Genomic DNA, 72089 nt, shown 5'->3' on the forward strand with positions numbered 1-72089 from the left:
TAGGTTTTATGGTTGAAAACCTTTCTAACATGGATCTTTTTGTCACTTGGGAGGCTAGGATTATAGCCAAAGTAGCAAAGTTGCGAAAGATTTATTATTATCTTTACAAAGCCGAGTGGCTTTGAGATGGGCTCTCTAATCGTGGCGCTCTAACTCACTTGTGTTCTGGTTTGCTTTCTTGGGAAGAAATGATCGAGAGGAAGGGAGTTCCTGCTGGGTGCTCGGGCTTGCCTGTGACCTTCAACATACGTGATCTATTATGAGCGTCTGCATCACATTTCCCTTTAATAACTATAATGAAAGTCATCTGTCCAGCAGCAGATTGCAAGAAGGATGGCACAGTGTAAACTCGAGGCGAGCAGGCTGGTTAGTTCTCAGTTTTCTAACACCTAGAATTATAACTGTGCCCATTAAACATATTGAAAGAAGAAAAGAGCATGGTAATTGCAACAGAATTTTGGATCATTTTGGAACCTACAGGTCTCAGGGCCGCTAATCTGAGCATTAATTCTCACCACATGGAACCATAAATACAGCATGTGTAGGTAGGACCAGCTACCTAGTTTGTGGGGGCCAGTGCACATTGAAAAGACAGGGCCCCTTGGTCAAACATTATTAAGAACTTCAAGATAAAGCAGAGCGTTATACCAAATGTGGGGTCTTTCTGGGTGTGAGGTCCTTTGCTCATGCACAAACCCCATGAAATCAGATCTATAGGTAGGAGGCAGGGCGAAATCTTACTTTTTTTTTTTTTTGCAGAAATCCTTGAAATGACCTATAAAATTTTATGTAGTTATTTTCTCCTTTTCTATGAAAGAAACAGACAATATCAAGATGGAGGGTGCCTATGAGAAGATTGCTCAGTCTCTCAGTTGTGTCTGACTCTGCAGCCCCACAAACTGTAGCCCACCAGTCTCCTCTGCCCATGGAATTTTCCAGTCAAGAATAACGGAGTGGGTTGCCATTTCCTACTCCAGGGGATCTTCCACATTCAGGGATTGAACCAGTCTCTCTTGCATCTCCTGTATTGGCAGATGTATTTCTTATCACTAGCGCCACCTGGGAAGCCCCTATGGTAAGATTCAGTTCAGTTCAGTTCAGTTGCTCAGTCGTGTCCAACTCTTTGCGGCCCCATGAATCACAGCACGCCAGGCCTCCCTGTCCATCACCAACTCCCAGAGTTTACTCAAACTCATGTCCATCAAGTCGGTGATGCCATCCAGCCATCTCATCCCTTCTCCTCCTGCCCCCAATCCATCCCAGCATCAGGGTCTTTTCCAATAAGTCGGCTCTTCGCATGAGGTTGCCAAAGTATTGGAGTTTGAGCTTCAGCATCAATCCTTCCAATGAACACCCAGGACTGATCTCCTTTAGGATTGATAAGATCACTGCTGCTGCTGCTGCTCAGTCGCTTCAGTCGTGTCCGACTCTGTGCAACCCCAAAGACGGCAGCCTACCAGGCTCCATTGTCCCTGCGATTCTCCAAGCAAAAACACTGGAGTGCGTTGCCATTTCCTTCTCCAATGCATGAAAGTGAAAAGTGAAAGTGAAGTCGCTCAGTCGTGTCTGACCCTCAGTGACCCCATGGACTGCAGCCTTCCAGGCTCCTCCGTCCATGGGATTTTCCAGGCAAGAGTACTGGAGTGGGGTGCCATTGACAAGACTGGATTATCCCAATTCTCTTCCACCTTGGAACACACCCAGTCTTTGTCATGTTGCTCGACAGTGCCTCGTGCTGGAGAAACCAGAGTACATTTCCTTACCTACTGATGTGGGGACTTGGCATGTGACTCTTTTGGGGCAATGGGATGTTAGTGGTCATGACTGAGCAGAGACCTTAAATATGCTCCTGTAGTTTGGCTTCGGAGAAGGCAATGGCACCCCACTCCAGTACTCTTGCCTGGAAAATCCCGTGGACAGAGGAGCCTGGTAGGCTGCAGTCCATGAGGTCGCTAAGAGTCGGACACGACTGAGCGACTTCACTTCCACTTTTCCCTTTCAGGCACGGGAGAAGGAAATGGCAACCCACTCCAGTGTTCTTGCCTGGAGAATCCCAGGGACAGGGGAGCCTCGTGGGCTGCTGTCTCTGGGGTCGCACAGAGTCGGACACGACTGAAGCGATTTAGCAGCAGCAGCAGCAGCAGTTTGGCTTGGTGTCCTTTATCATGAGAAGAATGGCCCCTGGTTGCTGCTGGTCCAAGGATAATGAGAGAAATGTGTTGTAGACCTGATCCCCTTCTGTAAAGCAAAGCAGAGCTGCCCCTGCTGCCCCACAGACCAATGAGGAAGAAGAAATGCTTTTGGTAAGCCACTGAGACTTTGGAGTCTTTCATTACACAGTATTCAGATAGCAAAAACCTGACTAACAATGTGTCTTTCAGGTGAACCCTATCAAACAGATATTTTACTGCATTAAAAAAAAAAATCTATGGGGATGTTGAGAATGACAAAGGAGAGGCTAGAGAAAGCAAATCAATGTTGAACAATGATGTACCATCCTGATGCTCAGCTCAAGCCAGTGAGTAATAAACAAGGGACCACACAGTGCTAGGCTGGGCGTCACTGAAGACCTCTTACTCAGTTGTCTTTGTATTTTAGAGAGTATTTGCAAACTTGCACTATAGCTCCCTGAATCAGCAGCAGGAGGAAGAGGCTTCATTTTTAGGAATGCTAGTCTGGTGTTTTGGAGAAGTAAATGGCAACACACTCCAGTACTCTTGCCTAGAGGATTCTGTGGACAGAGGAGCCTGGTGGACTGCTGTCCATGGGGTCACACAGAGTCGGACACGACTGAAGCGACTTAGCATGCATGCATTGGAGAAGGAAATGGCAACCCACTCCAGTGTTTTTGCCTGGAGAATCCCAGGGACAGAGGAGCCTGGTAGGCTGCCGTCTATGGGGTTGCACAGAGTCGGACATGACTGAAGCGACTTAGCAGCAGCAGCAGACTGGTGTTTTGCAAAGGTGGACACAGCTGCTACCCACTCATGGACTTCAGCAGCAGGGCAGAACCTCTGGATGTGTAACAGCCTGAACAGGAAGAGCCCCTGCCAGTCAGGGAGAGTCCCCACCCCTGGCCCATCTTCAGAGCAGGTGAGCACTGATCAGCTCATCAGAAGTGGGATGTGGGGGTGGGAGCTGTTTACCAAGAAATCCAGTAAAAGTCCCAAGCCTACGTTTTGAGCCAGGGTTGCTGGGTTGGATAAACCCAGAAATACATGAACCAAGGGTGAAAAGGAAAGTTTCACTGTGGCAGATAGGACAATGCTCTTAACACTACTCCAAAGAGGTCTGTATCCTAATCCGAGGAGACTGTGAATAGGTTACCTGGCAGAGAGAGATTAAGGCTGCCAAGCGGTTGATGGTAAACTAGGGAAAGTATCCAGGTAAACCCAATATAATCACCAGCATCCTTAAAGGTGGAAGACGAGGCAGAAGAGCTACAACCAGAGAGACAGTAGCATGAGAAAGACTTGGCCTGATGCTGCTGGCTTTCAAGATGGAGGAAGAAGGCTATGCACACAGAACAGGGATGGTCTCTGAAAAATGGAAAAGGCCGAGACACGGAGTCTCCCCGAGGACCTCAAGGAGGAATGCAGCCTACTGCTACCTTGACTTTAGCTCAGAGGGACCTATTTTTGATTTCCAACCTCCAGAAGTAAGTAAGATAATTCAGTTCAGTTCAGTTCAGTCGCTCAGTCGTATTTGACTCTTTGCAACCCCATGGACCGCAGCACGCCAGGCCTCCCTGTCCATCACCAACACCCGGAGTCCACCCAAACCCAGGTCCATTGAGTCGGTGATGCCATCCAACCATCTCATCCTCTGTCATCCCCTTCTCCTCCTGCCCTCAATCTTTCCCAGCATCACGGTCTTTTCAAATGACTCAGCTTTTTGCATCAGGAGGCCAAAGTATTGGAGTTTCAGCCTCAGCATCAGTCCTTCCAATGAACACCCAAGACTGGTCTCCTTTAGGAGGGACTGGTTGGATCTCCTTGCAGTCCAAGGGACTCTCAAGAGTCTTCTCCAATGCCACAGTTCAAAAGCATCAATTCTTCAGTGCTCGGCATTCTTCAGAGTCCAACTCTCACATCCATACATGACTACTGGAAAAACCATAGCCTTGACTAGATGGACCTTTGTTGACAAAGTGATGTCTCTGCTTTTGAATATGCTGTCTAGGTTGGTCATAACCTTCCTTCCAAAGAGTAAGCGTCTTTAAATTTCATGACTGCAATCACCATCTGCAGTGATTTTGGAGCCCCCAAAAATAAAGTCTGACACTGTTTCCATTGTTTCCCCATCTATTTCCCATGAAGTAATGGGACCAGATGCCATGATCTTAGTTTTCTGAATGTTGAGCTTTAAACCAACCTTTTCACTCTCCTCTTTCACTTTCATCAAGAGGCTCTTTAGTTCCTCTTCACTTTCTGCCATAAGGGTGGTGTCATCTGCTTATCTGAGGTTATTGATATTTCTCCCACGAATCTTGATTCCAGCTTGTGCTTCTTCCAGCCCAGCATTTCTCCTGATGTACTCTGCATAGAAGATAATTACATTTGTATTATTTCAAGCCACTACATTTATGGTAATTTGTTACAGCAATGATAGAAAACTGATACATTCCCCAACAGGAAACTTCTAGAGCTGCAGTCCCCAACCTTTTTGGCTCCAGGAATTGGTTTTGTGGAAGACAATTTTTCCAAGGACAGGGGGTGGGGGTTGGATCCAGGATGATTCAAGCTCGTTACATTTATTGTGCACTTAGTTGCTGCTACTATTACGATTACATCAGCTCCACCTTGGATCTCTGGGCATTAGATTGCAGAGGTTGGAAGCTCCTGTCCTAGAGCACTCTAACTAAAAGAAGGGGGAGATAATGGGCAAGCAAACAAATCAGCCAGAACAGATGTGAGCTCTAGACTAGGTCTCTGGGATCTCTTGTTCTATAACTCCCTGGATCTTTTCCCAGGGGAGACAGAATATATTTTACAAAGTTTTGTCGATAGTAGCATGCTTGTGTCCAAAAAGCCAAAGCTCATACCTCCTGCCGGCAAGAGCAGAAGAGCCTTTGTGTGTCTCTCTGAAGGCATTTAACACAGACAACAAACCTGGTTCCTTCACCCGTCTGCTGAGTAACCCCAGACAAGTTAACCTCTGTGTGCCTCAGCAAAAGAGGATGATAAATGTGCACCTGATGCAGTTTTTATGAGATTTAATAATGTTAATGCATAAAATTAATGATTGTGACTGGCATGTGGCGAAGGCTCAATAAATGTTAATGGTTGCTGTTATGACTAATACTACTAGGCAGTATGTATATGATGAGTATCCTTGGATCTGGAGCCAGACTCCCTAGGGTCAGAGCCAGCTCCATCACTGACAACATCTGTGCTTGCGCAGGTTATTTAACATCTGTGAGGTCTAGTTTTTTCACATGTAAAATGGGGATATTAAAGGTGTTCATAGTTGTGATGTGTGTTTACTTGCTCAGTTGTGTCCGACTCTTTGTGACCCCATGGACTGTAGCCCACCAGGCTCCTCTGCTCATGGAATTTTCCAGTCAAGGATACTGGAGTGGGTTGCCACTTCCTACTCCAGAGTACCTTCCTGACCCAAGGATTGAACCCACGTCTCTAACATTGGCAGGCAGATTCTTTTACCACTGTGTCACCTGGGAAGCCCCATAGCTGTGATGGAGGATAATCAATTAATACATGTAAAGTCCAGGAACAATGTCTGATAATCCAGCAAAGGTTGTGTGTCATCATTATCATCACTGCTATGGGACCACCATCATGGTAGACGATTAGGACCACCATCATGGTAGACGATTAGCAAGTAAACGACCCACACCATGAACTCAGTAGCATCTCATGTGATCATCCAGACCTTTTAGGTTAGGAAGAACTTTGGTTCCCAGACTGTAGGAGGCACAGGGAGCACCACCATCTTTCTTCGTATCAGGAAATCAAATCATAGTAATACTGGGTAGGATACATGTGAAAGGAAAGTGGAAAAAAAGCAGTCATCGGAAGCACTGTAAGGAAAGACTCCTAAAAGGGATAGGGAGAGCCTACTTGCTTCTCTTTTTTCTCTACTCTGCAATCACGCAGGGTTGTACCCACCTGTTGCTTTCAATTCAATGGTTTTACACTTTGTAACATAGTAAGAAGATTAGGTTAAGGAAACCTGCCATTTTCCTATTCAGATCAGTCCTCTCCACAATACTAAGAATTCCCACTTTGGTAGATAATGACAAGAAATACAACAGCCCGTTAGTAAACAGGCAAATCATTTCATGGTAATAGCTGATTTAATCAAAACATTCTGGTTTTTCCCTCATCTGAACCCACACAAGGAATGAACCAATCCAATTGGAAAAAAATATTTGTTTTATCTTTGCCACATTTATTTACTTTTAGGGACTGTTTAACTTCATCCGGCAGAGAAGCTGGAAAGAGCAAAAATACTCAAAGCACTAAACAGCCTTCTCTATGTCTGGCACCAGATTGGAATGACCTGGACATATTTCCACAGGGACCTGTTTTTGAGCCATTTCTTGAAATCCTTTGCCCTCCTCTTCACTGGGGAGAATTAAATTGTTCTTGTGCCAAGTTTGGGTGGGGAAGCTAGGGTGCAGCATGGGAACTGGAGGAAATAAGTCAGTCATTTAACAATCCTGCCCATCCATGCAAATGATTTCAAAATATGAAATATTTATTTTGAAAATTACCGACAATTTATTATGCAAAATATTGGGTAGGTGTTATAGGAAGGCAAAGATAAATAAGATATGGATCAAATCTCAAGGAACTCTCAGTCAAATAAGTTACATAAAAGACACACAGATAACTGTGGGGAATAGAAAGCTACGGCTGTGTTTTAGGTTGGATTTCTGGACGTCGATAGAGCAGGGTTTGTGTGCTTTAATGAGGGATGTGGGGTGAAAACTTTGAGGCTGTGAGCGGAGGAGACCAGGAGAGAAGCTAGGGAAAGAGACAGACATCTTGAGTCTGATCCATGAGGAGCTCTGAAGGACGACTAATGCCTACGGTATAATAGAAACATGTATACCTGGTCTTTGCCCCTGATTTTGGAGCACAGAGCTCCTAAAACCTTTAGGAGTTATCTTTTGTATGCTAATGAGATGATCCTGTGGAGACATCAGATAGCTTCAGGATGGGAGCTGGTCACCAGAAAAACCAACTATGTGATTAGAGGGTTAGAACTGTCTGTCCCACTTCCCAACCTCTGGGGAGGGCAGAGAGGCTGGAGATTGAGGTCAGCTTCCAGCAACCAATGATTTAATCACTCATAACTGCATCATGAAGTCTTCATAAAACTCGAGAGTTGCTTTTTGTTCTTTATTGAAGTATAGTTGATTTACAATGTTGTGTTAATTGTGAAGTGATTCAGTTATGTATTCTTTTCCTTTATGGTTTATCAGAGAATATTGATTACAGTTCCCTGTACTATATGGTAGGACTTTTTTGATTATTCATTCTATATAAAATGGTTGGGGTTGCTAACCCCAACCTCCTACTCCATCTCTCCCCCAACTCCCCGCCCCCCACCTCCTTGGTAACCCCAAGGTTATTCTCTATGTCTGGGAATCTGTTTCTATTTCATAGGTAAGTTCACTTGTGTCACATTTTAGATTCCAAATATAAGTGATACTAGATGATATTTGTCTTTCTCTTCCTGACTTACTTCACTTAGTATAATAATCTCTAGGTCCATCCATGTGGTTGCAAATGGCGTTTTATTCTTTTTTATGGTTGAGTAGTATTCTGTTGTCGGAGAAGGCAATGGCACCCCACTCCAGTACTCTTGCCTGGAGAATCCCATGGATGGAGGAGCCTGGTAGGCTACAGTCCATGGGGTCGCTGAGGGTTGGACACGACTGAGGGACTTCACTTTCACTTTTCACTTTCATGCATTGGAGAAGGAAATGGCAACCCACTCCAGTGTTCTTGCCTGGAGAATCCCAGGGACGGAGGAGCCTGGTGGGCTGCCGTCTATGGGGTCGCACAGAGTCGGACACGACTGAAGCGACTTAGCAGTAGCAGTAGTATTCTGTTGTACGTAGCACATCTTCTTTACCCATTCCTCTGTTGATGGACATTTAGGTTGCTCGCATGCCTTGGCTGTTTGTGCATTGTGCTGCAATGAACACTGGAGTGCATGTATCTTTTTGAATTACAGTTTTATCTGGATATATGCCCAGGAGTGGGATTGCTGGATCATACAGGATTTCTAGTTTCTGAGTTGGTGAACACATCCATGTGCTAGAGTGTGGCTCAACCCCACTCCGTAGTGCAGAATCTCCTGCACTTGGGACACTTCTGGCACTTGCCCTATGTACTTTCTTCATCTGCCTGTTTGTTTGTATCCTTTACAGTAAAGTGCAACATAAGTAGAGCACTTTCTAGAGTTTGCTGAGTCATTCCAGTGGAATTATCAAACTTAAGGGGGCATTGTAAGAATGCCTGAATTTGTAATCAGTTGGGCAGAAGTGTGGGTCACCTGGGGAAGCCACTTGTGACTGGCAGCTGAGTCGGGGGTTGTCTTGTGGGACTGAGCCCTTTAAATTGTGGGAGCCAATGCAAACTGACTCCAAGTAAATAGTGTTAGAATTTGAGTTGGTATATATCCAATGAGAGCCAACTCATTGGAAAAGATTCTGATGCTGGGAAAGACTGAGGGCAGGAGGAGAAGGGGGCAGCAAAGGATGAGGTGGTTGGATGGCATCACTCACTCAGTGGACATGAGTTTGAGCAAACTTGGGGAGACAGTGAAGGACAGAGAAGCCTGGTGTACTGCAGTTCAGGGGGCTGCAAAGAGCTGGACACAACTGAGCCACTGAACAACAACAATACCCACTTGGTATTGGAGAGTTGGTTGGTGTCAGGAAAAACCACAGCTTTTGTGTAAGAGGTGGTGTCAAAAAATATCACATAATGCTGCCAACGAGAGGGACTGCTGTACCCTGTGTCAGCTAGCCATTGCCTGTGGGCTGCCCCTGGGGATAGAATAAGCTCCCAAACATTTCTGGCCAAGCTGGCTCCCTTGAGTCAAGGGCAGACTCTTCCTACACCTGCCCGGTGGAGACAGTGTAGGAAGGACACAGCAGCATGGATTACAGGCAGCATTCAGAGGAGGACAGGAAAGTGCTGGGGGGAGTTCCAGTGGGATGTGACCTGAGCTGTTGAAATCAGTAGGTGGCCAACAGTTCATTCACATGGTAGATCTTCCATTTGATTCCTTAAAATCAGATAAAACAGATTCCTTAGAACAGTCATCAAGGAAGCTCCTGCCTGAAGATTCTGATAAGATGATTACATCAAGCAGGATTCTCAGAAAAACAAGGGCTAATACAGGGGAAGTCACTTGCTGAGGGTTACCCAGCAAAGGAGTGGGGTCTGCACCCAACCTGTGACTCCCACACAGCCCGTTGGCCACACCATGCTCACTGGCTCCTCCTTTAGCTTCTGTAGGACTCGGGGGTTCTTGAACTTCAGAGTGTGTCAGAATCACCTGGGGGTGCTTCTTTACACTAACTGCTGGGCCTGGCCTTGAGAGTTTTGATTCAGGTGATCTGGACTGGGCAGAGAGATGGTCAATGGCAAAATTCGCTGGGTCCAGTGCAAAGGGGAAATGCAGGGCTCTGTCCTGGGGGGAGGTCCCTCTCCCCTTCCCATGGGCCCAAGGCCTGATCCCCACTTAATAGACACCCTCACCCCTCCCCAGGGAAATGCAACCTCCACACCAGGACTCGCTCAGTACCCAGGTCAGGGCCAGCAAGGGGTGCCTGAAAGTCACCGTGGAGCTGCCTGCCTGGGGTAGGGACAGTCACTGCCTTGCCCTGGCCTAAGCACCCAGGGGTGCGAGGGGTGTGTGTCTGACCCCCTCTCTCCCTGTGTTTGTGCCTGGGGTCCCCTCCAGGGGCAGCAGACCACGGTGAACACAAGCGTCACTTTATCACTGCCATCAGGGGAGAGGGAGACGGGGAGCCTGGGGCAGATGGCCTAGAACCCGGGCAGAGAAGCAAAGGGAAACTCCAAGTTCCCCAGCCTGCTCCATTGTCCAAGCAGACTTCACTCAGGAAACACTCAAAGACAAAAGTCAACTTCAACTGCCCAGTTCCTCTGAACCCACGGCTGCTGTGTGCCTACGCTGGTTGCATGCCCAGGAGTCTTGCTCTGGCCAGGGGATATTTACATTTCTAGCAAGTTCCTAAGTGTTTCTGAGAACTGTGTAATCATTCTTTTTTTTTTTTTTAAAGCAAGGCAAAACATTGCTGCCCTCTGTGCCTCTCCGTCCCTCGTCTGTAAAATGGTGACTCTTCTGCCTTGCAGGACTAGGGGAGGGGGCAGGGGAATAATTCACGTAGAGCTGAGAACACAGGCTGTGCTCTAGAGTAGTGTTAGCAGCGACAGCACTAACAGTAACGGTTGCTAGCTCCACTTCTCTGCAGCTCTTGTGTCTAATGCTTCTACTGGTTGTTTCCTCTCTGCTGTCTGTCACCTGAGTTTTGAGAAGAAACTAGAAAAGCATATAGGGGAGGGGTTTGGGGGAGGGGGGAGGGTTACCTCCTCCAGAGCCAGGAGGACTTGGTATATAAGGATGCTGCCATTTGCCTTCACACATGTCAACCTTGGATCCTCTGAAATGGGCACGAGAGGGAGAAGCTGAGGGTGAGGTAGGGTGGGAGGGTGGGTGGACCACTGTACCCCATGTTCCCTTGGGGACTAAGCTTCTGCTCTGTAAAGGACACAGGAGTATCTTAGGGAGGAGACTGCTCCAGCTGGTATTCAGAGGAGGTCAAGCTACAGTCACTGCCATCCACTCCTGTCCCTTCAGATGTGAGTGGACAGGGGCCACTTGCCCTTCAACTTCAGACCAGGTGAACATGGCCAGAAACACAAGACTGTAGCAAGGCTGGCTCATTTCCATGAGGCTTTATTAAGTTTGGGGTTATGAAGCCTTGCTTTCTCTCCAAAGCTTGCCCATCCCATCCTACATGGAAAGAACACACCGTTCTCAATCTCTAGCTCAGGGAGACTAAGGCCCAGAAAAGAATGAGACTGAGTTCCTCTGCAGTGAGTCTCAACCTTGGAATCTCCTTTGTTGTTGTTCTTTAGTCACTAAGTTGTGTCTGTGTTTTTGAGGCTGCGTGGGTGCAAGAGGGCCTAGAGGAGCTGTTCAAGGTCAGGAGGGGCGGTGGTGAGGAGATACCCCACGTCCAAGGTAAGAGAAACCCAACTAAGACGGTAGGTGTTGCAAGAGGGCATCAGAGGGCAGACACACTGAAACCATACTCACAGAAAACTAGTCAATCTAATCACACTAGGACCACAGCCTTGTCTAACTCAATGAAACTAAGCCATGCCCATGGAGCCACCCAAGACGGGTGGGTCATGGTGGAGAGATCTGACAGAATGTGGTCCACTGGAGAAGGGAATGGCAAACCACTTTAGTATTCTTGCCTTGAGAACCCCATGAACAGTATGAAAAAGCAAAATGATAGGATACTGAAAGAGGAACTCCCCGGGTCAGTAGGTGCCCAATATGCTACTGGAGATCAGTGGAGAAATAACTCCAGAAAGAATGAAGGGATGGAGCCACAGCAAAAACAACACCCAGTTGTGGATGGGACTGGTGATAGAAGCAAGGTCCGATGCTGGAAAGAGCAATATTGCCTGGGAACCTGGAATGTCAGGTCCATTAATCAAGGCAAATTGGAAGTGGTCGAACAGGAGATGGCAAGAGTGAACGTCGACATTCTAGGAATCAGCGAACTAAAATGGACTGGAATGGGTGAATTTAACTCAGATGACCATTATATCTACTACTGTGGGCAGGAATCCCTTAGAAGAAATGGAGTAGCCATCACGGTCAACAAAAGAGTCCGAAATGCAGTACTTGGATGCAATCTCAAAAACGACAGAATGATCTCTCTGTTTACAAGGCAAATCATTCAATATCACAGTAATCCAAGTCTATGCCCCAACCAGTAATGCTGAAGAAGCTAAAGTTGAATGGTTCTATGAAGACCTACAAGACCTTTTAGAACTAACACCCAAAAAAGATGTCCTTTTCATTATAGGGGACTGGAATGCAAATGTAGGAAGTCAAGAAAAACCTGGGGTAACAGGTAAATTTGGCCTTGGAATACGGAATGAAGCAGGGCAAAGGCTAATAGAGTTTTGCCAAGAGAACACACTGGTCATAACAAACACCCTCTTCCAACAACACAAGAGAAGACTTTACACATGAACATTACCAGATGGTCAACACCAAAATCAGATTGATTATATTCTTTGCAGCCAAAGATGGAGAAGCTCTACACAGTCAGCAAAAACAAGACCAGGATCATGAAATGATCATGAAATCCTTATTGCCAAATTCAGACTTAAAGAAAGTAGGACCTCGAATAGCCAAAGCAATCTTGAGAAAGAAGAATGGAACTGGAGGAATCAACCTGCCTGACTTCAGGCTGTACTACAAAGCCACAGTCATCAAGACAGTATGGTACTGGCACAAAGACAGAAATATAGATCAATGGAACAAAATAGAAAGCCCAGAGATAAATCCATGCACATATGGACACCTTATCTTTGACAAAGGAGGCAAGAATATACAATGGATTAAAGACAATCTCTTTAACAAGTGGTGCTGGGAAAACTGGTCAACCACTTGTAAAAGAATGAAACTAGAGCACTTTCTAAAACAATACACAAAAATAAACTCAAAACGGATTAAAGATCTAAACATAAGACCAGAAACTATAAAACTCCTAGAGGAGAACATAGGCAAAACACTCTCCGACATACATCACAGCAGGATCCTCTATGACCCACCTCCCAGAATATTGGAAATAAAAGCAAAAATAAACAAATGGGACCTAATTAAACTTAAAAGCTTCTGCACAACAAAGGAAACTATAAGCAAGGTGAAAAGACAGCCTTCAGAATGGGAGAAAATAATAGCAAATGAAGCAACTGACAAACAACTAATCTCAAAAATATACAAGCAACTCCTATAGCTCAATTCCAGAAAAATATATGACCCAATCAAAAAATGGGCCAAAGAACTAAATAGACATTTCTCCAAAGAAGACATACAGATGGCTAACAAACACATGAAAAGATGCTCAACATCACTCATTATCAGAGAAATGCAAATCAAAACCACTATGAGGTACCATTTCATGCCAGTCAAAATGGCTGTGATCCAAAAGTCTATAAGTAATAAATGCTGGAGAGGATGTGGAGAAAAGGGAACCCTCTTACACTGTTGGTGGGAATGCAAACTAGTACAGCCACTATGGAGAACAGTGTGGAGATTCCTTAAAAAACTGGAAATAGAACTGCCTTATGATCCAGCAATCCCACTGCTGGGCATACACACTGAGGAAACCAGAATTGAAAGAGACACGTGTACCCCAATGTTCATTGCAGCACTGTTTATAATAGCGAGGACATGGAAGCAACCTAGATGTCCATCAGCAGATGAATGGATAAGAAAGCTGTGGTCCATATACACAATGGAGTATTACTCAGCCATTAAAAAGAACACATTTGAATCAGTTCTAATGAGGTGGATGAAACTGGAGCCTTTTATACAGAGTGAAGTAAGCCAGAAAGAAAAACACCAATACAGTATACTAACGCATATATATGGAATTTAGAAAGATGGTAACAATAACCCTGTGTACGAGACAGCAAAAGAGACACTGATGTATAGAACAGTCTTTTGGACTCTGTGGGAGAGGGAGAGGGTGAGATGATTTGCGAAAATGGCATTGAAATATGTATAATATCATATATGAAACGAGTCGCCAGTCCAGGTTCGATGCACGATACTGGATGCTTGGGGCTGGTGCACTGGGACGACCCAGAGGGATGGTATGGGGAGGGAGGAGGGAGGAGGGTTCAGGATGGGGAACACGTGTATGCCTGTGGCAGATTCATTTCAATATATGGCAGAACGAATACAATATTGTAAAGTTTAAAATAAAATTAAATTAAAAAAAAAAAGAAAGTAGGGAAAACCACTAGACCATTCATGTATGACCTAAATCAAATCCCTTATGATACAGTGGAAGTGAGAAATAGATTTAAGGGACTAGATCTATAGACAGAGTGCCTGATAAACTACGGACGGACATTTGTAACATTGTACAGGAGACAGGGATCAAGACCATCCCCATGGAAAATAAATGCAAAAAAGCAAAATGGCTGTCTGAGAAGGCCTTACAGATAGCTGTGAAAAGAAGAGAAGCGAAAAGCAAAGGAGAAAAGGAAAGATATTCCCATTTGAATGCAGAGTTCCAAAGAATAGCAAGGAGAGATAAGAAAGCCTTCCTCAGCGATCAATGCAAAGAAATAGAGGAAAACAACAGAATGGGAAAGACTAGAGATCTCTTCAAGAAAATGAGAGATACCAAGGGAACATTTCATGCAAAGATGGGCTTGATAAAGGACAGAGATGGTATGGACCTAACAGAAGCAGAAGATGTTAAGAAGAGGTAGCAAGAATACAGAGAAGAACTATACAAAAAAGATCTTCATTACCCAGATAATCACGATGGTGTGATCCCTCACCTAGAGCCAGACATCCTGGAATGCGAAGTCAAGTGGGCCTTAGAAGGCATCACTACGCACAAAGCTAGTGGAGGTGATGGAATTCCAGTTGAGCTATTTCAAATCCTGAAAGATGATGCTGTGAAAGTGCTGCACTCAGTTCAGGTCAGTTCAGTCGCTCAGTCGTGTCCGACTCTTTTCGACCCCATGAATCGCAGCACGCCAGGCCTCCCTGTCCATCACAAACTCCCGGAGTTCACTCAGACTCATGTCCATTGAGTCAGTGATGCCATCCAGCCATCTCATCCTCTGTCGTCCCCTTCTCCTCCTGCCCCCAATCCCTCCCAGCATCAGAGTCTTTTCCAATGAGTCAGCTCTTCCCATGAGGTGGCCAGAGTACTGGAGTTTCAGCTTTAGCATCATTCCCTCCAAAGAAATCCCAGGGCTGATCTCCTTCAGAATGGACTGGTTGGATCTCCTTGCAGTCCAAGGGACTCTCAAGAGTCTTCTCCAACACCACAGTTCAAAAGCATCAATTCTTCGGTGCTCAGCCTTCTTCACAGTCCAACTCTCACATCCATACATGACCACTGGAAAAACCATAGCCTTGACTAGATGGACCTTTGTTGGCCGCGCTCAATATGCCAGCAAATTTGGAAAACTCAGCAGTGGCCACAGGACTGGAAAAGGTCCATTTTCATTCCAATCCCAAAGAAAGGCAATGCCAAAGAATGCTCAGACTACCTCACAATTGCACTCATCTCAAACGCTAGTAAAGTAATGCTCAAAATTCTCCACGCCAGGCCTCAGCAATACGTGAACCGTGAACTTCCTGATGTTCAAGCTGGTTTTAGAAAAGGCAGAGGAACCAGAGATCAAATTGCCAACATCTGCTGAATCATCTAAAAAGCAAGCGAGTTCCAGAAAAACATCTATCTCTGCTTTATTGACTATGCCAAAGCCTTTGACTATGTGGATCACAATAAACTGTTGAAAATTCTGAAAGAGATGGGAATACCAGACCACCTGACCTGCCTCTTGAGAAATCTATATGCAGGTCAGGAAGCAACAGTTAGAACTGGATATGGAACAACAGACTGGTTCCAAACAAGAAAAGGAGTACGTCAAGGCTGTATATTGTCACCCTGCTTATTTAACTTCTATGCAGAGTACATCATGAGAAACGCTGGGCTGGAAGAAGCACAAGCTGGAATCAAGACTGCCGAGAGAAATATCAATAACCTCAGATATGCAGATGACACCACCCTTATGGCTGAAAGTGAAGAGGAACTAAAGAACCTCTTGATGAAAATGAAAGAGGAGAGTGAAAAGGTTGGCTTAAAGCTCAACATTCAGAAAACTAAGATCATGGCATCTGGTCCCATCACTTCATGGGAAATAGATGAGGAAACAGTGGAAATAGTGTCAGACTTTATTTTTTGGGGCTCCAAAATCACTGCAGATGGTGATTGCAGCCATGAAATTAAAAGACGCTTACTCCTTGGAAAGAATGTTATGACCAACCTAGATAGCAAATTCAAAAGCAGAGATATTACTTTGCCAACAAAGGTATGTTTAGTCAAGGCTATGTTTTTTCCAGTGGTCATGTATGGATGTGAGAGTTGGACTGTGAAGAAGGCTGAGCACCGAAGAATTGATGCTTTTGAACTGTGGTATTGGAGAAGACTCTTGAGAGTCCCTTGAACTGCAAGGAGATTCAACCAGTCCATCCTAATGGAGACCAGTCCTGGGTGTTCTTTGGAAGGAATGATGCTAAAGGTGAAACTCCAATACTTTGGCCACCTCATGTGAAGAACTGACTCATTGGAAAAGACTCTGATGCTGGGAGGGATTGAGGGCAGGAGGAAAAGGGGACGACAGAGGATGAGATGGCTGGATGGCATCACTGAGTCAATGGACATGAGTCTGAGCGAACTCCGGGAGTTTGTGATGGACAGGGAGGCCTGGCATGCTGCGATTCATGGGGTCGCAAAGAGTCAGGTGCAACCGAGTGACTGAACTGAACTGAACTGTACAGTTAATGCAGTTCTCGGTGACCCTTTCTCTGCATCAGGGGCCCCTCCATTATTCGCACTGTAGGTGAATGTGAATAATGACATTGTGAATAATGACCTCACCTGAGTGGTTTTCCAGGAAGTCCTCAAGACATACAACGTGGACACATGAGAGAGCCACAGGAGACCAGGTGAGGATAGTGTGTGGAGTCATTTTATAGGAAAGTGGGAGGGTCACTGGGTCACAAGTCAGTGCAGGGTGAGATAAAGAAATCAACAAGAGGGATTCTAGGGTTATGTCTAGAGTGTATTGCTTGGAAATAAAAATTAATGATACAGAAAATCTTGGGACTTCCCAGGCGGTCCAGTGTTTAACACTCCATGCTTCCAATGCAGGAGGCATAGATTTGATCCCTGGCTGAGGAACTAAGATCCCACATGCCACAGGGCACAGTTAAAATATAAAAAGCAAAAAGACCCAAAAATCTTCCCCCTGCTGTTCTGAGTGGCAGGACGCCCTTCCCCATGGCCTTAAAGCAGCTGCGAGGAGAGTGTTTTTACTGCTGTGTCCCAGCACCTCAGCCCCGGGCAGGTGCTGGGTGTTTATGACAGTTTTGCCTGGTCTGCCCTCTGCTCTGTGCCAGGTACGAGCTGCCAGCTCGAGTACGACCTCCTCACCTGAAATCAATTCTGCAAACATTGATGGAACATCTTTTCTCTGATGATAGCGTGAGAGGAACCAGGGAGCACGGGATAAATAGCTGTCGTCGCTGTTGATTAATACTCTTCTTAGAATGTTGACCTCAAGTTAACTTGCCTCGTGACATTTTAGTCTCCATATTATCACCTGAAAAGGTGATAATAACAGGGCTTACCTTGAAAGGCTGTCATGAGGTCTAAATGAGTTAATACGTCAAAATACTTAGAAGGATGACTGGCGTATATTAAATACCTAGTAAACAATAAATTACATTAAAATACCTAGTATTTTAAACAAATTAAATGCCTAGTAGCCAATATTATTATGATGATTAATATGACTAATACTGCTAACCAGGGCTGGCCTTCCCTGGTAGCTCAGCTGGTAAAGAATCCACCTGCAATGCACGAGACCTGTGTTCGATTCCTGGGTTGGGAAGTTCCCCTGGAGAAGGGCATGGCAACCCACTCCACTATTCTTGCCTGAAGAATCCCCACAGACAGAGGAGCCTGGCAGGCTACACTCCATGGGGTCACAAAGAGTCAGACATGACCAAGAGACTAAGCACAGCACAACCAGGGCTCCCATAGTCTTTGGTCTTATGAAACTTACAGGCTGATGAAGAACGAAAGCAATTATAATGGAGTGGTGGTGGTGGGTTAGTGGCTACATCATGTCTGACTCTTGTGAACCCATGGACTGTAGCCCACCAGTCTCCTCTGTCTGTGGGAACTCCCAGGCAGGAATACTGCAGTGGGTAGCCATTTCCTTCTCCGGGGGATCTGCCTGACCTAGGGATCAAACCTAGATCTCTAGTATTTCAGGTGTTCTCTCCCTTTACCGACAGAGCCACCAGAGTCGTGGGTGTTAATATAGCCAGAATTAGAGGTGCTGTGGGACATTCAGGAGGGGCCCTACACCAGACGTGGGGGAAATCCTGAGGTTTTCCTAAGGGAAATGACTTAGCTGAGACCCGAAGAATGATGAAGAGATTTTCAGATCCGGGAGGGGTTGTAATGAGGGGGAGGCAGAGGGACCTTCCAGGCAGGGGGACTAGCAATGTCAGCAGGTGAGAGAGAACTGGCTCGGCAGAGAAGTTGGGGACACAGGAGCAAGAACATTCAGGCCTGGGAAGCACAATAAGAATTCTGGACCTGATAAAAAATGCAGAATACACAGGTCCTACCCTTGAGTAGCTCCCAGTTAAGTGGGACAGATGGACATAAAATAGATACTTTATCATTTTTATTCATCACTTACTATAATGTGAGAATAGAGAGGAAGGGCGTACGGCAGGGAAGGAAGAGTTTATAGAAAAAGCCAAAATTAAACTCCTGGATCAACATAGACAAGTGCCATATGAGAACCCTTCCTCTATCCAAGCGTGCCCGCTGCCTCTCTTTCCAGGTTCTTTTGGTGTAACAACATCCTCTACCAAGTCAGAATGTTAGTGTGATCCCCAATGCCATTTTCTCACTCACCGTCACAGTCAACCAATGGCCAAGTCCCTCTGAGTTGCCACCTCTCATTGCCCTGAGAGACGGCTTTATCACTTACCAAGGGATGGTTTCAGCTTTCAACAACGATGTCCTTCTAAACAGCATTGCCTTGATCAAATTCAGTTTCATACCACGACTACCAGAGTGATCTCTGCAACATGTAGGTCCAACCATCTATCTCCCTGGGGCAAAACTATTCAGTTTCACAGCATCTCCCTCTATCTGCATTTTCTGCCTGCAGAGAGCTATGGTTAGCTAAGGATCCACATGGGTAAAATACCTTCTATCCCTCTGAGAATATGTAAGAGTGCTAGAGTGCTGTTTTTATCATCTATTTATATTTTTAATTTTAAAAATCAAGATATAACTGACATGTAACATTAAGATGTACAAACATGATTTGATACATTTATATATTACAATATTATCAGCCTACCGCATAATTGCCATTTCTTTTTTGTGGTAAGAACATTTAAGATCTAGTTATGGGTTCTGTTTTTAAACCTGTTTTTAGTACTAAAGTTAAAACTATCTTCTCCTATTTGTAACTTCACCAAACCTATTTTCTTTATTGAATAATCTGAATTAACGTGGAGAGATGTGTTGAGAATTTTTAGTTGTAGGGATAAAAAAAAATCACCTTACCTCCCTTATTTGTCTTCCCAGAGTGAGCACCATACGAATGCCAAAATACCAGTTAGAGGGAAGATTATTTAGTGATGGGGTCTTACATGTATACTGACTTAGCCTGAATAACATAAAGTTTCAGTCTTTCCTCTCTTTTGTCCTTCTGCAAGGTACTTCTTAAGTTTTACCTTTTAAAGAGTCAGGTTTATTGGGGAATAATTCACATAAAATATTGGGTCAGCCAAAAAGTTTCATTTGGTTTCCATGTTATGAAAAAACCTGAACAAACATTTTGGCCAACCCAATAAAATTTACCCCTTACAAGTACCATTCAATGAGTTTTGTCTACCATTGTGTGAGTGTGCTCAGTCGTGTCTGACTCTTTGTGACCCTGTGGACTGTAGCCCGCCAGGCTCCTCTGCCCATGGAATCTTCCAGGCAAGAAAACTGGAGTGGGTTGCCATTTCCTCCTCCAGGGATCTTCCTGACCCAGGGATTGAACTTGCATCTCCTTGTCCCCTGCACTGCAGGCAGATTCTTTGGCACTGAGCCATCAGGGAAGCCCTTTGTTGATCATACAGAGGCATAAAACTACTGCCTTAATCAAGATATAGGACATTTCTATCAACTTCAAATGTTCCTTCATGCTCTTTGTAGTCAATCTCCTCACCCACCCTCATTTCCTTGCAATATCTGACCTGTTTTTTAGAATGTTATATAAATGAAATCCTATAATATATAGCCTTTTGTGTCTGGCTTGTTATACTTAGCTAATAGCTTTTGAGATGAATTCATATTGTTGCATGTGTCTATAGTTCTATTTGTGTTGCTGACTATTACTCTATGGTCTGGATATAGACAATTTGTTTATTCACCAATTGGTGAACATTTTCTTCAGCTGTTATGAATAAAATTGTTATAAAAATGAGAATTTCTAAAAAAAAAAAATGAGAATTTCTGTTGTTTTGTATGCTTGGAAATGTTTGGTCATGTCAATTTAAAAAATTTCAGAGATTCTAGTGAGGGTGCAATGGTATCTTCTCATGTTTTAATTTACATTTCCCTAAACTCAAATTAGCATCTTTTAATGAACTAATTTGCCATTCATTTATTTCTTTAGTGAAAGTGTCTGTCTAAATATTTTGACCTCTTTTTAGTTGGGTTTTTAAATATTATTCTTATTGTGCTGTAATAGTTTTTTTATAAGTCCTTTATCAGATATAAAATTTTCTAATAATTTTCCATGTCTGTGGCTTTTTTCATTTTCTTAATATTTTTATAACAGATTTATTGAGATATATTCATATAACATCTTTAGACAAGTAGAAATTTTAAAATTTTGATGAAGTCCAATATATTAATTTGTTCTTTTATGGTTTGTGATATTTGTTTCTTATCTAGGAAACCCCTATTTAACCCAAGGTAAAAAGATCTTCTCCTATGTTTTCTCAGAAGTTTTATAGTTTTATCTCTTAACATTTAGGTCTATGATCCACTTCAAGCTAATTGTGGACTATAGTATGAAGTAAGAGTCAAGGTTCATTTTTTTTTTTCGGATGTCCAATTGTTCCAGCACTATTTGTTGAAAAACTCTTTTCCCCATTGAATCACCTGAGCCCTTTTGTTGGAAATCAGTTTACTATATTTTGGTGGATCTATTTCTGGATTCTATCGTCTGTCCCTTTGATCTATAGTTCTACCTTTAGCTATATGCACTGCCTTGATTACTGTAGCTTTAGAATAAATCTTGAAATCAGAGAGATTTCAACTCCAACTCAACTCCTCTAACTCTATTATCTTTTTTCAGAAGTCATTTCTGGTCCTTTATATTTTCAAAAAAATTTTAGATTCAGTTTGTAGATTTCTACTATAACAACAAAGGCTGTTGATCTGCAGATGAATTTGGAAAGAATTGACATCTTAACAACATTCACTCTTCCCATTCATGAGCATGTTTGTCTCTTGATTTGTTTAGTTCTTCCTTGATTTCTCTCAGCATTAGAAATTTTTTCAGTATACAGGTCTTGCACATAGTTGGTTATATTTATCTCTAAATATTTCACGTTTTTAAGCTATTGTGAGTGCTAATTTTTAAAATTTGTATTAGGGTATAGTTGATTTACAATGTTGCAATAGTTTCTACTGTATAGCAAAGTGTATCAATTATACATATACATATATCCACTCTTTTTAAGATTCTTTCCCCATATAAATTATTGCAGTGAGTGGTATTTTTAGCATTTTCAACATCCAATAGTTCATTGCTTATAAGTAGAAAAACAATTTATTTTTTATATTGATCTTGTATCCTGATGGGCTTCCCTCCTGGCTTAGCTGGTAAAGAATCTGCCTGCAATGCGGGAGACCTGGGTTCGATCCCTCTGTTGGGAAGATCCCCTGGGGAAGGGAAAGGCAACCCACTCCATTATTCTGGCCTGGAGAATTCCATAGACTGTATAGTTCATGGGGTCACAAAGAGTCAGACATGACTGAGAGACTTTCACTTCACTGTATCCTGATACATAGCTAAACTCACATATTTTTTGTAATAACTATTTGTATTTTTGATATCTTAAATTTTCTATGCATATGATTATGCTATTTGCAATTAAAGACATTTTTACTTTTTTTAAAAAATAATCTGTATGCTTTTATTTATTTTCTTATTTTATTGCATTAGCTAGGACCTCCAATTTAACAGTGAAAAGAAGTTATAAAAAGCGGGCACTCTTGCTTCAATCCCAGATTGAATTGCAAAGCGTTCAATCTTTTACGGTTAAGAATGATGTCACTTAAGTTCATTTGTATCATTTCTTTTTAGATTCCACACACAACAGATGTCAAACGACATTTCTCCATCTCTGTGTGACTTACTTCACTCAGTATGACACTCTCCAGGTCCATCTATGTTGCTGCAAATGGCCTTATTTCATTCTTTTTAATGGCTGAGTTATGTACAAAACGGAAGCAGACTCACAGACTTTGAGACTGAGTTTATGTCTGCTAGGAGTGGGGGAGTGGGGAGGTGGGGGAAAATATGGGGGGAGGGATAGTTAGGGAGTTTGGGATGGACTTGTACACACTGCTGCTGCTGCTGCTGCTGCTAAGTCGCTTCAGTCTGTCCGACTCTGTGCGACCCCATAGACGGCAGCCCACCAGGCTCCCCCATCCCTGGGATTCTCCAGGCAAGAACACTGGAGTGGGTTGCCATTTCCTTCTCCAATGCATGAAAGTGAAAAGTGAAAGTGAAGTCGCTCAGTTGTGTCCAATTCCCAGCAACCCCATGGACTGCAGCCCACCAGGCTCCTCTGTCCATGGGATTCTCCAGGCAAGACTGCTGTATTTAAAATGGATAAGCAACAAGGACCAACTGTATAGTGTGTGGAACCTTGCTCAGTGTTATGTGGCAGCCTGGATGGGAGGGGAGACTGGGGGAGAATTGATACAAGTATGTGCGGCTGAGTCCCTTCCCTGTTCACCTGAAACTATCAACATTGTTAATTGGCTATACCCCCAATACAAAATAAAAAGCTAAAGAAAAATAACAATGTTACCATTTTTTTTGGACATAAGGTTTGCCAGATTGAGAACTATTTCCTTCTATCTCAAGTTTGCCAAAACTGTTTGTAATGAATCTTGAATTTTATAAATGCTTTTAAAACATATATTGAGATATTACATAATTTTAGTATTTTAGTTTGTTGAAAATGTGACTTTTACTGGTTGATTTTGAATATTGAACCTACTTTGCTTTTCTGGAATATACCCAAGTGGGTCATGGTATATTATCCTTTTTATAGATTTCGGGATTCAATTTGCTAGTATTTTGTTACTATGTTCACAAGAGGTATTAGTCTATAGTTTTCTGTCTTACCTATCTTTGGCATCATGACAATGCTGGCCTCTTATTAATAAAATGAGTTGTGAAATGTTACCACTTCTATTTTTGGGGAAAAGTTTATGTAGAACAGATGTCATTTCTTCATTAAGTGGTAAAACTCACCAGTAAAGTCTCATGAATCTGGAGTCTACTTCTTTAAAAGGGCTATAAATGTTATCCATTTCTTTTTGACTGGACTTTGGTAGCTGGTGTCTTATTCTTTTATGGTGGTCTTTGTGTGAGGTGTTGCCATATTATAATTGCCTTCTGATTTCCAAGTTCCTATCAGTGATATTTGTTTATGCATACCATCTTTATTTATTGAGCCCTTTTTATTATGTCATCATTATTTTTTCCCATTTAATGACTGCAATCAATAGATTACAATAAAATTAATCTGACTGAATGAATACGTGGCAGGGGAAAATTGGTGGTTATGGCAGAGTAGAAGGCATTGTAGACTTTGGCTAAAAATATTTATGTCACTAAAGACAAGGATTTGCCTGATGACTTTGTCAGACAAATTTGTCTACTTTGAGTATCGGCTTTAAAAAATCAGAGAAGAAAAGGTAAGTTGCAACAAAAATCTCCTTTGAGCATGCTTTGGAAAAACCAAAGGGAAAAGTGGCAGGACTTACCAGCATGATGTTCACAGAATTATTTCTTTAAAAAATTGTTTTTGTTATTTTTTAAGAAACAAGACCTTACTGTTTATTTTGGAGTTGTTGACACATACTGAAATATAATGATTTCTTGATTGGGAATATTTTAAAACAAAACAGAAAGAACCCAACTTTCCCCCTCAATTTTTTATCCCTAGCCTATGTTTAAATATTGTAAATAACCTTTGAAAATGTAACAGCCACATTTGTTGGAATAGCACTTTCAGTGATTTGAATGACCTATTTTAAAAGCAACTTACCCTACAAGTTACTTTTCCACTGAAAATGTTTTGTTTGTTCATGCTAAACCCTATACTGTTTTCCTAAGGACAAGGTTATTACAAGTACAGAATAACCTACTTAATCTACTTTGATTTAAGTTACTTACAGGCAAAGTAGATATTTCTTTTCCTACCACCATCAATGGATTATTATAAGTAAAGTCAGGCATATGCTTCAAATATATGGTGAAGAGAGATTAAAGTTATCACATAAAGGCAAATGGATGATATTTTATTGCTTTCTTTTATGGCTGGACATGATCATTATAATTTAATGAGCTAGGGAACAGAAAAGTCCTGCTCTGTGTGATTAGCTGGCCTTGCCACATGGCTTGCATATGGAGCTTGTCCCTGTGGCTTGAGGAGGTGGGTGGTTACTGTTTGCACAGTTCAGAGCTTGCTTTTTGTAGCTCTGCCACATGCCTTTGGTTAAAGTTAGTCTCACCCATGATTGCCAATCTCCAGGTTGGTTCACTGGGTACTGCTACTTCTCAGAATTCTATGACTAAGCCAGGAGTGGTGTTTGTTATTTACCAATAGGTATTTCTTCTGCCTGTTCTGCTTACCACATCATCATACCAGGCCTTGACCTTTGGGAACTCCTCTGGAAAATCAAACATACCTAGAAGCTGCCCAGGCTTAGGTCTAATAACACCATCAGTTACTCTTTGGAAGGTCTTGGAGCAGAGCTTGGAAGGTGATTTGAATGAGAAGGAAGCATAACAGCTCATCAAGTGGCTGAGTCTCTTACATGCTAGCTACTTGGTATGACAGATGTAAAGTCAAGCCCATGGAAATCAAGGAGAAAATCCAGGAGAGCCCAAGCTCTTCTTGGTAGTGGATTTGAGTCTGCAGGCTAAGTCAAAGACTAAGCTGAGAAGCACATGTATGCAAGAGAAGATGCAGAAGCTAAAAAAGGATTCAAGCCAGAAAGAAGATAGTGAAAATGCTTCAATTTTCCTACTTGGGATGTGTGCTTGATTGATTCATTCAGTAACTTTATACTGGACATCTATGGTTTGTTGTTGCTTGGTCTCTCAGTCATGTCTGACTCTTTGTGACTCCGTGGACTAGCCCTCCAGGCTTCTCTATCCATGGGATTTCCCAGGCAAGAATACTGGATTGAGTTGCCTTTTCCTTCTCCAGGGGATCTTCCAGACCCAGGGATGGAGCCCAGGTCTCCTGAGCATCTCCTGCATTGCAGGCAGATTCTTTTACCACTGAGTCACTGGGGAAGCCTTTCTACTATGGACTAGGAGCTATTTTAGGCATTGAAGATACAGTAGTGAATAAAACAAAGTCCCTTTTATATTTCCAGTGGGAGAGAGACATTAAACAAAGGTCAAATGAAGAACACTGATAACATCAGGTAGTGGTAAATGCTGGGATGAAAAATAAAGCCGGGGAAAGAAATAATCACTGATAAGAAAAGGAAGGTCTCGGTGAGCAAAGACTTGGACAAAGTGAGGGAATGATGCCATGAGAATATTAGGGATAGAGCATTTCCAGGAGAATAAGTACAAAGATCCTGAGGCAGGTTTGGTGAGTTTGGGAAACAAGATGGCCAGAAAGAGCAATGTGAGGAAGGAGAAAGGGTTTGAAGAAAATTAGTCCGCACTAGTGAAGCCAGTGTCTTCATGATTGAATACCCTCTGCCTGTATAGACCAATTTCAATAAGGAGCACCCTGAACCATGCTGAAAGCAGACTTTTATCTCTCAGAAGTGCTTTAATGGAAACTATCCATATCCTAGGACAAGCGGTCTCACCTGAGCTCATTTCGCCCCTGGAGATTCACAGTCAGGTTTTAGGTTGTCAATAACCACTCCCACCCACCAATCTGCGTCTCCATCCAGAACATTTTTTTTCTTTTTGGCTGTTCTGGGTCTTCATTGCTTTGTGTGGGCTTTCTCTAGTTGTGGTGTGTGGGCTTCTCATTGCAGTGGCTTCTCTTGTTGCGGAGCAGAGGCTCGAGGTGAGTGGGCTTCGGTAGTTGCAGCAGGCAGGCTCAGTGGTTGTGGCTCGTGAGCTAGTTGCCTATGGAATCTCCCCAGACCAGGGATTGAACCCATAGCCCCTGCATTGGCAGGCAGATTCTTATCCCCCGCACCACCAGGGAAGTCCTAGAACATTTTTCTGCAGAGAAAAATGGAACCTGTATGCAAATGCCTGCAGGACCAGGGAGGAATACAGAAGAATGAAACAGGTCAGTGGGAGAACCCCGCCACATTTTGCCTATTATACAGAGGCATAGGCTCCACCCCCACAGAGAAATAAGCTGTCTTCTATTTGTCTTGAAATATTCAGTCTTTGGGTTGTATTTTTTTATTTCTCCATTTAGGTCCAAAAAAAAATACTTCTCCACCATAAGAAAACCAACAATGCAAGAGTGATGACAAATAGCAGGTTCTGCTCAGTGTTGGGGATCCACAGAGGATGGTGAGGACTGTGGAGAACGGGAGGACACATGCCTTCCAAAGGCAGCAACCACTGCTCTGCTTCAGCCCATCACTGCCTTGAGGGGATGGGACTCAGTGTGGACAAATCTTAGAGAATGCAAAACTCTGGATCTCTTTGGGGATGAAATCTCCAAATTTTTAATTTGGTTCACATTTTTCTTTTCTTTTTTAGAACCCTGGTAGACCAACCATAACACTCAGGGTATGTGCTTGTGCTAAGTCACCTCTGTTGTGTCCGACTCTTTGCAACCCCATGGACTGTAGCCCACCAGGCTCCTCTGTCCATGGGATTTTCTAGGACAGAATACTGCAGGGGGTAGTTGTGCCCCCTCCAGGGATTGAACCTGAATCTCTTATGTCTCCTGCCCATGGGTTATTTCCCACTGGCGCCACCTGGGAAGCCCATAACACTCAGGGTGCTGTTGCTGCTGCTGCTGCTGCTGCTAAGTCACTTCAGTCGTGTCCGACTCTGTGCGACCCCAGAGACAGCAGCCCACCAGGCTCCCCCGTCCCTGGGATTCTCCAGGCAAGAACACTGGAGTGGGTTGCCATTTACTTCTCCAATGCATGAAAGTGAAAAGTGAAAGTGAGGTCGCTTAGTCATGTCCGACTCTTAGCGACCCCATGGACTGCAGCCTACCAGGCTCCTCCGTCCATGGGATTTTCCAGGCAGGAGCACTGGAGTGGGGTGGTGGGGGAGGTCAAATATGGCCCATAGGCAGGTGGTTTGTTGAACTCTGATCAGGATTTCTGAGAGATCTGTGACTTAACATTGACAACTACTCTCCTAGAACATGATTCCCTTCCACTTCTGTGGACAGAAGGACTGAGGTCACATCCATGCACCATGTCCCTGGGTCCCAGAAGTCTAGGGGAGGGCCATCTGCCTGGCTTTTCCCTCCCCCACACCCCTGACCCAGAGCACAGAAGCCAGCAGGATCTCCCTCTCTTCCTCTGTTCCCCAGGTAGTCTTCCACTGTAGGGATGGAGCAAGTAGGACCCTGTCAAAGGGAAGGGGTACTGAGAAGCCCCAGATGAGCAGTAATAGAGGCTCATTACCACGAAAGGCAGCTTTCTTCTTCATCTTCTCAGTTCTCCACTCTACTCCCTCCGACACATCCCTCCACATTCGGCCCGTTATACCCCATGAGAGTTTCTTTGACTACAAGCTACAGAAACCCACATCAAACCCTGCAGGGATAAATAAACCTGTTCACTCCTGTATCTGAGGAGCCCAAGGGCAGTGCTGCCTCAGGCTTGTTGGATCCAACTGCTCAGGAATCTCTTCTCCTCACTCAAAACTGAGCTCTGCTTTCTTCTCTGTTGTTTTTGTTCTTTGACAAGCTCTCCAAGCGGTGGGAAAGTTGACTTACATGGTCCTTACTGCCCATGATCTCAGAAGGGGAGGCACTTACATCAAATCCTAAAAATTAATCTGCTGTGATAGTGGACGAACCCATGTCCAAGGGCATGGGGCACTCCTATTGGCTAGCCTGAGTCACATGCTTTCCAAAAGAGTAGGTTCCAGAATCACAAGGAGTGTTGAGGGTGGTGTGTGTGTGTGTGTGTGTGTGTGTGTGTGTGTGTGGTGGTGGTGGTGGTGGTGGTGGTGAGATGGCAAACTCTATAAGGAAGGAATGGTGGCCACTTAAAAGGGTAACTTGCTACCCACAGGCACTTCAGACACAATAGCTAACAGCCATTCCCTCAGTCCCCAAACAAAACCAAAAAGCTCTCTCTGCAACTCAGCAAGCTCAGTGCCGATTGCTCGAGTCAGTTTTAGTATCAGAGCATCTGCATTAAAAAACCAAGAAGACCCAGTTTGAGTTTGGTTCATGGAGGATATTTTCAAGCTTTGGCAGTTCCTCCATGCAAGCAACAGAAAACACTCCTCAGCTTTGTGAAAATCACTCTTCCTTCCTTCCTAGTAGAATGAGAGTTCACATCTTTAGCCTTACACCTGCCCCCTAAACAGAGCATGTAGTCCTGAAAACCTGGGAACAGACTGAATCACTATTTTACCTTGTAAATTTAAAGCTAAGGGTGAACTCCAGGGAGTCAACTCACAGGAAGTTCTCCGGCAGTGACCAGAGAGTGACTGTTGGGTTTCATACACACAAAATAAGATAACCTTACCTATAGGGAGAAAAATTCAAACTCATTGAGAGTAAAAGGATGAGAGTTAAAATAATAGCTGATCTTTATTATTTGCTAAATGCCAAAGCACTTTTCATAGATTATGTCATTTAATTTTCACAATAGCCCTATACGTTTCATTATTATCTCCATAAAAGGCTAAATCATTTGCCAAAAATAACATAGGCAGTCAGCAGTGGCAGAGCAAGGATTCATGCCTGGGCAGTTTAAAGTCACTTTGCTGGAACTTCATTCATTCTCCAATTACGTGGAATGCCTACTATGTGCTGGAAACTATTCAAGGAAATGAGATAAAAAGCTGTAAACAGTGCAAAACAGATACATGTCCTCATGAAGCTTACATTCTTCTGGGTGAGAAAGACAGGAAATCAGGCCAATGAATAAGACATAAACTAGGATAGATAGTGATCAATGCAAGGGACAAAAGTAGAGCACGGAGGAAAGAGAGGTAGGAGGAGAGGTGGATTCTGAATAGGGTGATCAGTCAAGTCTCGTGATGAAGGTGGCACTTAACAAAGATCTGAGGAAGTGAAGGAGCAAACCATGCAGATTATCTGGAGGAAGAGAGTGGTAGTTGCAGGAAACAGCAAAGACAAAGAGCCTGAGGAAGGAACACAGATAGCACGTTCTACCCATAGCAAGGAGTTCACCGTGGCTTGAGCGTTGTGATCCAGGAACAGAGCAGGAGGGGATGAGATCAGAGAGGGGCCAGATCGTCCAGGGTCTTGTGAGTAGCTGTTAGGGCTTTGCCTTTTACTCCGGTGCAATGCAGTCATTTGGGTAGAGCAGAGGGGGGAAGTGAGATGACTTAGTTTAATCAGGGTTTCTCTCACTGATTGGAGAGCCTTTTGTGGGAGGCTGCAGCAGTAAGCAGGTAGAAATGACAGTGCTCGCGCTAGTGCTAAGCCGCTTTCAGTCGTGTCCGACTCTTTGCGACCCCGTGGACTGTAGCCCACCAGGCTCTTCTGTCCATGGGATTCTCCAGGCAGGAATACTGGAGTGGGTTGCCATTTCCTTCTCCAGGGAATCTTCCCCACCCCGGGGTGGAACCCGCGTCTCTTATATCTCCTGCATTGGCAAGTGGGTTCTTTGCTACTAGTGCCACCTGGGAAGCCCAGGAATGAAGGTGGCCTAGACTAATGCGATGACTTATTAGAAAAAACCCTGATGCTGGGAAAGATTGAAGGCAGGAGAAGGGGAAAATAGAGGATGAGATGGTTGGATGGCATCAGCAACTCAAAGGACGTGAGTTTGAGGAAACTCCGGGAAATGGTGAAGGACAGGGAAGCCTGGCCTGCTTGCAGTCCATGGGGCTGCAAAGAATTGGACACGACTGAGTGACTGAACAAACACAGACTAATGCACGGGGGAGATGTGGCCAGTGTTTCCCTTCTGGGTTTACTGTGAAATCAAAGGACTAGTTGACATATGAGATGAGGGGTGTGTGAGGAGGATGGCTCTGGGGCTACTGGCCTGAGCAGCTGAAGACTGAAATTGATGTTTTCAGAGATGGGGAAGAGTGCAGGAGGGATGGCTTTGTTTTTGTTTTATATTTGAGGGGGTGGGGGCGGGGAGGGTTATTCAGGCCGCAGTTTGGAACCTATTAAACCAGAGATTCCGCTTAGACATCTAAAGGGTAGTGATGGGTGGCAGACCTGGGGTTCAGGAGGGCAGTTCCTCAGCTCTGCAAACCATACTCTACCCCCTGAGAGTAAGCGATGACACTCTCATGCAGTTTTGGGAAAATGATGGCTGTATCAGAAACACGGGAACAGTATTAAGAAAAGTCAAATCTAAAGATTCACCCACATTCTGTCACCCTCCAAACAGCTGCTTTTATTTGGTCACATTCTGTTTTTGCCCACAGGCACACTTAACTTTATAATGTCAAAAGCATAGCATGGATACAATTACATATTCTACTTTTTTTTTCACTGAACACAATCTCATAAATATTTTCTTAATGTGTGCTTCCTAGGGCCAACAAAATGCTGGGCATTGCTGAGACCTTTCAGAGACAGAAGTTAAAAATCCTACTTTAGTACAAAGCTTGGTGCTGCTACAGTTGGCACTATGTTTACTGTAAGCTTTGTGGACAATGACTCTGTAGAGATGATTCCTGAGCTGGGCCCTGAATGATTACAGACTGCCACGCACCCAGTCTGGGGAGGGGCATTTCAGGAAGCAGGGAGGGCATGTGCAAAGGTCCTTAGGAGGCTACAGGAAAACACAGTTAAAAAGAGCTGCTGGCAGATTCATTTCACCTGACAATTAAATGGAAATTATTTTATCTTTGCAAAATTAAAAAAAAAATCTTTTTACACTACAGAAAAGTGGGTACACTTTTCCTCTGTGATTCTCTACCAAGGAAGGAGAAGTTAAATGCAATTATTTATAGCATAATGAACCCTAGTAGAGGTAGTGGTTCAGTAAGTGTTTCTGGGCCTCAGACCAGACACAAATTCCACTTGCAATCTTATTTGTTCATTCATCCCAATCCCTCGCCCAGAACTGGAACGCAGTCCCTTAATTTTATAGAAAAGGTCGAGGGTCCAAGGAGGGTAAGAGACTTCTACAAGCTTATCCGTCTCTATTATAGAGGGTTCTAACTAGGGTTCAGTTAGCTCAGTCCTCCACATTAGACTCTAAGAAACAAACATGATTCGTCCACGAGACTCCATCGTTGACAAAACCCTTTGTTAGCTGGGAAATACACTCCTCCCCTTCCTCTCCGGCTAATTTATCAATTATTTGCGTAATTATTTACTCAAAAGCAGGAAAATTATTGAGAAAAGCCTTTTGTCCACGACTCCCCAAGTCAGGGAACTGGTTTCTGTTTCCTCGCAGAGCCAGCAGGGGGGGGCACCAAGCAAGGTTTGTGAGTCGAGCCTTTCCCCGCACCGCCCCCCCCACCCCCGCGCCCCTCCGCTTCCTCGCCCAACTTCCCCATAGCCGGCGCTTCAACTAAAAGTGGCCATTGACCTTTCAAGCTTTTGAATAGTGATGCAATAGAAGAGTATTTCAAAGAAAAATGGTTATCGAAATGTTGGATCCGGTTTTCCCATGAGTGTTGATGATTTTTTAAAAAGTAGGTCACATTTAAAGTAGGTCACATCTCGGGAGGAGACATGCAGGGAAGATGAGTTTTAACTGAGGCCAGGTGGCCTCCAACCAGGTGGGAGGAGGTGAGGGTCCCTGGGCAGGGAAGAAGAGCTGGGGATCTTTCCGCATTCCCGGTCCCCCAGGCTCCAGTTCTGCGGGAAATCCCAGAGTTGAGCTCTCCCAGGCTGCGGACACGGAGGCGGGCGGGCCACGCGGACCACAGAGCGCGCGGGTCTGAGCGTCCCCTCCGCGATCGGCGCTGGTGAGCCGGGAGGGCCGCCGGGTGGCCGGAAGGAGACGGGGGAGCGGAGGGAAGGAGGGAGGAGCAGGGCCGGGCCGATGCGGGAGACCGCGAGCAAGCCCGCCAGGGGGAGGGGACTGAGCGCGACCAGCGCAGCTTAACCAGGCGCCGCTCTCCGCCCGCTGGCAACCTTCTAGGACTCAGGCCCAGGGGACCGCCATCGGCCCACTCCCTTCGGCTCCTGGGCGTGGACCTGGAAGGGAGGGTGGTCCAAGAGGGGGCTCCCTCACTCCACGACTGTGTCTTAGAGCGGGAGGGGCCATTTCCGAGGACCTCTAGTCTCTCCAACACCCCCTCTTCAAGATGTGCGGCCTGGAAGGTCGCCTAGAGAAGGCGCGGAAGGGGTGGGCAAGACAACCCTCGGCGGCGGGCTTAGGGGCGAGCATGTCTGTTCATCGCTCGACCCCGGCGCACTGCCTGCACGGCTTGGAGACAGGCTCCCGCCGCGGGAACCGGCTCGGTGGTGGCCTGGGGCTTCTCTTGCGCGTCTCGGAGCACACCCAGGCGTTGGGGGTCAGAGGAGGGCAGATTCCCAGGCATCCGCCCCGACCGGGTAGAAACCCGAGCGCTCGGAGCCCGTCTCTCCCGAAGCCTGCGCAACTGCGCCGGAGTCTCTTTAAAGCAGTAGCGGGGGCCGCGGTCACGTGAGGTGGATTCCTGGAAAGTTCCTGGAAAGCGGCCTCCGCAGCCGCTGGGCGGGGCGCGCGGGGAGCGCGGACGCGGAGAGAGGCGGGGAGTGAGGGAGGCGCGTACGTCTGGGAAATCGCGCGCACACACCGCTCCCGGGACGGACGTTTAACTCTAGTCTCGCCGCCGCCGCCGCGGCTCGCGGGCCCTGGGCTTCCCCTGAAGCATGAGCCTCCTCGCCCGCCGCCACTGGCGCTGCGCGGGCCACGGACGGCGCGCGCCGGGGCCCCGGGTGCACGGCCTCAGGATCGCCTTCGCCTGCAGCTGGGGCGCCAAAGGAGCTCGGGCCGGCGGCAGGTATCAGACCCGGGAGCCCGAAGGCTCCGCCCCCACGAGGGCTGGGGAGGGCACTGGGGCGCGGCCGCCAGCGCCAGGCAGCCTGGGCTTCCGCAGTTTGGAGCCGCCGGGCTTGAGAGTCGGAACTGTGGCTCTGCCCGGGGGCTGGGAGCTACTGCCTGCTTTCTCCGGTTCTTTCCCGGCGTCTGGGAGTCTCCAGAGTTTTTTTTTTTTTCCTCCCCCCGCCCCTGTAAACTGCCATCCAGATTAATAATCCTTCTAATAACCTGATCTCCCGCTCCTCCCCACCCGCCTGCCTCCCGCCCTGACTCTTTCCTCCCTCCCTCTCCCCTTCTCATCTCCTTGGCTGCAGCCGGAGGGAACCCAGCAGCTGCCCCGGGTCGGGGGGCGGGGGCTGTCGGAGCCCGGAGGAGGTGTCAGCCCAGCCAGTCGAGGCAGTGGTCCCTGGGACTCACGTTTACTCTCTGCGCAGAGAACTCCGGACGTCTCCGCCGCTGAGCGCAGGGCTAGTCACCGCCTTGGGCATCTCGTTCCCAAATTAAAAAGTCAACAGGGGAAACAGGCAGACACCGCTCCTCCCGGGCCCCTCCCGGCTCCCCCGCCCAGTGCGGGCTGGAGTCTGCCTGGTGTGGAGGCGGCCACGGCGTTCGAGGCCGAGGTAAGGGCTCGGCGTTGGTTGTCTAGCATGTCCCACGGAGCTCTCAGCCTCGTGCTCGGCCTGGGCTCGGGTCACGGGTCGGAGCCCCCGCGAGGTCTGCGCGCTCGGGCAGATTCCTCGACAGCGCCCGCGGCGGCAGCAGCAGCAGCAGCAGGAGCCGCCCGACCTCGGGAGCGGCAGCCTCGGCGGCCCCCCAACCCGTGCCCTCAGCGGGGGCAGGGGAGCCAGGAAGCCTCTTCTGCGGGGTGGCCGCAGCTCCCGCACCTCTGAGTCCCGGACTGCCGGCTCTGCCCGGGGAGCCCCGCGGCGCTCTAGGGTCGGTAACTAGGTTTGTGCCGGGGGCTTCTTCCGGGGCTCCTCGGGCTGTGCAGAGTGTGAGAAAGGAGTGCCAATTTGGGGACCTTGCCTGTTTCCTTTTCAAATTTCTGCTTGCCCATTTACCACCGTGCCCACAGGTGACTCTTCGCTCTTCTCGTCTGCTAGTCTGCGATTTCAGAGAGCAGCCCTCGGCGGGAAATTGCCCGGTTCCCCACCCTCATCCTGTCCGCTCCCCCCGCCGCCCCCACGCCCCTTGTGTCTTGGATCCCTGCTGTCTCTCTATCCTTTCTCTGGAACGGGCCAGGGCAGTAACTGGATGCTCGGGGTTAAATGGTGCAGGAGCACAGACGCGGAGGAGTCCCCGGGATTTTCCACATCCCTGCCTCTCCACCCTCACCCCGGCCGCAGGGGTCCAGTTCCGACTGACCCAACCCTCCACTTTCTCTTTGCAGGCTAACTGTGCGTGAACGCGCCTGCGGGGGATTTGGCCATCGGTGCACCGGAACCCGGGGAGGAAGAGCCTGCAGCGCCCCATCCCCACCCTCTCCACCACCATTTCGGGGACCCCTCAGGGAGTGGTTTTGGGGTTCCCACTGACTTCTAAGAAGGACGCGTGCCTTTCTCCGACCCCAGCTCGGGCGGCCACCTGTCTTTGCCGCGGTGACCTTTCTCCCATGACCCTGCGGTGCCTCGAGTCCTCCGGGAATGGCGCGGAAGGGGCGCAGAGCCAGTGGGGGACCGCGGGGTCGGCGGAGGAGCCGTCCCCAGAGGCGGCGCGTCTGGCGAAGGCCCTGCGGGAACTCAGTCACACAGGTAGGGAGCGGACCCGTCGCGACGCGTGCGAGAAGGGGGCGCCTCCCCGGAGACGCGGATGGGGCTGTGCTGGCGAGGCTGGGATCCCCGCTGCGGGGCAGGCGGCTCGCGGAGAGGATGCCGCACGGCTCTGGATCCTTGGGAATGCGAAAGGAGAGTGGTTCCTGAGGGACTCCAAGGCCTAGAGGAGGGCAGAGCTCGAGAGGGGTTCCTTGGAAATCGACTCTTAGGGCGCTGGCACTTTAGCTATTTTCCGCGGCTGCTTGGGGGTCGGCACTCGGGCTCGGATCCTAGCCGGAGATAGTGACGGCGCCTTTCCTGTCCGAGGGTTGCGAGGGCAGCGAGTGGGCGCTGCTCTGCCAGCAGCTTCAGCTGCATCCGGCTCCCGGGCCCGGCAGCCGCTGCAGCCTGGAATCTTGGCAGCCAAGTTCAGGGACCGACAGATTGCCGGGCAGGCGACTGCCGCAAAGCCGGGAGGAGGGCGGACTGCGAAGCCCCAGCCGAGCCTGGCCTCGCTGGTTTCTAGGGGCAGCCTTGCGCTTTGCACGGCTCTCTGTCGTCTCTCGGCATCTGAAAGAAGACAAGATGGGGGCGGGGAGGTGTGGAGGGGAGGTTCTGGCAAACCTGCAAGCTTTCAAAATCGGGACCCTCAAAGCTTACTTTTGGGGCAGAGTTGAAGTTTTGGTAGAGGTAGAGGGGAGGGAATAGTTCTTCACTTGTGGTTCCGGTCTTTCCTTGCGGGCCAAGGGCTTTCCCTGCGCGGGAGGAACCGGCAGATTGCAGATCCCCGAGCAGTTTTTTTGAGGTAGGGGGGTGGGGAGCATTGTTCAAACGTTTAATATGCAAGATGTCGCTAAGTCGCTTTTGGAAAACGGGATGGAAGATGGAACTGGCAGGTCGAATCGAGAATGCCAGGGAGACCGACGGTTGTGATTGGATTTGAATTAGGGCGAAGTCCAAGAGAGTTTATGGAAGACTGTAAACTTGAAGTACTAATTATCCATTGGGCTTTCTCTCCATTTCTCAATGGCTGATAAGGTAGTTGCAGTCAAAACAGCAGACAGAAGCTACTGTACTGCTCTTTTAAAATAGCGGTGCTTTCCAGGGCTTTGAAAAGAGATAAAGATTTGGAAAGGGTGGAGGTGGACACCAACCAGCCAAAAAGTTGTTGCTTTTTATTTTGTTGGAATTAACTGAAGTTGGGTTTTCCATTTTTTTAAGGGCATGGATTTTCTAACTTCTTACTTAATTTACATTAAATCTTTCATTTCACTTGAAAAGCATCATGTCTGCTCAGCCAGTGTGTCATATTACAACCATTCTTCTGTGTGTTAGAAAATCTTAAGAGAGTTCAAAGATCAGCTACAGAAAGTTACTTTTTAAAAAAGAAAGCTGGCTTGCAGTTTGTTCAGAAAATTAAACGGACCCACGTTTTCAGTAAATTTCTACAGAATGTATTTATGGTAGCCTATGGTAAACTTTCACACACTTCTTTTTATAGCTAGAACATTGTTGCCAAGTACTTGCCCTATTTTAAAAATTCTCTATAATAACTATTTAACCCTCTTTTGTTTTTCTTTTTGAACAAAACCCCAGGTTGGTACTGGGGAAGTATGACTGTTAATGAAGCCAAAGAGAAGTTAAAAGAGGCACCAGAAGGAACTTTCTTGATTAGAGATAGTTCGCATTCAGACTACCTACTAACAATATCTGTTAAGACATCAGCTGGACCAACTAATCTTCGCATCGAATACCAAGATGGGAAATTTAGATTGGACTCTATCATATGTGTCAAGTCCAAGCTTAAACAATTTGACAGTGTGGTTCATCTGATCGACTACTATGTTCAGATGTGCAAGGATAAGCGGACAGGCCCAGAAGCCCCCCGGAACGGCACTGTTCACCTTTATCTGACCAAGCCACTCTACACATCAGCACCACCCCTGCAGCATCTCTGTAGACTCACCATTAACAAGTGTACCAGCACCGTCTGGGGACTGCCTTTACCAACAAGACTAAAAGATTATTTGGAAGAATATAAATTCCAGGTATAAGTGTTTCTTTTTTTTCTAAACATGCCTCCTATAGAATATCTCCGAATGCAGCTATGTAAAAGAGAACCAAATCTTGAGTGACGGCTCTGGATAACTACGCGGAATTCTAAGACCAGCTGAAGTCAATCTGATTTAATTGTGTGGCAAGGTAGCTAGGGATTTAAAGTTTTCCCCACATGTTTTCAACTGAGGGATGCTTCCCTTCCTAAGGCTGACCAAGACCAGTTGATCCTTTTAAGTTAAGAATAAAACGTCCCAAGTAAAGGCTGAAGGAACATTTTCTCAGAACTCTGACTTTCTGAGGTTCGTTGGTGTTAGGTGAAAGGTCCCAGCACTGGTAGGAGAGAAAGAGCTCCACTTAGGAGTGCTGAAGAAGTGGAAGGAACGAAACTGACACAGGCTTAACTTCAGTTCTGTGTGCCTGGTGATCAGAGTCTATTTTAGGACATTTGATATTTTGCATTCTGATGTACTTAGGAGATTTGTTAAACAGATATGCTTGTGAGTATTTATCCTTCTTTTTATGCAATTAACCAAATCAACCAAAAAAGGTGACCATGAAATCCTGTATTTGTCTTTTTACTACATGTATGAACTCTCTCGTGAATGAGTACTGTAGTAATCCTCTTCAAGGGAGCCTTATTTCAGAAATATTTCAAACTGGTGCAAATGGAAAAGATTTCTTTTCCTTTAAGGCTAAAGACAAGAATGTCATGCTATACAGGTGCAACTCAATCCCTGTTAATAAAACCATGTAGATAGAGACATTTTACCCTTTGAAACAGCTGCGTCCCCAACCTGTTGCCATTGATTTTTGGAAATGGCTTTAGGAATTTCCAAGTGGTCTAACCATAGCCATTAGCAGTTGTCTCCCTTCTACCATGTAGAATACTTTTACTTAATTTTCTTCCACATATAGGGGGATACATGCCTGCTTTTCAAAGTGTTTATTTACTGCTGTTACTATTTGATTAGAATGTATTAAATAAAAAAAAATGGACTTTCACAAGTTTCACTTATTACTTTGAATACGCTTTCTTGGTAATAGAGGGTTGCCATAAAAACTTACATCGAGTGAAATAAACCAAATATTGAGCCAGAGGTAGAACGTTACTTGCCCTTCCCTAAAGTTATGGGTCACACTTGCCCTTTGCGTTTTGGAAAGCATGGTTTAGAAATTCCTAAGAGTTCCCAAGTGGCCTGGTCTTTTACAAGTTGAAAAGGCATAACACTAATGCCCTTTGTGTTTCCAAAATACCTGGTTTAGAGACTACGGAATTGTGACACAGACTCTTGTAGGTTGAAGAGGCACAATACAAAATACAAAATAACAGTTTTACGGACATTTCTTGGCCACCCAGTCTCATGACTGTTGCAAATGCATCATTTTTCTGGACTCCAGACATGATTCCTGTTGCCACCTTTGAAAAAAAAAAAAGGCCTGTGTAATTGCACACTATAGTGTGTCACTGGGAAGGTGAGCCTAGTATGCCATGTGTGTGCCCCAAGTGAATTAGCACATCAGATATAGATTAGAGTAAAACCTGCTTATCGTATATCATAAAAATATGAATATTTTCATAAGCGCTTAAAAACCGGTTTTGTGACTGGAAGGAAAGCAACTATGCATGTCCAAACAGCAGAGCCAAGCGCAAAAGATTGCTAGGTGCGCCTTAGGAAGGATTTATTTGTGGTCTAAATTTTACAGAAGAGCTGGAATTCGAGTATCTGGTCTCTGATGGGAAGATCACCTTCTCATTAGGATGTCCAGCATCTGTGCTTTCTGTATCCTCTTTTTCCACTGACAACAGTTGTGTAGTGTGGGATGTTTGACTTTGCTGGCAAACCTTTTACGTGATCGGTGCCAAGGGAGTTTGTGAAATTTCTTCAAGGTCTTTTTCCTTTCTGTTCTTATTGTTTCAAACACTCTGCTACTTCTCAGTTACTGAGAGTTGGATACATCGTCGGGTGTGAGTACCTGTGGCATTGTGGCAAGTTCTTGATGGCTAGCTAGATGATGAGAAAACCAGAGGACAGCAAAGACATCTCTGGGTTAGGCTGTGGCGCTATTATTACCTTATGCTTCAATTTTCCCTATTCCGAGTAAGTTGATAAGCATCAGGAAACAGCCTCCCACCCTTTTTGTTTGTTTTGTTTTGCTGTGTGGTGGTGTTGTTACAATGACGAGCGCCACGGATGTGTTGAGGTTATTATTGTGTGCCAGATGCTTGCTCAGCACTTTCTGTGTATTATCTCATTTAATCTTTACACTGAACAAAGTACAGTGCTTATAGGAGGTATGCCTTCTATTTGTGAGTGAGGAGGCCTTCCAGGAATATCCTAGTCATTTTTATTCCTGGAGAGGAATTACGAAGAGCAGATTGCTACTATTTCTACATTGATCCAGATGAACAAGTTAGAGCAGGCTCTAAAAGAAACCCGCAGCCTTTTTACTGCTGCCTCAACTGGGAAAGGATAGGTATCTTAATGAGCATTGTGCTCTGTGGGGTTCGAGTCAGCTTGACCTAGAGGTTTTTTCCCTAGTGTGGGGATGGGTCAGGAGCGGGTTAACTTTTTACTTGGTGACTGGTAAATGATGCCACTTACCAATTATTAGTCACCCCATTTTTACATATTGACCAACAAAGAAGTTAAGGTTGGATGCTTATCCTCACAGAATCAGAAAAAATACAGTGTTTTCTTCCTAGGAAGGGTGATTTGAAGCCTCAGTAAGGGTTTATAGTATTGTCATTGTTGTTGAAGAAAACAATATACAGGACTGATAAACTTAAAATATTTTAATGCGAGTTTCCATTCTGAGCAGAGTTGAGGTGGTGGAGTTTTCCTTCCATGTCAGTGGGCACTGGGGACTGCTTTTTAGGGACTTGGAGCTTTTTTAAAGGGCTTTGGGCAGCGGAGAAAAGGCAGTTCAGCTTATGAGCTGAGAGGTCTTTTCTGGCGTGTCAGTAAGAAACTCTTGACTTCATAGCAATTATGTAATCCAAATAGGTAACAGAATGGGACGGTTGTTTGGGAGTGTTTATTTTCTTGGGAAGGATTTTCTCTGCTTTTAGAAAATTGTACCCCGGGAGGAGGGTAGGAGGCAGACACGTCATCAAATAATCCACGGGCTGGAATGTCCTGGGACCAGGCCGTGCCCTTCTCCGCTGAGGGTTTAGGCCCAGGGGAGTGGGGGTTGAATGGCCGTGGTGACATCTAACAGCTGGGCTGAGGCTTCTCCTGCATCTGAGAGGTTGTTTCTCGCCTTTGGAGCAAAAAAGTGTTGTCGTTCATTCTTTCATTGACTAAGTGGCCCTGGATTCTCCTCCCCCCGTGTTTTCACTTCCTAGAATAAAGCTTGAAACCACTTTTCAGATGAAATCGTTCAGTTGTGTCATTTTGCTGAGGAGGCCACCCAGCCCTGGGGCCGTCAGGAGATTTGTGTGCACACACGCACAGAGACACACACCATCCACCCAGCAAGTCAAGGGCGGAGCCCACATTGGCACACAGATGTTTTCATCTCAGGTTTGGTATTTGTAAGAGCAGCACCCTGCTACCCTGGGTTTCAGTAGTCAGTACTTTTCTTTGGCGACTGTCAGCCCTACAGTTCTTTAAACCTTCGGTTTTGTCTTTGGGATTTAGACAGCCAGCCTTGGGAATATCCAGGTCTTGGATAATATTCAAGGGGTATTATCCAGGTCTTGACTTCTTCCACCGGAAGAATTGGTTTCTGCTGGTTTCCACGATGTCTTGATTCTCATCAGAGTTTTGCATTAATTTTTAACTCAGCGTTTCTAATCTACTTGCTGGTTTAAAGTCGAAAGCCTGCCATCCACGCTGTTTTGTGATCTCATTTTTGCCTCTGCTAGAGGTGACTCATGCCCAGTAGCTGGTGATGCCCAGTGGCTGCCTACCCTCCAAGCCTCACCAGGGGAGCCATCCTTTCTTTTGCCTGCTCTTGGGCCTAATGGCTCAATTCATTCTTGCCTCACTTTCCCTCTTTTGTATCGTGAAGTTTCCCTGTTTGCTCATCAGATCCAGCCCTGCTGGCCAGATTACATAAATTCCAATGAAAACAGCTAAGTACCTCCTCTTGAGGAATTGAGTGATTTAGAATCCGGAAGGTGAAATCTGTCTCTTCATCTCATTCTTGGCTTCCTTTCAGGTTCTGAAACAAGTAGCCAGCCCCGAATGCCACATTTTGGCGTGTGCATGGGTCTTATCTTTTTATGTGAAGTATCAGTGGCTGTTACTTCACTAAGTTGCCCTTCACTTGAATGGAAGGGCACTGCCTGCCGTTCCACGCCTTCTGGGTTTCTCTCCATAAAAACGATTCTGTGATAGTTTCGTTTCACTCTCCTATGGAGGCATGGCTTTCTTGTATTCTCATCTTCGCATATTTTTGATATTTCTAATTTTTTCCCCTATGTGGCTTGAGTTCAGGTTTCTTTAACTTTATTACTAAAGTAAAGTAACAGCTGTTGCCACAGTAGCTTCTTAAAAGCCCAAGAGTCCCAAACGGCTCGATAGTATTTCTGCTGAAATCATGGAGCAAAACTATATATTCTTCTTACTCCTTTGGGAACTTTGTCAAGGAGAGAGGCTGGATCACACGAGTATTGTCACAGAGAAGGGGTCACGTCAATAAATATCTGCGGCGCCATAAAGATAAAACTGCTTTCGTAGGCAGCCCTCAGAGTTGCATCCTTAACATAGGAACTCTGACTTGCCCTAGAGATCAGGAGCGTCTTTTGTGGAGTGTTATTATTACACATGTGCTGCCTCTGTTAGAAACAGAGGGAAGGAGAAAGCCAGCCAGAGTCCTAGTGAGAGGGAAGGAAATATTGCCAGCTGCCTTCCTCTTCTGTCTAAGCATACATACCACCCAAGGAGCCCCTTTCCTATGGCAGAGAGAGTGAGGCTTCATCACAGAACGCCGTAACATTTATAGCTCCCCAGTTTCCAACCATGTTAAGATAAAAACTTATATTTTGCTAAACGGTTTTTCTTTCTGTTAGTTTGGTGTGGTTTTTCCTGTTTTGGTCCAGAGAGCTGCTGTGATCTTAAACATTCAGAAAAATATTTTCCATGTTTATTTCTACCCAGAGGAGTTGTCTGATTTCCCATGGGGCATAAGGAATACAGTCAATAGCACTCTAATGACTTTGTATGGGGACATGGCCACTAGACTTGGGGTGATCATTTCAAAATGTATTCAAACGTCAAATTACTATGCTGTGCACCTAAAACTAACATGACATTGGACATGAACTATATTTCAACTTTTAAAAAGATGGCAGACAGCATGTTAAATCATGGGAAATCAGACAACTCCTCTGGGTAGAAATAAACATGGAAAATATTTTTCTGAATGTTTAAGATCACAGCAGCTCTCTGGACCAAACTTGAAGTTTGTACCATTTAATTCCCTTCATCAGTCCTGTCTGTCTCCCTTCACCTGTTTGTTCTCTGTATCAATAAGTCCATTTTCACTTTTTGTCTTTTATTTTTAGATTGCAAATATAAGTGAGGTCCTATTTTTTTTAAATATTTTTTAAAAATCAGAGGTATTTTTCTCTGATTTATTTCACTTAGCATAATACCCTCAAGGTCTATCCATGTCACAAATGGCAGGATTTAATTATTCTTTTTTTTAACTGCTGAGGAGTATTCCCTTGTATGTTTATATACCATATCTTTACCCATTCATCTGTGGGGTGGACACTTAGGTTGCTTCCGTATCTTGGCTGTTGTAAATATCTGCATGTTCATCTGCAATGAACATGCAGATGCTCATATCTTTTCAGTTTAGTTTTTTGTTTTCTTTAGATAAATAACCAGGAGAGGAATTACTGAAATGTATGGTAGTTCTAATTTTTTAAGCAATGTTCATACTATTTTCCAAACTAGCCAGTTGTAAAATGTACAATGCAGCATTTTACATTCCCACCAACAGTGCATAAAGGTTCTTGGCTCCATCCACACCCTTGCTAACATGTTATTTATTGTATTTTTTGATGATGGCCAGTCTGACAGATATGAGCTGATATCTTGATTTGCAGTTCCCTGATGACTAATGATGGTGAGCATCTTTTCATGTGCCTGTTGCCCACCTCTCTATCTTCTTTAGACAAATATCTGTTCAGGTCCTCTGCCCATTTCCCCCTCTGCCATTTGATGAACTCGATCCTTCTTAGATTTTCAACAGAGCTTCTTTTGCCTCATCTCTATTTCCAGATGTGGCCATTAATTCTACATTTGATCAGAAAGTATGTTTATATTTTTCCATATTTGTTTAGGGCATCTGCTCAGTTATCTTCTGGAAAAAGGGGCAGAGAGAATGGGGATAATTGAAACCCATCAACACATCTGTAGCGGTTTCAACTTCCTCTCCATTGTCTTCTTTGCTAGAACCACTGACAGAAAGTCAACTGTTCTCTCATCTTATTTCCCTGCTTAGGGATTCTGTGAGTTCAATTATGGGTATGTCATTTGTAGACTGAAATCATCCCTGGTGGGAGTATTTACACCACAGAAATTGGCAGACACTAGAAATTAAAGCTTTTTACCTCCCCTGATTTAACAACACACCACTGATTAGGTGTGTTAATTGAGACCTCATAGAGTAAGATCAGTTTATTTGTATTCATTGTATTAAGTCGAGCATTTAGAGCAGAATAAGAAATGAACAATTTGGGGAATGAAATTTTTTCACAAGTATGTGTGCCAATCTTATATTGGAGTACACTGCCTACTGCTGGTAGATCTGCCAGTCTCTTGATTCAGGGTCTTTACCTAGTGACACAATATTTGCAGACATCCTTTCAGAGTTTATTAGTAGGGAAGGATAGGGCATTCTCAAAGTCGCATGACTAGGCTGTATAGTAACTTTTGTTAGCTTTAACAGATCAGGGTCTCTGTTTGTAGCATCATTCATTCATTCGGTCATTTCATTATTTAATTTCCTTCTTCCTTTCCTCTCCCCCTGCCTCCTCCTCTGCATTCCTGCGTACCTCTTCTGTTTTTTCCTGCCAACATGTGTTAAGTGCCTGCTGTATTATTTGCCAGAAATACAAGAGTAAAAAAAATAAAAGTTCTTGCATCACAGGATTTCTTATAGCTTAAGGGAAGGGTTGAGGGAAGAGGAACTAACATGTATTAAACCATCAAATATGTTTTCTGCCTTATACTGTATGTATTGTTGTCCCATTTAACCCTCCCAACAGACTGGTAAGGTATGTATTTCCCCATTTATTGAAAATGAAACTGAGGCTTGGAGGGAGAGAGAATATCCTGGCCAGTAAATGGGGAAGTCATGGTTCAAACCCAGGATTCTGCTGGACTCTGAAGCCGGTTCTACCTCTCAGGAGACCATGTTGTATAAACTCTTTAACTACATGGACAGTTTACTGTGAAACACCATGATAAAGGCAGTAATAGTTAATTGTGGACCAGGTGCCATCGACCTGCTTTGAAGGGTTAGAGAAGACCTTGGAGGAAGGTACCTTGTGTGAGTATTAAAGGGTGGAAAGGAGGGACTTCCCTGCTGGTCCAGTGGCTAAGACTCCATGCTCCCAATGCAGGGGGCCAGGGTTTGAGCCCAGTCTGGAAACTAGATTCCATGTGCTGCAACTAAAGACCCCACAACTAAGACCTGGCACAGCCAAATAAATAAATATTAGGGAAAAACAAAACAAAACCAAAATCTATGAAAGTGGAAAGGAGTTTTTAGACCCCTTGGTGAGGAAGGTCTTTCTCCCAAAAGGTTGAAGAGGAGGTAGAGGTGAGTTGGTCAGATCTTGTGGGCTTTGCTGAGATGCTCAAATTTTATCTGGAGGGCAGTGGATGAAAGCTTTTTGAATGGGGGAATAGCCAAACTAGGTTTGTGTTTTGTATAATCCCTCTGGAGGGGCCCTTTGGAAATGACTTGGAACAAAGCTAGAGAGGAGTTGAGACAACTTAGATGTGATGGGGTGGGAAGGAGCAGGGCTTGGGAGAGGATTAGGGGGAGGGTGCAGACATCGACTCCCTTTCCTTGTCTGCAGGCTCACATTTGCCCTTGAATTTGGGCCTTGGGGTCCCCCAGATGCATGCTTCCATTTGAAGGCCAGCTTCCACGCCAGGCAGGCTGAGGTAAGTGACAGATTTGCTTTGTCAGGAAAGGATGGTGTCATGCTACAGTGTAAGAACCTTGACCTAGCACTTGTAAAACTTAGGGTCCACTTCTGGTTGTTTGACCTTGGGTTGAATACTGAATCTCCTTAGAGCCTCTTGGTGACTTCATGCTTTTTGATTCCTTCGGCTGAAGTACCCCAATGCCCAGATATCAGAGCAATCTCTCTATTGGGGTGGGAGTGGCCTGAGGTGGGGCAAGCCCCGCCTTCCTATGGAGTCTGTTTCAACTTAAATTGTAGTGTAAATGTTGCCTCTGTGCCATAATATATTTTCACTTATTAAAAAAAATAGTAACACCCTCTTAACTCTGCACTTGTCACAACTAGAGTCAGTTGGCTCCATTTTTATCCTAGTTAGAAGCATTTTGTGTTTTCTCATGGCTGTGGATCTATGCATGTGCGTGCGTGCTAAGTCGCTTCATTCGTGTTCCAACACTCTGCCACACTATGGACCACAGTCTGCCAGGTCAGTGGGATTCTCCAGGCAAGAATACTGGAGTGGGTTGGCATGCCCTCCTCTGGATCTTTGCACACTACTCTATAATCATAGAGTTTGGACTTGGGTTTTTAGATCTCGATTGTAATGGAGAGACAGGAATTTGATGTGTGTCAGCCACTATCACAGTAACCTTCTGGGTGAATTTTTATTGTTAAGGGACCTGGAGGTCTGCCTGTGCTCCACTTTCTGGCCAACATAATACATGTGCTCCCAGAAAATTGTGGTCCGAGGATATGCTTTCACAAGTCATTTTTCCCACTTCCAATTGATCCTTAATGGAGGAGGAAGTCATTGACTTTAATGATTCCTTTTCTCTGTCAAACAATGTATTAAAAGGAAAGAAAGAAATTGGCAAAGTATGAAGGGAATTTTTGGACTCACTGGTTTAATGACAAGAATCTTGGAGCATGAATAATCCTGCTCCAATCTATTAATATCATTGTGCATATTTGGATTTTCCCAGATCTGTTTTAAAGTGGGGCACACCTCTGGTCTTGAGAGTCTAGGAGGGCAAGAGTGTGCAGAAGTCACTGGCAGGAGTTCAGCTCTGAGCCTATTCATGGCTGAAAGCTCCCATGAGATCCAGTTTGAAGCTGCATTGGGTAGGCATGAGATTTGTTATGTTCAGGGCAGGACAGTAAGGCAGCCTTTCTATAACCAGCCAGCCCTTGGGCTTCCAGAGGACTGGGAAAAGCTAGAAGGTTTAGTAATACCAGGTATTGCATCTGACACTTTACAGGTGTGACCTCAGTTAGTGCTCCCAGCAAACCTTTGAAGTAGATTTTGTTTTTATCTCCTCTTTAGAGATAAGAGGATTGACAGGTTGATTTAAGAGGCAGAATTGATATTTGAACTCAGGCCCATCTAATTCCCAAATCCATGCTTTTATTCACTCTTCTCTCCTTTTTCTGAGTAAGCTTACAATGCTTTTAAGTTCTGAGGCCTGCAGCCAGAATGTATGTCAAGATGTATGCTGAGCCATATACCTTTTAGTCATATGTAGTTAATATTAAGAGTGCTATGACTTTGCCCAATTTGTAATGATAGTATTATTAGGACTTTGATTTCAGGCTTCCCTGATAGCTCAGTTGGTAAAGAATCCACCTGCAGTGCAGGAGACTCCAGTTCAATTCCTGGGTTGGGAAGATCCCCTGGAGAAGGGATAGGCTACCCACTCCAGTATCCTTGGGCTTTCCTGGTGGCTCAGCTGGTAAAGAATCTGCCCGCAATGTGGGAGACCTGGGTTGGGAAGATCCTCTGGAGAAGGGAAAGGCTACCCACTCCAGTATTCTGGCCTGGAGAATTCCATAGACTGTATAGTCCATGGGGTTGCAAAGAGTTGGACAGGACTGATCAACTTTCACTTTCACTTTCAGGACTTTGATTTTAGAAGTAACACAAGATCTTCCAGGCCCTGGGCATCCATATTAGAAGGATCTTTTACATCTGAATTTATACCTTTGCTCTCTTCCTCTAATCTCCTTTAGGGCTCTTTCCAGGGCAACCATAACACACCATCTCTTCCCTATTACCCTTTTCCTTTCTCTAGAGGTAGATTATAGAAATAATGTGTCAGTCGTAATAAACTAGGTTATGCTGCAAAACAAACAACCCCAAATTTTCCTAGGCTTAAAACAACAAAGATTTGCTTTTTAACACAGATTTCTCTGCTCATACATGTGTCACCAGAGCAACTTTTCTCCTAGTCATTCTGGAACCAAGGCTGGCAAAGCTGCCACCTCCTCAAACGTGGCGGAGGCCAGTGGGAAAGGAGAAATCTGAGAATGGCTTGTTTGCATTTAAATGCTGCCACTTCTACTCTCAGATCATTGGCCAGAACTCTGCAGAATGGAGCTACCCAGCCACAAGGGGGCCAGGCGATCCAGTCCTCCTCTGTGGTACAAGGAGGAAAACAGACCAATTTGGTGAGCAGCAGTAATAACCACCACCTGTTTCATGCTGTGTATACCTTGCTTCTTTTTTCTTCTCCCTGGCTTGACTAATTTGACCTCCGGTAAACTTTATAGGACACACAGAACCTCCTTAACTCCAGTCCTCCTTCCTCTTTGTCTTCCAAACAAGTGCTGCAAAAATAAGTTTTCTCTTTCCCTTGTGTGAGCCATTGGTGGACCAAAAGGACAGGTCTTAAATCCATATAACTGAAGTGAAATTATGCATATTAAAGCTAGGTACAAACTACTATACATACAATAAACAGACAACAAGGATTTACTGAATAGAATAGGGAATTACAGTCAATATCTTGTAACAACTTATAATGCAATATAATATGCCAAAAATAAAAAAGCCAAAAAAATGAAAACCCAACCCTGAATCACTATGCTGTCCACTCGAACCTAAGGAAAATTAACTGTCTGTGTGCGGTGCTGTGCTCAGTCATGTCTGACTCTTTGCAACCACATGGTCTGTAGCTCACCAGGCTCCTCTGTCCATGGGATTTTCCAGGCAAGAATACTGGAGTGGTCGCCACTTCCTACTCCAGGGGATCTTCCTGTCCCGGGGATGGAAACCACATTTCTTGCGTCTCCTGCATTGGCAAGCATATTCTTTACCGCTGCGCCATTTGGAAAGCTCAAATTTACTTCAATTAAAAAAACAGCTAGGGTTACTATGTCTTGCTGCTGAAATAACCAGCAGTTATTTTCTGATCTTCCACCAGTACCTCTCTGGGCTTTCTCACCCTGCTAAAACTAAACTTGTCTTTCTTCTAATGTTAATATTCAAGGTAAATAATATTCACTTTCACTTCTGATTACCCTTTTGCTTAATTGGTAATATTGGATGAGTACTGAATAGTATTATTTTCTACCAGTTTTCAATGAAACATGGAGACATTCTGGCACGTTACAAATCAAATGAACTTTTGTATGATCACTGAATGTTAACTGGCTTCTGAGGGAAATTGTATTCTAAATTCCAGACAACTGGTTTGCAAACCTTGCTTTAGAATGCAACCTATGTCTAGGTTGAGGTCTTTTTATGTAGCATATTTGTGTATAATCAGAATACCAGAACTGCTGTTTTAATGGACGATTATCTTCTACTGCATTCATGGATGATCTTTGAAAGAATCAGAATATGTGACACGTTCTTAATGCAAACTTTATGAGCACAGTATTTTCTTTTATATTCCGTTTCATATCTTCTCCATTAACCCATATTAGAAACAGTAATCTTTGCCTGCTCCCTCCTCATATTTATCTCTTTCATTTATTTGATGATTCATTCACTGCATCATTCAACAAATACTGAGCATCTACATGTGCCAGGCAGGAGGCAAGGTCCTGGAGAAAGTTCAAACAGTCTCCACCCTCAGGGAGACTGTGGGTATTGGGGACACACACATGCCAGCAATTAGAATACAATACAGTAATCAATATAAAGAGTCTGTATTGATACAAAGAGTAGTGGACGCTGAGATGAAACACCTGGGTCTGCTTGAAGACGTCAGGAAGGCATCAGAGAGAGGAGCTGGCTTTTGACCTGGCACTTAAGCAGTTGGCCTGCCTGACAAAGAGGTCGAAGGAGTTCCTAGGGGAGAACGGACCATTGTGGGTGGAGCTTCAGATGCAAAAGAGACAATCCAGATTGGGGTAAGCCTGAGTTGGTGAGCAGAGAACTGACCAAGGGCTTTTCCTGCCTTTCAGAAAAGTTCATATTTTACTTGGGAAGCATGGGAACCATTGAAAACTTTTGAGCAGGAGAATGAAGCATCAGATTTGAGGCAATGAGGAGGCTGGTCTCGTTGGGCATGACCCTATATCAGGGCTTCTTATTCCAACCTTGGACTTGCAAGAGATCCGTGGATAGAAAGCTTGGGGTCTGTGAACTTGGATAGGGGGGAAAAAATAACACTGTCACCAACCTCTAACTGAAATTGAATATTTTTTTTCAAATACAAATCTGGGCAACAGATCACAGTAGAATTAGCAAAAGATATGAGTTTATCACCAACAGAAATAAGGTATTTTGATACAATAATGCAGTTGTTGCAGATATCTCAAAATATCCTTTGCACTTTTCACTAAACAAACACTACTGTAGCTGTTAGACCCACAACTACATCGTGTCATTTAATGAATTAATAAAGAACTATGCATATTATTGGGGTTTCCCTGGTGGTTCATACGGTAAAGAATCTGCCTGCAATGTAGGAGACCCAGGTTCGATACCTGGGTAGGGAAGATCCCCTGGAGAAAGGAATGGCTACCCACTCCACTATTCTTGCCTGGAGAATTCCATGGACAGAAGAGCCTCACGAGCTACAGTCCATGGGGTTGCAAAGAGTCGGACAGAACTTAAGCATAATTTAACATACACATTTTTAATAGAATTCAGGTTTTGTGATTTGTGTTTAATTTCATAATGTAAACACAGTATTCTGAGGTGGAGTCCACAGTCTTTGCTGGACTGCTGAAGGGATCAGAAAAGGTTAGAACTCACGCACCAGGGGAAGGTGACTGTGGGGAGGTCATTGCAGCCTCAGGCAGTGGTGAGGAGGCGGTGAAGGGGGAGAATTTGTGGGAGATTCTGGAGACAGAGTGAACTTTATTTGAGACATAAAGCAGAGGGACAGATCTGCATGTACCCTGCATTCCCCATGAGATTTCTGGCCATAGCCCGATGCTGCCTACTGTTTATTACCTGCCACTTCCTTCCCACTACTATGGTTTTGCAGCTGTTATACTTTTACCAAAGTTCACATGCAGCATGGTTCAAAAAGCCAAGGAGTACGGAAAGACAGAAGGAAAAACAACCATCCCTCGCTCCCCTCCTCTCTGCCTGCCAGCCTCACAACATTTTGAATTCTTAGAGCGGTATCTTCTTTAGCTTGATGGCAAATTCTGTGCTGGTAGTGCCTTTTAATTCCCACCGTGTTTTTCATTTTAGGTGTTGAATAAATGACTGATAGATTTCAAAGGCACTTTCTGTTTCAAGGTCACTGTGAACATCAGGGATACCATACTCTAGTTACAGAAGTTATACCAACAGTGACACTCCAGGAAATGGTTCTTTCCCCTCAATTCCCAGGTTTTCTGTCATTTGTCTTCATATGAAATAACACAGAACGTGCAAATAAAAATCCCATTTACTTAGGCTTTCTGGTTTTTTTGTGAAAGTGAGTTTAACATGCTGATGGGTTAAATAATCCTATATAATCATAAACCAGAAACTGAGAAGGTGGATTTGAAATTTCCACCCATTTTTTTTGAGGGGTGGGGGGTGTTCCTTTCTTGGTGTGTGTGCGTGTGTGTGTATATGTGCACGTGCACACGTGTGATCAGTCGTCTGACTCTTTTTGACCCTATAGACTATAGTCCACCAGTCCATGGGATTTTCCAGGCAGGAATACTGGAGTGGGTTGCCATTTCCTCCTCCAGGGGATATTCTTGACCCAGGGATTGAACCCATGTCTCCTGGGTCTCCTGCATTAGCAGGTAGATCTTTACTGACCCCCCCCAGGAAGCCCATTACTCTCTTGATAGCAGTGGTTAATTTCAGAATTGTTGCCCAAGTTGTAGACTACAGATGGAGTTGCCACTGAGCCCTTTGATTGGCTGGCTGAAATTCCTTGCCATGCTTCTTGTGAGGTCCAGGAATGTATAGTTTTGTGGTCTGATATATTTTGATGGTTGCCAGATAAAATTGATGTCTGGCACTTTTTCTAGGAGAAACACATTTAGACATTTCCAAGCTGATTTGTAGGAACTTAGTGTTATTAGAATTTTGTGGCAGAACTTTTTCTCAAGTGGCAGAAGAAATAAAAGAACTTCAGTTTTGAGGGCTGTTAACAGCACCTTCCATTTAGTGCCAAAGCTGAGAAGGCTGACAAAGTAATGAATTGTTAATATGGATTTATGACAAAAATAAGCAAGTATCTAGACTTTTAGGAGTTACCAATATCATAAAATACAGTTTTAGCTACTGACACTAGATTAGCTCCCAAACTTTTTAAAAAAGGCACGTTTCCCCCTTATTTTCTAATAACATTTCTCAATTCAGTAACCAGAAAGACTGCTCTCAGGTTAAACCTTGAGATTTGATTCCTGTTTACTGTTCTTGCTGTTTTATTGGGGGGAGAGAAAAAAGGCTTGGGAGAAATGGACCACGGAAAAGTTAGCTTCCCAAGTTACAGGTGAGAATCATGGTCATTTCCTTCAATTATATTCTACATTGAAGAGCAAGTTAGAGATTGTTTGTGAACAAATGAGATTACCAAGTAATATAATGAGTTAACTCTTTAAATTTACTGGCTTCCCCCTTAAACACTAACTGGCCAGATAACAAGTTTTTACTTGTTGGCACTGCAGTTAAGCCTCAGAATACTCGAAGCAAAATGACCATTTTTCAAAAACTGCTTTACTGAAATATAATTTTAGTGGAGTAACATTTTAGATTTAGAAGAAATATGTAAGCTACGGAACTTCGAACCCAACATTTCCAAAAGACATTTAATGAGCAGGTTAATGGAACACCAGAAGAGAGGACTTTTATGGTTAATCAAGGCGGTAAAAAGCCAACACTCATTTGGGGAGACTGGGCACAGTTGACTTTGATTTAGAGGCATAAGACTAGAAACGAAATAGCCCGGCTGGATATTTCTAGGAACTAGTTAAGGGAGAATGAAAAAGGAATGAAGGCAGGAAAATGTGTCTCTTTGCCTGAGGAGGAATTTCACTTATGAGAGTTTCTGCTCTTTCTACTTGAGAATTTTCAAACGGAATTGCTACAGGGGCTGGCTCTAAAGTCTGCGACGTGCACACGGGCTGTCAACAGGGAAGTGATCCTGGCGCCACTGGGTGATGTAGAAAAAGTTCTTTGTGTGTAGCCGGCTGCTATGCGGAGCCCAATCGGCTGCGGCCGGGGAGCTCCTCCCAGACGCGTCCGGGCTCCGCTCGCTCGGGGCTCCTGGACCTCCTGTAACGCAGCGTCGGAAGAAAGATGTTTAGAAACTGACCGACGTCAACGTGTTTCATAATGGAAACACCCCAGATGACTGTGCTACGGACAGTAAACGACTGTGTTGAACATTCCGCTGTGTAAACTAATGGGTTAACATCCGTTCACGTAGGCTTAGTTATCCTGGTATAGACGAGAAGAACGTGATTAGGCAAAGTGGTTTTCGATGACAGTTCCGTAAAAAAGCATAGTTCTGTTTCTGTTCATGCAGGTTTAGTATAAGCTTTTATTATTAGCTAGTCTTTCCGTTATTCTAAAAGAAATAAGGTAGTTATTGTCATGGTTATTAATAGAATCTGTTCAGAAGGCTATGGAGTGAAAAGCAAAATTGCAAACCCTGCTAATCCCACTCTCTAGAGGTCACTATCATTAAAAGTTTCTTTTTTGTTCTTCCATGATTTTTTTTTAAATGCAAGATGAGCATATATTTAAATCGTTTTTTAAAAGCACGCACAAATAGCATCATATTATGCATTCTGTTCTGCAGTTTGCTTTTTAAAATTAGTATTTCAGACCTCTCTGTAGCTATGTATAGCCTTCTATATCTTTTATGGTAACAAAAAGCTCATTCTTTTTAACATCTGTACAGTATTTTATGATATGAACACACCACCGCTGATATAATCAACCCCTTGTGGGCGTTTAGGTTGTTTCCAGCTTTCTGCTATTGTGAAAAATGAGGCAGTAAACATCACAGAATAAATCTCTACACTAATGTTGCTGTGTATCTATGGGAATATATATGTTGAGTAAATTTCTAGCAATGGAATTTTAGGGTCCAAGGATATGTGCATTAACATTTTAATGGATGTTTCCAAATCATATTCCATAAAGTCAAGTCGCTCAGTCGTGTCCAACTCTTTGTGACCTCATGGTCTGTAGCCTACCAGGTTCCTCTGTCCATGGGATTTTCCAGGCAAGAGTACTGGAGTGGGTTGCTATTTCCTTCTCCAGGGGATCTTCCCAACCCAGGGATTAAACCCAGGTATCCTGCATTGCAGGCAGACACTTTACTGCCTGAGCCATCAGGGAAAGGTTGCCACAATGAATGCTTCAGGTTTAAATAAGTAACTGTCTTAAACTAGTAACTATAATTGAGGGTTTTCCTTAAAAAGTTGTTTTATAATTTATAAAACAGTTTTTATAATATATGCTGTTTTATAATTTATAAACAGCATATTTAATATTCAGACCAAATACGTCTGTTCTTTCACTGATTAAATGACCTTGAAGTTGAATCTCTGTTCCACAAAGGATGTCTCTGGGCTGTGAAGTACCTGCCCCAAGTCTTTAGAACCAGCAAGAGGCCAGGCCCAGCAGTCTGAAAACCTCAGACCTGTCATGACCAGAGACGTCCAGAGCTTCATGCTTTAACTGGGGCTTTTGTTAAAATAAGCGTCTTGAGAAATCCTATGGCAGAATCAATCACATTTTCTTTTGAATATGTAATAATATCACTTTCAATTAGTTCTGTTCAAAAGATGAAGCACAGCTTCGGTATAGAGTTCCTCCTTTAACAATTCACTGTCATCCCACTCTCTCCTTACCTGGTCCCTCTCTGTCTCTTTTTATGTTTGTTTCTTTGCATACCACCCGTGTATCTTCCGTACCTCCTCATGGTACCAGAGGAGTGGCCAGTTCAAGGGACAACAAAATTGATTTCCTGCAAGTGAAAGGTGGTCCCAGAGAGGGGGTTAACTTTGCCTGTGGTTATTACCACAGTGATGCAGCCCTGGATCTTGATTCAACTCCCCCATGGGATATTTGATCTGCTTATGACACGAAATGCTAAAGCATTCCACGTATGCAAAAACACTTCATTTCTTATCTTCCATTTTAGTTTTTTAATAGTTAATATTTATTTCAGATGAAACAAAGATACAAGTCAAGTTTCAAAAAAGTTGCGATTCAAGTTATTAAGTTGTTTCATAAATAGTCATAACCCCAAATACCTGTGAGATCATAGCCAACTCTTTGGGAATTACAGAATTTTGATAAGTATTTTATTTCACAAATTACCCGTTTTTTGGAAAATGGCCCTTTCAAAACCCAGCTCTTTCACCCTTGAAACATTTTAAACAAAGACACGTCACTTTAGAAGAGGATTTAGCTGTCAGCAAAAAGAGGGAAACAACCAAACTAAATTAAATTTCCCATTTAAGGTCTGAAACTCAGTGACTTTGTAAGCTACTTCATTATCATACAGGGACTTAACACCTTGAAGGAAGTAAACCAACAGGCATAGAAAAGCTGTCTAATCAAAATTCTTAATTTCCAACTCTCAATTTCCCAGTAACACATTAGAAGCTAGCAGGAAGAGAGAGGAGGTGAAATGTGTTGTTTCATCTTGTCCCTAAATAGAATGTTCTTCCCAACTGGCAGGAAGCACCTGGGGGATTACTTGCATTAGAAATTTGGAAATGTTTTTGAAATAAGAAGGGAAAAATAAATTTTTAGGTTCAAGTGCTTTTAACACGTTCACATACATGCATTTTTATAATCTGAATTCTCATGATAATGAATTCAAGTTAAAAATGGTTTTAAATTTAGGGAAGAGTAGCATCAAGATAGGGAATTGAGATAGGAAATTTTAGCTAACTTTGTATCTCCTTTTCTGACTTGACTAAAATTGACCTTCAGTAGTACAGTACTTTCATTTTTACAGCTCTTCATATATTCTGTAAAAAAAACTTAAAAGTGAAACAAAGATGTTTCTTGACTATTATAATCTCTACTAACCAACTTTTCTTATTTTTAAATCCATTAAGACTTTAGAAAATACTCTTTTCCAAATCCATCTTTTAGTTAAAAATTTACTAATGGAATTGATGTGATTTTTCTTTTTCTACTTTTACTTTTCAGAAGAAGGTATATTCTGGTTCCTTTTATTATTCTTATCATTTCTTTAGATGTAATTCTTTTTTTTTTTTCTTTTGTAGTTAACATGAAATAAATTCATTGCAGAGGATTCTGTTGTTCTGACTAATAATATGAATGCATATTTACTCACATTGCTAGAAAAAAATGTTATATAAGAGAGTTAGCTTTCGGACACTGAAAGTTAAGGGAGATATTTGTAGTTGTAGACCATTGATCTTTGTGTTTTAAATAAAAGTTTAAAAAGAATTTCACTATTATATAACCAGTACCTTAAGAAAATGTTACTACATTCTGTTAATATTGAATTAACAATTGACAGTTCACAGAATTAGCAAATTGAATCATCCAACTGGAAACACAGGGCACCGATTCTTCTGGTCAGCAATACTTTAAAAGAAAGGATTTATTGAGAGTTCTTTTATTACTTTGACTTTATTTCTTTTGCAAAATGTGTGATGGGTATTAAACTGAGATTTACTAGGGTACTTAAAATCCTGTCAAAGTGAAACAAATACTTTTTGTTGTAAGTATTACTGATTTAAAAGCATTTGTGAGGGGGGATGGTTATGCTTTTGGAGTCTCACTCATTACTGAAAATAAAATATTCTTGAGTTTTTTCCCCCCCTTTTAGGGTAGACATGTGTTTTACTGATTCCAAGCCGATACTTCAGGAATACTTCACATATTTTAACTAATTTTTGTGATTTGGTTTTAAAAATGAGTTGCATTATTAGATTGTACCCTCTTTGGGATACCTGATTTATGTATTCCTAAAGACACGTTGCAGAAACTACCACTGCAAATTGAGCTGAAACGCTGGTCCTTTTTACCATCCTTTGTTGTTCGGATTTCAGAATTTCAAGTGGGTTTGTTGTCAACTTTAATGTACCTTTTGAGAATAAATGCAGTCTCCAATTTCTTGTGTGTGTGTATGCTCCTGGAGCTGGAATGCTTCTTTTCAGCCAACTGAAAGTGGAGCCTGGTCCGTCTCCTCTCCCAGATTAAATCTAGTTTCAGTAGTTTTAAATTTAGTTGGTTTGTGACCAAAAGAAGTGCCCTCATTTTTCTTTTTAATTTTCAGTGACCAGAATCTATAGTCTTGCTGTAGTCTTTGGGAACTTTAAGTATGTAGCTACTTTTGGCTTTACGTCTGGTTAATCTAACAGTGTCTGTATTCTTTGAGGTTTGAATTTGTGATTATTACCTTCTTGTCGTCTGTAGGGTTACACAGACGCAGTGAGCCGTTTTATTTTATATTCTTTTCTTTTTCTGGTTGGGATATGGTTCTCCCAGCTATTTGCTAATAGGAAATTGTGGTCATTTTATTGAGTTTGCCTCACCCCTGTCCTTGTCCCCACTGCTCCTTACCCACAATTTAATACTTCTCAGTAAGACCCTTCACACTTCACCTAGCACAAAAACCTGATTGTGTGGTTGAACAGTATCATGCATAGTCCAGTCCTTGGGACAAATAGTAGATGTATTTGGGTTTATTTCACAGGTAATAGGCAGTGTTCCTTGACTTTTAATTGCTCTTTTACTATGTGGCAAATTTTATGCTGAGCACTTTATAGGTATTATTTGACTTAAACAATGCAAGTTATAATCACAGTGTCCCCATTTTGCAGATGAGGAAGAGGTTGAAACAGAAGGCCATCCCTTTGCCAGGTGGCAGAGCTGGGATTTGAAGCCAAATTATCCGATTTTAACATCGGATCCATTGTGCTGTGTGCTGTGTCGTGTCCGACTCTTTGTGACCCTGTGGACTGTAGCCCACCAGGCTCCTTTATCCATGGAATCTTCCAGGCAGGAATACTAGAGTTGGTAGTCATTTCCTTCTCCAGGGGATCTTCCTGACCCAGAAATCAAACCCAGGTCTCCTGCATTTGCAGATGAATCCTTTACCACTAGTACCACCTGGGAAGCCCCCCTGATGTATTAATATGATCTAATATCTGGGATCTCCAGCTTTGCTTTGCGGCCTGAGTTAGTCACTGGGAGCCACTGTTATACCAGAGGAAGGGCTCCCAAGAGATCCAGACTTGTGCACTTGCTGACTTGGTTGTCAAAGAAAACTAGAGTTTCTGCAGGCTTCCCTGCCCTGCCCCATACACTACCTACTACAAATCACTTCTGTTCTTGAGGGCCTCACTGGTCTCATCTGTCAACTAGAAATAATATTACTTTAGGTAAATTATTTATTGTTCTGTTTGTAATTTAAAAATTTTTTTGAAATAGTTCTAAATTTATATAAAAACTGTAATTATAAAGGTAGTTGCAAAGAGAGTACAGAGAAAGACAGAGGGGAGCTTTATACCCTTCACCTAGTTTATCCCAATGGTTACATCGTTTTTAACTGTAGCATAAGCAGAGCTACAAAACTGACGTTGGAATATACTGTATGCATGGTTCTGTGCCATTTTATCACCAGCAGCTTAGTGTTGTCACCCTCGAAATCAGGATGCAGAGCTTTTAAAACAATTGTATTTATTTGGCCGTGCCGGCTCTTACTTGTGGTACGTGGCATCTTCGTTGCTGTGTGCAGGATCTTCACTGTGGCGTGAGGCATCTTTAGTTGCAGCATGAGGGCTCTTTAGTCGTGGCACGTGGGATCTAGTTCCCTGAGCAGGGATGGAACCTGTGCCCCCTGCATTGGGACCACCGAGTCTTTTTTTTTTTTTTGAGTTAGTGTTTTATTTAGACAAATACCCAGAAGTGGAACTACTAGGTCCTATGGTAGTTATATTTTTAATTTTCTAAGGAACCTCTCAACTGTTTTTCATTGTGATTGCACCAATTTATTTTCCCACCAACAATCACAAGGGTTCCCTTTCTTCCACACTTTCACCAGTGTCTGCCGTTTCTTGTCTTGTGGATAGTAGCCATTCTAATAGGTTTGCAGTGCTATCTTGTTGTAGTTTTGATTTGCATTTCCCTGATGATTAATGATGTTGACATCCTTCTAGATTACTGATTCAATCTTCTTACTAGTAATTGGTCTGTTCACATTTTCTATTTAATCATGATTCTGTCTTGGTAGGTTGTATATTTCTGTGAATTTATCCATTTCTTCTAGGTTGTTCAGTTTGTTGATGTATAATTTTTCATCGCAGCCTCTTAGGATCCTTTGTATTTATGCTGTATCATTTGTAATATTTCCTTTTTTATTTCTGATATTATTTGAGTCCTCTTTTTCTTGGTTAAGACTAGCTAAAGACTTGTCAATTTCATTTATCTTTTCAAAGAACCAGCTCTAAGTTTGAACTCTGTACTGTCATTTTGGTCTCTATTTCTACTGTAACCTTTGTTATTTCCTTCCTTCTACTACAGTTTGAGTTTCATTTGCTCTTCTTTTTCTGCTCCCTTGAGGTATAAAGTTTGGTTGTTTATTTGAGACTTGTTTCTTGAAGTAGATATTTATTGCTATGAAATTCCCTCTTAGAACTGCATTTGCAACATTCCCCAAATTTTGGTATATTTCCATTTTTGTTTGTCTGAAGGTATTTTCAAATTTTTCTCTTTATTTCTTCTTTGACCCATTGGTTTTTTAGTACTATGTTGTTTATTTATTTTTTATTTTATTTTGTTATTATTACTTTTTTTACTTTACAATATTGTATTGGTTTTGCCATACATCAACATGAATCCGCCATGGGTGTACACGGGGAGCACGGAGTCTTAACCACTGGACCACCTGGGAAGTTCCAGGATGCAGCACTTTTTTTTTTTTTTACTTTTTTTTTTTGTGTTGGAGTATAGTCAATTAATAATGCTATGATAATTTCAGGTGCATAGCAAAGGAACTCTGCTGTACTTTTACATGAATCCTTTCTCCCCAAAACTCCCCTCACATCCAGGCGGTCACATAACGTTGAGCAGAGTTCTCTGTACTATACAGGATGCAGAACTTTTTAATCACAGCTAAGATCTCCCTCATGCTGCCTATTTGCAGTGACCATCCTCCCGTCCCTAACCCTTGGCAACTATTGATTTGCTCTCCACCTCTATATATGTTGTTATTTCAAATCTCTTAAAAAAAAAAAAAGCTGTGTTTTTATTATGAAATATCTTGATCAGAAAAGTACAGAGACAACTGTAACAATACTGCATAACCACCATTCAGATAAACAGATTTCATAAGTGTTGCTGTTTTTCTTTCAAAACTTAAAAAAACAAAATCACAGATTGAGTTTAAGGCCTCTTTGTTTTACCCTCTGATTCTACTGACCGGCTTCCCTCCCCCGAGATAAACTCTACCCTAAAGGTATTGTGTATCCTTCCCATCCATGTTTTTAATCTTTGACAATGTAACTAGGAGCCTATAAATAACATATAGCATAGTTTTGTATGTTTTAAAATTTTACATAATAAGCCAACAGATATTTATTGAGTGCCTACTATGTGGTAGGCACTGTTCCAGACCTTGGGAATATAGTGATAAGTGTATGAATATATAAATCTATAAATCTATGAATAAATGAAATAATTGTACATATCTGTAACTGTGTGAAGATGATGAAATAGGATACTGTGGTTCAGATGATTAGAGGTGGGGGAGTGAGGCAGTTGGCAGGGTACTGAGGAGAGGCCTTGCTGAGGATATTGCATTTAAAAAGGAATTAGCCCAGGCTTGCCTGGTGGTGCAGTAGATAGGAATCTGCTAATGCAGGGGACATAGGTTCGATTCCTGGTCTAGGAATATTCTGCATATAGCTTTCCAGGGATGAGATCAGCCAGGGACATAGTGATGCCTTCCACTCAGATGAAAAAGCTTGGTATCATCTTCAGTTCAGTTCAGTCGCTCAGTCGTGTCTGACTCTTTTTGACCCCATGAATCACAGCACGCCAGGCCTCCCGGAGTTCATCACCATCTCCTGGAGCTCACTCAAACTCATGTCCCTCGAGTCGGTGATGCCATCCAGCCATCTCATCCTCTGTCATCCCCTTCTCCTCCTGCCCCCAGTCCCTCCCAGCATCAGAGTCTTTTCCAGTGAGTCAACTCTTCATCTTAGCTTTCTGCAATTTGCCTTTAAGATTCAACATTGTGGTGGGAGATTTACTTATGTTGATACTTTTCAAGTTAATTCATTTAGTTAATTCATTTTGTTATGTATATCCTATTTCATGAGTGTACCAAATTTTATTTATTCATTTTCTTACTAATAAACTTTAAAAATATGTCTGTTTCTTCTATACGTAGTTCTGCCCAGAACATCCTAATGTGTGAATTCTTGTGAGTAGGATACAAGGATTTCTCTGGGGGTATACATTGAGCAATATCTTTGTGGGGTCTTCAGGTGTGCCCACTGTCAACTTTGTCAGATAGTTTGAAACTGCTGTCCAAAAGAAATTGTATCAGTTTGTAGTCACTAACCGTGTATGAGAATTTCCTTTTCCCCACATCCTCAACATTTGGTATTGTGTTTTTAGCCACTGCCAATCTAATGGATATGACATGGAAGGTCGTTGTTGTTACAATTTTCATTTCCTGACTACTAGCTAGTATGCTTTTTGGCTCTTTGGGTTTCTATTCTGAGAATTCCTTGTCTTTATCCTATGCCCACTTTCCAGTTGGGCTGTTTGATTTGTAAGTTTTCTGTATATTCCTGGGTATTAATCCTTTCTTGAATTTTATGCATTGAAATATGCATTGAAAACACCTTTATTGGGTTTTATGCATTAAAATAGGGCTTCCCTGATAGCTCAGTTGGTAAATAATCTGCCTGCAATAGAGGAGACCCTGGTTTGATTCCTGGATCAGGAGATAACCTGGAGAAGGGAGAGACTACCCACTCCAGTGTTCTTGGGCTTCCCTTGTGGCTCAGCTGCCCACAGTGAGGAGACCTGGGTTTGATCCCTGGGTTGGGAAGATCTCCTGGAGAAGGGAAATGCTACCCACTCCATTATTCTGGCCTGGAGAATTCCATGGACTGTATAGTACATGGGGTCATAAAGAGTGGCTTTCACTTCACTTCATGCATTAAAATATTTTCTAATTTTCAGTTTGTCTTTTCACTTTTTATTTTTATTTTATTTTTTTTTTCAGTGTTACAGCTCTATTTTATTTAGAAGATAGCAGGAGAGTGGGAGAAAGAGAGAGAGAAAGAAAAGAGCGCACGCACGCCGGAGAGAGAGTCTATGAGAGAGCGCTTTGGCTCCTCCTTTTATGTTTTTTTCCTCCACCTGGGCCTGCCCTATGCAAATTGGGCTTAGCCAGGAGTGCTGTTTGTTCTGCCTGAAGTCTTCAGTCTGGTCCTTGGACCTCCCTTTGACCTTCCTTGTCTTTTAGCCACCACCATTTTGGACTCCTTTTCCCTATTCTACCTACCTAACATTCCCCCCTCAAGAGATGGGAGGCCCAATTCTTTGGGAATAGGGGCGTCAAGGTCTTTCTGGCTACTTCCTGCTGAACTGGGACGGCGAGGGGTATTGGGCCTCCCCTCTTGCTAGTCTCAAGCCTCAGAGTCCTTATAGCAGTGTCCAAGGGTGTGTGATATTTTCCGTGGTCGGCTGTAGTTTTATATCTTTGTTGAACTGGCACTGCATGTTGTAGCTGGTTGACCTTAACCGGAGGTCTTCTGGAATCTGAGACTGGGCCGCGTGAGCTTTCTGCTGAGTTTGTTGTTCGTTGTCCTGGTTTTCAGTACGATGGGCCTTCCCCTGCACTGGGTTTCTTCCCTTCCGCTTCTAGCGCGGGAGCTTCGCTGGGTTGGGCTCCTGTTGTGCTTGGCCTCTTCCACGTAGAGGTTGTTTCAGCCAGGTTAAACCCAAGTCACGGCACCATAGATGTCACGCGAGTGTATGTTCCTCGGTTCTTTGTCTCGTCACAACACAGATTTGGAGCGACGGACATTAAAGCCCTCAGCGCGTCACAGCTCTTGGGTCTTGGACAAACCGTGCTACAGCTCTTAGGCAAATCAGTGTTACAGCTCTATTTTATTTAGAAGATAGCAGGAAAGTGAGAGAGAGAGAGAGAGAAAGAAAAGAGCGCACGCACGCGGGAGAAAGAGTCCCTCTTTTCACTTTTTAAAATGATGGTTAACATTAAAAATTTTACCATTGTCAGATTTACCAGTCTTATTCTTTATGTTTTATCTTTCCAAACCCCAAGATCATAAAAATATTAAATTTTTGTTTTCCACTTTAGCTATTGAATTGACATTAAAATTAATTTGTGATGGGGGAAGTATGTATTAAAAATTTGTTTTTCCATATGGAAAACTGACTTATCCAACACTATTTATGAAATAGTCTTTATCCTTTCCCTACTTATTTGTAAGTTATCTCTGTCATTTGTCAAGTTTTCCCATAAGCCTGTATCTGTTCACAGGCTGTCTGTTCTGTTCTGCTATTCTATTTGTCTCTTTCTCCCCTGGTGCCGTTCTTCTGAAATTACTCAAGCTTCATGATAAGCTTTCCTATCTAGTGTGGTGAATTGTCTTTGCTCTTCTAAGTTATCTTGTTATTTTTAGTTCTGATGTTAACTTATAGATCAACTTGTCAAGTGCCATGGGAAAAATTATGGATTTTAATCATAATGACAGTGAACTTATAGACGGATTTGGGTCTTCCCATTCCCTGTGTGAATGTGGCATATCCTTTCACTTACTTAGATCTTTTATGTGCCTCAATCAAGCTTCATCCATAAAGATTTTATATTTCCTTTGTTAGACTTTTTTTGTAAGTTCTCTAGGTTTTCATTGCTACTATTAATGGAATCTTGTTTTCTGTTGCGATAAGGGATCATTACTTATTTTTTGAATATTCTTTTGTATCCAAAAGTCTTTAGTTCTTGTGGTTTGTCAAAAGAGTCTTTTGGATTGTTTTTATTGTAGTTAGTCACATTGTCTGCTGGAGAAGGCAATGGCATCCCATTCCAGTACTCTTGCCTGGAGAATCCCAGGGACGAGGGAGCCTGGTGGACTACTGTCTTTGGGGTCGCACAGAGTCAGACACGACTGACGCGACTTAGCAGCAGCAGCACATTGTCTGCAAATTAATGTATATTTTTTTCAGTTTACCAGCATGTGAATAATCCTAAATCCCTTTCATGATCTAGGATCCATGATTTTATTCGGTGCTTTTGTATCTGTGTGTGAGTAAAATTTATGCATGGATACTCACTCTTAATGCATTTTGATACACTGTACAACAATCTTTTATTCTTACCTTCTGTTCCTTTCTTTATAGACTTTACTGGGAAATTTTCACCAACATTTTGATAACAAAAATAGTTATAATAAAGAAGTCATTAAGATATTAGACAGCATTCATCAGTAGCTGGTGACTGTGATAGCACTATACTCGGCACATGGGGCACATATTATAGATTGCAAGATGCGGTCAAGAAGAAACAAGGAAAGGAAAACTTGTCATCCTCTGTATTTGTAGAACACACACACATACACACATACATTCCATACCTGTGGGTGTGTGTTTGTGTGTGTATATAGTCAAGTGAGCTATCCAATGTACTGGCATTGAGATCATGTTTTCTATAGTTGGAAACATCAAATGCAGGAAATGTGTACAGTTTCCAATTAAGGTTCAAAGGTGCATGGCAGCTCTCTAAGAGACTGTGGGAGGTATTATTTCTGGAGGTGAGTCCCTTGGGACCTCTTTGGTGGGTCCCTTGGACCAGGAGTGGATCAAGTTTGGGTGGCTCTCAACTCTAGGATTATGGTCAGGATAGTCCACAGGATGGGTTGTAGCAAAGTCCCCTTCACTGCTCCACTCTTGGGACATAAGGAAGCTCCTTTCTGCATCAGAGCCATGTGTTCTGTGATTCCCTAAGATCCTGGCCCCAGCAATACATGGGGTTGTGGTGGTGAGAAGAAGAACCAGCAAGTGCCATCTGGGCAGTCTCCTGGTTGAAACAGGAAGGATCATACATAGGCCCATTTGTCTTGGGAAGCCTTCTCAAGGGCCTGGCCTAGAGAGTTTTGCTCGGCCTGCTTTTCTGGGTTCTCCAAACCTCCCTGGATTGAGATCCTGTCAGGATGTGGTCTGAACTGAGAGGCAGTTGGAAGGCCGTTTGCTCCGCCACTGAATCTACTTGGTCAGAGACCAAGTCATAGCTGTTCCCCGAAGCTATGAGAGTAAACACTGCCTCCTATTTTTAGTAGTTCATTGCTTGCAAAAATAGCTTGAAATCCAGACCTATGAGTCTCAGCAGCCTTCAGCTTAACAGGCTACCCCGTGATAACAGCCACTTCAACAACGACAATAATAGTTGCCGCTAACAATTACCCAGAGTTACTGCGTGCAGGTGTTGGGCTCTGCGTTTCATCCTCACACAGGGTAGTCATTATTATTATCCCTATTTTTCAGATGGGGAAACCAAGATTTGGAAAGCTTGGGCCAAGTCACACAGCCCTTCAGAAGCAGAGCCTAGTCCCGCCCAAGTCATCCCAGCTAGACGCCATAGTTATCATTTTCGACCACTTCTTATTCCTGCCTCGGTGGTGGGATGTCTATGACATGGGATCTGGTCTAGGTTCCTCAATGAACTTTAGTTGATAATTGGATTCAAATTAAAAAAAGTCAAGTGGTTAGGTCCATCTATGTGGGCAGTATTAAATGTCAGTTTTCTTATTGTTTTTTTATTTTGTAAAAGCCAATGGATTTACAAGTTACCTTGTTGTTCTCATCATGTTCTCTTTTTATGGAGAAATCCAAGGTATTTTTCCAACACAGTGTTATTTGGGGTAATTGCTTGACAATTTGAAGGGCGTCCAGCAGTTGTGTAGTCTTCAAATGGCCAATAATACCATCCGAGTATGAGCAAGCTCCAGGGGTGGAACCAGAAATGTGGCTGTGTGTTCCCTGTTGATTGCTTTAGCAGAAAAATCAAGTTCAGGATCTTGTGTTTACTGAGATGACTGGCACACACTATCAGAGTAACTGCACCTGGAAAATTTCTGACTATTGATCTCATGTAAATGGAGTCTGAGGAACAAAAAGTGATGGCTTAGTTGCTAGATAAAAGTCCAAGGAACACCCACATGGAGACTATCTACTTGTTTTTAATTTGACAGCTCTCCGAGGGAAAACACCATGGTGCCAGTCATTTCCTGATGAGTCCTCATTGTGTGTGTGAGTGTATAAAAGAGTCACTATTTATAAGGCGAGGTGAGGTGGCGGGCGGCAGCCTCACAGAGTGCCTGCACTCAGAGTCATCCGAGTCAAGGCTCGTTTGCTTGCAAGTAACAGAAACCTTCACAGTGGCTTTAGAAAAAATAAATGAAGGATAATATTTACAGATATACACATGCATGATATAACATAAATAGGACAAGGGCTTTACTCGAAGGACACAAGGTTAGCTCATGAAATCCAAGGATGACTAGTGTTGGGGGCTTCAGGGGAGACCAGAATGCCTGTGCTGCAGGGTGACTGTCCTCTCTGGGATCCGTGGCCCCTTATCCCTGCTTCTCCATCCTCCCTCTTGTCTCTTCTCACTGCCTGTGGACAAGCTCTATCTGCTTTTCTCTGCATGGCCACTGCACAACTCACAATGTCACCCCTCCTTGCTGAGCTTATGTGACCAAAGGACCCTGACTCTGTACCTTAAGTCCAAATTCTGGGTCAGACATTGGAACTGACCACGCCTAGCTCAGGTCAGCAAGCCCAGTTGTCAGCTTTGGCTTGGGAGGTGGGGGAAATGGGTTCAGTTTCCAAACAATTCTTTTCTTTCTGTTCTTTAGAACACATGGGTTCTCAAAAAACCTATCACTGTTACTCCTCTCAAGGTGGGGAAAATGTGAGAAATAGGTGTTATCTCTGCGTGACTAGGCCATATAAACAAAGTATGGGGGAGATACCTGTTTCATAGAATTGATACCCCAATATCTGCATTTTTATTCCTAGGGCCGAGAATAAATGATTCTTTTGAATCTAAATCTAATATTTTTATGTTTGAAAGAGTTTCATTCATCTCCTACCAAAATTAGTCACAGTAAGTATAATAAAAAAGTAGTTTTGTCAGACATACTATTTTATAGATAGAATTATGTCTATGCATTGGAAAAGACCCTGATGCTGGGAAAGGTTGAAGGCAAAGGAGAAGGGGGTGGCAGAGGGTGAGATGGTTAGATAGCATCACTGACTCAACGGACATGAATCTGAGCAAACTCTAGGAGATAGTGGAGGACAGAGGAGCCTGGTGTGTTGCAGTCCATGGGGTTGCAAAGAGTCAGACATGACTTGGTGACTGAACAATAACAACAACATGTCTATCTAAATATACCTGAATTGAGTATTTTAAGAAAAAAAAAACAACTGTGATTGGTGTTTTAGAAAGTTAGACTACTTTTGTAAAGTCATCTATTCACATGTCTGCTGGAAAAGTTCAGAATTTTTACATGTTGGATATAGAAAATATATTTGCTTACATATATAGGGTAAAACATTTAGGAAATAACGAGCCATGCTCTCCCAGCTACTTCCGTTCCCAGCCTGAGTGGTCTTAGTGATTTTGTAAGTCAACACAGCTTCTCAGTAGTTTTTAAAATTCCCTTAAATTTTATTTAAAAACTGTGCTTATAAATGTATTTTAAATGCACAAAAAGCATAGAGAAAAATATTACACTCCCCTACCCACATTTAACAAGGCTGATTGTTAGGACATTGTTTTTTTATAGTCTCCTAAATGAGCAAGTTGCCAAGTGTTACACCCAGTGTATATAAGTAAGATTAAATATATGTAAAAGTAATATTGTAGGATTAAAACTTTTCCAAAGCTGCTTTATATATTTCTTATGGGTGTATATACTCATTAAGACATAAATACACAATGGGGTATGCATTTGAATGCAGAGCTCCAAAGAACATCAAGGAGAGATAAGAAAGCCTTCTTTAGTGATCAATGCAAAGAAATAGAGGAAAACACTAGAATGGGAAAGACTAGAGATCTCTTCAAGAAAATGCAAGATACCAAGGGAACATTTCATGCAAAGATGGGCACAATAAAGGACAGAAATGGTATGGACCTAACAGAAGCAGAAGATATTAGGAAGAGGTGGCAAGAATACACAGAAGAACTATACAAAAAAGATTTTCATGACCCAGATAACCATGATGGTGTGATCACTCACCTAGAGCCAGACATCATAGAATGCTAAGTCAAGTGGGCCTTAGGAAGCATCACTACAAACAAAGCTAGTGGAGGTGATGAAATTCCAATTGAGCTTTTTCAAATCCTAAAAGGTGATGCTGTGAAAGTACTGCACTCAGTATGCCAGCAAATTTGGAAAACTCAGCAGTGGCCACAAGACTGGAAAAGGTCAGTTTTCATTCCAATCCCAAAGAAAGGCAGTGCCAAAGAATGTTCAAACTACTGCACAATCACACTCATTTCACACGCCAGCAAAGTAATGCTCAAAATTCTCTAAGCCAGGCTTCAACAGTATGTGAACTTCCAGATGTTCAAGCTGGTTTTAGAAAAGGCAGAGGAACCAGAGATCAAATTGCCAACATCCATTGGATCATCGAAAAAGCAAAAGAGTTCCAGAAAAACACCTATTTGTGCTTTATTGACTATGCCAAAGCCTTGACTGTGTGGATCACAACAAACAGTGGAAAATTCTTCAAGAGAGGGGAATACCAGACCACCTGACCTGCCTCCTGAGAAATCTGTATGCAGGTCAAGAAGCAACAGTTAGAACTGGACATGGAACAACAGACTGGTTCTAATCGGGAAAGGAGTACGTCAAGGCTGTGTATTGTCACCATGCTTATTTAACTTCTATGCAGAGTACATCATGGGAAATGCCGGGCTGGATGAAGCACAAGCTGGAATCAAGATTGCTGGGAGAAATATCAGTAGCTTCAGATACACAGATGACACCACCCTTATGGCAGAAAGCAAAAAAGAACTAAAGAGCCTCCTAATGAAAGTGAAAGAGGAGAGTGAAAAAGTTGGCTTAAAAGTCAACATTCAGAAAACTAAGATCATGGCATTCCAGTCCCATCACTTCATGGCAAATATTATGGGGAAACAATGGAAACAGTGAGAGACTTTATTTTTTTGGGTTCCAAAATCACTGCAGATGATGACTGCAGCCGTGAAATTAAAAGACACTTGCTCCTTGGAAAAAAACTTATGACCAACCTATACGGCATATTAAAAAGCAGAGACATTACTTTGCAGACAAAGGTCCATCTAGTCAAAGCAATGGTTTTCAATGGTTTTTCCAGTAGTCATGGATGTGAGAGTTGGACTATAAAGAAAGCTGAGTACTGAAGAATTGATGCTTTTGAACTGTGGTGTTGGAGAAGACTCTTGAAAGTCCCTTGGACTGCAAGGAGATCAAACTAATCAATCCTAAAGGAAATCAGTTCTGAATATTCTTTGGAAGGACAGACGCTGAAGCTGAAACTCCAATACTTAGGCCACCTGATGCGAAAAACTGACTCATTTGAAAAGACCTTGTTGCTGGGAAAGATTGAAGGCAGGAGGATAAGGGGATGACAGAGGATGAGATGGTTGGATGGCATCACCAACTTGATGGACATGGATTTGAGCAAGCTCTGGGAGTTGGTGATGGACAGGGAAGCCTGGCATGCTGCAGTCCCTGGAGTCGCAAAGAGTTGAACACGACTGAGCAACTGAACTGATTTGACACAGTGGGGAAGTACTCAGCCACTTCAAAAGGGTTGTTACCCGTTGAAAACTGGATGGGTGAGGTCAGAGGCTTCAACTACATCTGTGATGCTTTATTTAAAAATTCATTTGCAGCAAATATGAAAAATGTTAACAATTGTTGATTCTTGGAGGTTTTCAGTATAAAGCATATGGTGAGACGATTTGACTTGTCAAGTAGTTTAGACATGTTTTCCTTCCCCTCAGGCATGTTTGTAATGAATACAAAAGAATCGCATGAAATGATCATAGGTGGATGTATATTGTAAGACTGTCACTTTGATCAGAGAATGGAGTAAAAGAGGAAAAGGGAAATGTCTTTCAAATTGTGTAGCTCTTCATTTTATTCTAATTGTCTGATGCTTTTCTGAGGGGTAGTAGAGGCAGATTTCCTAACCATCACCATCATCTTCATAACTGACTGTTGCTCAGTCGCCAAGTCATGTCCAACTCTTTGCGACTCCATGGACTACAGCCTGCCAGTCTTCCCTGTCCTTCACTATCTCCCGGAGTGCCCAGAGGCTCATATCATTGAGTTGGTGATGTCAACCAACCATCTCATCCTCTGTCACCCCTTTCTCCTCCTGCCCTCAATCTTTCTGTCTTATATAAGCCACTCTTACTTCTGGTCTCTGTTATGGCTTATGTAACAGAGAATTTTACTTGTCACTCACAGAAGAGTCAGGACATATGGAGTCCACAGCTGATCTGATGGCTCTGGGAAAGCCAAAGATCTGAGTTCCTCCTGTCTTGTGGCTCTGCCATCCCTAGGTATTGCCCTCGTACTCATGGTCCAGGATGGTGCCTGGCTCTCCATCACTTGTTGTTGCTCTTATTTCTTTGACCAGAATTTAGTCATATGGGTACATCTGGCTGTAAAGGAAACTGAGAAATGCTGTCTTTATTCTACACAGCCATGTATTGCAGCTACAAAAATTAGGATTTCTATTCCTATAGAGTAAGAGGAGATGGGTATGGGGGCCACAAGCAGTCTGTGCCACAAGCAGAGTTTCTTTTCTTAAAGTTTTGATTTTGTGGGAGTGTTGTTGACTTACAAGGTTGTGTTCATTTCATTTGTTCAGCAAAGTGAATCAGTTATACATATAGGTCTATTAATTCTTCTTTCAGATTCTTTTCTCATATACATGATCACAGAATACTGAGTGGTGTTCCTTGTGCTATAAATAGGTCCTTGTTGGTAATCTGTCTTATATATAGTAGGGTGTGTATGTCCACCCCAAGCTCCTGATTTATCCCTCCCGGCCACATATTCAGCCATTGGCTTGCATTGTACCATAGCTTTTGTGATGCTCTGCCCTGTTTTTGTTTAATTTGTTGTGTTTTCCTCTCTTTTTTGTCTTTGTGTGTTAGTTTGTTTCATTTCTATTTACCTATCTTCATGTTCACTGGTTCTTTTTTTTTTTCTTATTTTTTTACTGAAGTATAGTTGAATTACAGTGTTGTGTTCATCAGTGCTATATGGCAAAGTGACTCAGCTCTATATTATTTTTCATATTCTTTTCCATTATTGTTTATCACAGGATATTAAATATATTTCCTTGTGCTGAACAGTGGGACCCTGTTGTCTATCCCTTCTGTATATACCAGTTTGCATCTGCTAATCCAAGACTCGTGATTCAGACCCGTCCCTCCCTTCTCCCCCTTGGCAACCCCCAGTTTATTCTATGTTTCTGTTTTATAGTTAGGTTCATTGGTCTCATATTTTAGATTCCACATGGAAGTGATGCCATATGGCATTTGTCTTTCTCTTTCTGACTTACTTCACTTAGTGTGATAATCTCTAGTTGCATGGATGTTGTTGCAAATGGCGTTATTCCATTCTTTTATGCGGCTGAGTAGTACTGCCTTGTGCATGTGTAGTGTGTCTTTATTTGTTCATCTGTTGATGGACATTTAGGTCGTTTCCACGTCTTGGCTATTGTGAATAGTGTTGCTATGAGCATAGGGGTGCATGTACCTTTTTGAATTAGAGTTTTGTCTGGATATATGCCCAGGAGTGGGATTGCTGAATCATATAATATTTTATTTTTAGTTTTGTGAGGAACCTCCATCTTGTTTTCCATACTGGCTGCACCAACTTACATTCCCACCAACAGCGTAGGAGCGCTCCCTTTTCTCCACATCTTTTCCAGCATTTGTTATATGCACACTTTTTAACGATGGCCATTCTGACTGATGTGAGGTGGTATTTCATTATAGTTTTTACATTTTTTTTAATTTATTTTTTAATTGGTGGAAATTCCTTTAGAGTTTTGTGTTGGTTTCTGTCATACAACAGTGTGGATCATTCATAGATTTTGTATATAGATATGTGTATATATCTTCCCCTGCTCCTGTCCGCCCCCTCCCCTCATCTTGCCCCTCTAGGTCATCACAGACTGGGCTCCCTGTGTTATTTAGCAGCTTCCCGCTATTTTACACATGACAGTGTATGTCCGTCAAGGCTACTTTCTCAGTTTGTCCCGCCCTCACCTTCCCCTGCTGTGTCCACAAGTACAATCTCTGCTAGGTTCATCAAAACCATTTCTAGATTCCATATATATGTGTTAATATGTGATACTTGTTTTTCTGTTTCTAACTTCACTCTGGATGAGAGGCTCTAGGTTCATCCACCTCACTGCCACTGACTCAAAAAAAAGTTCCTCTCTACAACTGAGTAGTATTCCATTGCGTAAGTGTACCACAACTTCTTTATCCATTCATTTGTCGATAGACATCTAGGTGGCTTCCATGTCCTGGTTACTGTAATATTGGGGTACATGTGTCTTTTAGAATTGTGGTTTTCTCAG

At 43.4% G+C, this 72089-nt stretch overlaps 1 protein-coding gene and 1 long non-coding RNA gene across 5 annotated transcripts; one reads left to right on the plus strand and one right to left on the minus strand.

The window, feature by feature from the left end:
- Nucleotides 1-3681: 3681 nt before the first annotated feature.
- Nucleotides 3682-33792, minus strand: LOC132345250 (uncharacterized). Its single transcript, XR_009494472.1, has 2 exons — nt 33713-33792; nt 3682-4538 (listed from the first exon to the last, which is right to left on the minus strand). It is a non-coding gene; the product is annotated as an uncharacterized lncRNA (long non-coding RNA).
- Nucleotides 33012-38109, plus strand: SOCS2 (suppressor of cytokine signaling 2). 4 transcript variants are annotated; one of them, XM_024991405.2, is made up of 4 exons: nt 33012-33257; nt 33730-33915; nt 34686-35046; nt 36643-38109. In XM_024991405.2, the coding sequence occupies exons 3-4, from the start codon at nt 34908-34910 to the stop codon at nt 37098-37100; spliced, it is 597 nt and encodes a 198-aa protein (XP_024847173.1). In that variant the 5' UTR covers nt 33012-33257; nt 33730-33915; nt 34686-34907; the 3' UTR covers nt 37101-38109.
- The last annotated feature ends 33980 nt before the right edge of the window (nt 38110-72089 follow it).

This window comes from Bos taurus, chromosome 5, assembly GCF_002263795.3.
Source record: "Bos taurus isolate L1 Dominette 01449 registration number 42190680 breed Hereford chromosome 5, ARS-UCD2.0, whole genome shotgun sequence".
In the NCBI taxonomy this organism is placed as follows: domain Eukaryota; kingdom Metazoa; phylum Chordata; class Mammalia; order Artiodactyla; family Bovidae; genus Bos; species Bos taurus.

Excerpts from the sequence above, each read along its gene's own strand:
- SOCS2 (XM_024991405.2), top strand. The coding sequence starts at position 34,908 with ATGACCCTGCGGTGCCTCGAGTCCTCCGGGAATGGCGCGGAAGGGGCG. Across the intron at positions 35,047-36,642 it reads GCGGGAACTCAGTCACACAG|GTTGGTACTGGGGAAGTATG; the intron begins GTAGGGAGCGGA and ends ACAAAACCCCAG.